This window comes from Cibotium barometz, chromosome 30 (genome assembly GCF_041138505.1).
Source record: "Cibotium barometz isolate CiBa-2024 chromosome 30, ASM4113850v1, whole genome shotgun sequence".
Taxonomy (NCBI): Eukaryota; Viridiplantae; Streptophyta; class Polypodiopsida; order Cyatheales; family Cibotiaceae; genus Cibotium; species Cibotium barometz.
Genome location: NC_141075.1, coordinates 22961226 through 23033314, shown reverse-complemented (window position 1 = coordinate 23033314; position 72089 = coordinate 22961226). Strand labels below are relative to the sequence as shown.

The 72089-nt window shown below is 39.6% G+C and overlaps 2 protein-coding genes across 2 annotated transcripts; both read left to right on the top strand.

Moving 5' to 3' along the window:
• The first annotated feature begins 29724 nt into the window (after positions 1-29724).
• LOC147621287 (2-methylene-furan-3-one reductase-like) lies at positions 29725-33059 on the top strand. Its single transcript, XM_086823989.1, has 4 exons — positions 29725-30658; positions 31024-31347; positions 31542-31701; positions 32444-33059. The coding sequence occupies exons 1-4, from the start codon at positions 30473-30475 to the stop codon at positions 32710-32712; spliced, it is 939 nt and encodes a 312-aa protein (XP_086680115.1). The 5' UTR covers positions 29725-30472; the 3' UTR covers positions 32713-33059.
• An 11985-nt stretch (positions 33060-45044) lies between these two features.
• Positions 45045-46898, top strand: LOC147621286 (DGCR14-like protein). Its single transcript, XM_086823988.1, has one exon. The coding sequence runs from the start codon at positions 45192-45194 to the stop codon at positions 46773-46775; it is 1584 nt and encodes a 527-aa protein (XP_086680114.1). The 5' UTR covers positions 45045-45191; the 3' UTR covers positions 46776-46898.
• Positions 46899-72089: the final 25191 nt, after the last annotated feature.

Genomic DNA, 72089 nt, shown 5'->3' with positions numbered 1-72089 from the left:
GAGAAGAAGTGGGGGAGGGTCCTATAGAGGGTACCCACAGATGTGGGCAAGGGAAAGGAGGCTACACATGAGATGCCGGAGCTTGAGCTTAGTAAGCTTAGCTCTATGGTGATTGAAGGGGAGGAATTCCTCTTTTTACATGACCTAGAAAAGGTCTACAAGCTCAACCAAGCCGAGTCCTCTCTTGTTAGCTGTGAATGATGAATTTCCCATCGACAAGGGCTCGGATGCTTTGCAACAAGGGCTTGTTCTAGTGCAAGGTGTGTACATGAGTCGGTATTGATCCTCAAATCAGCAAATGAAGAGGCTAATCAAAGCCTTGTGACTAAGGAGGAGTTTAAACAAGCTCAGGGAACAATTTTCGTTGACCAGAGAGTCTTAGGACGCTACAATAGTGTCATTGGAGGAACACAAGTCCTCCATTGACATTTGCAAGCCTGAGGTAGTTAGCTCTGATTTCAAACACACGGTAAGATAAATTATGTATGAATATGAAAGATCCCTCTCCCCTCTGCGTAACAAATTTCGAGGGTGCTAGCAGAGTGGAAGTAGCACTTCTTGCGTAGAACAGAACCTCTCACTCGGGGCCTCGCCCACACGGATATCCGGACAAGAGACTAATCCTTTGGTTCTTCCAAAACCAAACCCGGAAAAAACTTCCCTCACCCAGTAGAGACATAGGAAATTCCACCAGGAAAATCGTTTAACGCGGGAATTAATCTAACGAGTCAAGGTCTAACCAAACTGATCCGACCGAACCCGTAAGTCACATGGTCAGATCAAGGAAGAGACTTGCACTTGGATCATAGAGACCAACGCTTTTTTCCTCAGCCATTAATTCTTTTCCATAGAACAAGGACTATCCGGGATTTACTTCAACTATCGTAACATAATAGAATTCAGTCTTTTAGGGATCCATCAGTCTAGCCTAACCCCATCTAATCCCATGGGCCGATTGCCCAACCACTATATTGATAGGATCCAATTAGAATTTTAGTTATGTTTTGCCCTGGGTAAGAGTTCCCAAGCCCCCTAGCCGGCGCTTCAAGAAAACTTTAAGATAGCCACACCACTTACACACTCAATATGAAATTGCATGTTTCATAGATTCAACTATCTTTAAAACAATCATTTTATGAAACCATAGTATCACTGATCATAATCCTCCAAAATATCTAGCTTAAATTTCAATTTGCAATCATTCCTTAATCGGTGTACCTATGGCATCATTGGCAACCAGAACGCTCACCACTTGTTCACTCAGGAGCCTTTTCAATAGTTCCTAGCTCATAGTACCCAGAAATTAATCACATAAAAAAATCTAGATGGACTCTTTGTTGAAGATCAGCAAGATCAACCAACAGATGGACTCTCCATTGAAAATCAGCAAGATCAACGAACAGATCCATATAAAAGAGCCATGGACTCATCTGTTTGAGGACCAGCAAAGGACAATCATTTAGATCCATGCCCGAGTTCAAAAAAAAACTCTAACACTTGTTCCATTTTTCTTCCTCGACACACGCGTGGGTATCTTCGGCGACCCAGAGCCCGAGCACCGTATGGTCAATACCCTCTAGGCTCCTTCGCAGGTCACCTAGTGCTTCACTCAGAGGCCGCTTCCTTGGCCCCTCATCCACCATACCGGAAGCTCACCATTTAAATCGAACCGAGGCTGGTCAAGACCTCAGCCGACCTTGCTACTACACGAGATGTCCTCCGTTGACTCTCCGTCAGCTCTATTGCAACTTTATCACTTAGGTCTCCACGACCTCATTCACAAGATGGTTAAAATGCTTCCCCAGCATTCTTGACATAAAACAATCATTTAAAAACAGGCCATAAGTACAGTTTCTAATAACGAACTTTCATCTTTCCACATTGTTCCACATCATTTCTCATTATTCCACATTATTCTACATCAATTCACATTACTTATTCCACATCCAGTCATATGTATTCCCATCGTCTTCATCTATTTTCATCCAACCACATCATATTACATCTCATCACATCTATCCACATCACATCACATTCATCCTCATCACATCTCATCACATCTATTGAGATCCTCATCACATCACGTCACATCCATCCTCATCACATCTCATCCATTCACATCTACCCATATCCACATCACATCACATCCATTCACATCACATCTCATCCATTCACATCTACCCCGATCCACATCACATCCACTCACCTCACATCTCATCCATTCACATCTATCTAGATCCACATCACATCACATCACATCTCATTCATCCACATCTACCTAGACCCACATTCATCCACCTCACATCTCATCCATCCATCCACATCACATACATTCACCTCACATCTCATCTATTCACATCTATCTAGATCCACATCACATCACATCACATCTCATTCATTCACATCTACCTAGACCCACATTCATCCACCTCACATCTCATCCATCCATTCACATTACATCACATCCATTCAAATATCATTATATCACATTCACATCTCATCACATCCATTGACATCTCATCACACCCATTCACATCTATCACACCCATCACACCCATTTACATCCATCACACCCATCACACCCATTCACATACATCACATTCATTGCATCCTCATCACATCACATACATTCCATCCACATCTATCCTTATCACATCACATTCATTCCATCCATATCACATTACATTCATTCCATTTCACATTACATTCATTCCATCCACATTACATCACGTCCATATCTATTCATATCACATCTCATTCATTCCGTCTACATTACATCACATCCACATCTATCCATATCTCATCACATCCATTCATCTCATCACATTCATCCACATCCATCCATTTATTCACATTCACATGTATCCACATCCATCCATTCATTCACATGCACATCTATCACTTCACATCTCATTCTCATCCATTTACATCACATCACCCCCATTCACATATAATCACCTCTCATTCACATCCACATCCATTCACATCACATCACATCTCATCACATCCACTCACATCTCCTCACATCACATTCACATCCACATCCATTTACATCACATCACATCTCATCACATCCACTCACATTTCCTCACATCACATTCATATCTTATCACATTCACATCCACATTCATTTACATCTCATCCACATCTCATCACATCCACTCACATCTCCTCACATCACATTCACATCCACATCCATTTATATCATATCACATCTCATCGCATCCACTCACATCTCATCGCATCCACTCACATCACATCTCATCACATCCACTCACATCTCTTCACATCACATTCACATCTCATCTAATCATATCGCATCCATTTACATCCTGTCATATTTATTTACATTCATTTGGACATCCACTTTTAGTACTATTTTCTACTTTCGATACCGATGGGACTTTTCTAAGTTTCTGCCAATTGCTTGGCCTAATTAAAGGTACTTTTTCTCGATGGATATTTTCATATTCTTTCTCAAATTTCTCAAGTGAAATATATTCAATATTATTCTTTTGAGTAAAAGATTCATGGGATTTACAAAAATCAATTCTACCCATATTTTTCAATAAAATTAATAATGCTAAAAATTTCACTTGATAAATACTCATAATTTGAATTATGCCAAAAATTCCTCTTTTACCATTTAATTTCTTGGATCTCAATTATCATGGGAATTCCTCTTTTTGCATAAAATAAATTTACCAAAAATTTCTCTTTTTCCATTTAATTACTTGGATCTTAAATATCATGGAAATTCCTCTTTTTGCGTAAAAATAAATTTACCAAAAATTCCTCTTTTACCATTTAAATACTTGATTCTCAAATATCATGAGAATTTCTCTTTTTGCATAAAAATAAATTTACCAAAAATTTCTCTTTTCTTTAATTAATTATTTATGCATAAACACTAAAATTTTGTTTCCCATGAATTTGATGAAAGTCATTCTTTTAGCAGAGGATGTCCAATCTTAGAATATGGTAGGAAGTCCCTTTTAGCATTATGCAATAAAAATAAGATATGTATTATTTTCTAAAAATTTTATCATAGCTTCGCTGCTGCTATTACTGATAATTTTTAATTTTTCTAAAAAGAATAAGACTTTGTAATACAATTATGATAGAAGAGCTATCCTTAAACTTAAATCCAAATTATGAAATTAAATCATAAATTTACCATAATTTTATTAATATAAAAGCATAAAAATACTATTTTCTTAACCTCTAGCTTAACAAGCTTAGAGTTTGGTTTTGAATTAAGAATTTATCAAATGAGAAGCATTCTTTTTCTAAAGAATTAGCCATAGGAATGAGTATTCTTTTGGGAGAGAGAGATATACATAAAAAGCATTCTAAATAAGCATAAAGATTAACTTTTTGTGATTAATCATTAAAGTTCTTAAAGAAATCTTGTAAAAACAACTAATTAGAAACTTCTAAAGCTTGAGAGGGGTTGATAAGTGAAATCATTTGAGAATATTAACAAAAACCATTAAATTCCTTCTTACCTCTAGGTTTAGCTTACTTCTTTATCTAGAAGTGAAGCCCCCAACCAATCAATTAGTTTAGTGAGTTGAGAAGAAAGCTCCAAGAGTTGTTGAAGAGAGAGAGAAGCTCCAAGCTCCCCAAAAGTAGAGAATTTTTAAGGGATAATAGAAAATATGATTATTTTAATGTAATGCTAGTATGGTATAGCTCACAGATGAGAATACAAAAGAATGAGGGTCTATTTATAGGTGAGGGAGGTCACTAACTGAGTCCAACTAAGTACTAGAATTTTCCAGCTTCAGTTTGGCTGAATTTGGATAAGATTTGGATCAATTTAGCTTCCATTTTGATCCCGTTTGATCCAGGAGAGAGGAGAGATAAAAATATCACAATTTTTTTGAATTAAAAAACCTTCCCACACATGTGAAGAAGGTGCCTACCTCAAAGGTCTCCCCCTCATTACCAAGGTGTCAAATTTCATTATTTCTCCAAAATATCTCATTTTTTTAGTAATATCTCTTAATTTTTAACTAATAAACCTTGTACTCAATCAACTCTTCATCTTATGTGAGCATTTACTCATTTTTTGGTATTTTCTTTTATTCTTTGGATTTATCTCATCCCAACACTTGGATTAATCCTGTTGGCCCATAGGGACCTTAGTTGGACCATAATCTAGAAATTTTTGAAAATCTAGACCCTTAGGCTAAGGTCCCTTATATCATTTTTAATTGATTCCTAATGCACATTGGAAATTTTATTTTGAACTTCTGTTTCAGGGAAAACCATTTTAGACACTAGGAGGATTTTTATATCCAAAGATATCTTAATTTTGGATTATCTCTCTCTAGATATTTTCTCTCTCTAGGCCAAAATAGGATAAAACAAGATCTTTCTCCTATTTCAGAGAGGGAAATAATTACAAGAACAGAAGGAGAGGTTCTTACAGTTTTACACCTCAAAAGTTAGAGGGAGGAATCTTACAGAATCTTATAGATATAATTGATAATACTACTAGAATTTCACTAATCCTCTTTCTTGTGTGCAGCATATAGTCTCTGTAGATGCATAGGCTCAACATAAAGGTGGAACACGTGAGGGTTTTGGAAGAGATGCTACGTTTGCCCATTACAATGCATTTAGCCCCATGGCGACAAGTTTCTACATGTTAGCCCTAAGTACTTAGCAAGGTCCTGTGCTTGTCAACAATTCCAAGAAATGCTGACAAGATAGTGCTGATCAACAAGGCTGCAGCATACGCTGCCTTCCAAGGGGGTTACTCTTCTAAAGTGCTTTCTCACACTGCATTTGTAGAGAGTATTGGTGGTGAGGAGGACCCAGATTGTATCGTGAATGCCATATTATCAGGGACCCTTCCACTTAGCAAGATTGTAGCTAGGCGTCTCAAGAACATTATGAGTTAGCTTGAAAATTTATCATAGATACTATGTTCGACAATCAATGTAAATATTTTTTATTAATACAAGTGGGTTTTTTTATACATAATGTTTACATAAAGTTTGAGTAATGTAAGTTTTCATGATATGAGAGAGAGAGAGAGAGAGAGAGAGAGAGAGAGAGCCATTGTGGATAACACTAGATTGCATGCATGTTTAGTTTGTGGTATCAGTTAATTAATTTGGGCAAACTTCTCATGATGTCCCCCCTTGTCCTCTTGACCACAATGAGTGTGTAGTTCTGTCTGATTTAGCCAACACCCAGCTCTAATTGATAGCAAGGCCTATGTGTATGTGAATGTGACTACTTATAAATGCATAAATACAAAAAGAGTTCCAACCTCCTGAACAAGGCTTCTTTTACCCAGACAGGCTTGATGTCTGGGCAAAAGTCTCCCTATTCAGGTTGGGGCTCTTTTTGTATTTTTTAGCCTTCAGTCATGTATAAGCATTCATATAAGATTTATATAATGAGAGAGTTCTTACATGAGTGTAGTTCATACATGAGTATAGTTTTACTTAATTTAGCTAGTACTCAGCTTTATTTGATAGTAAAACCTATGTATATGTGAATATGAATACATATAAATGTTTATACATGACAATTGGAAGCTAAAAAATGCAAATAGAGCCCTAACCTGAACAGGGCGACTTTTGCCCAGACAAGCTTACTGTTTGGGCAAAAGTCACCCTATGTAGTTTAGGGCTCTATTTGCGTTTTTTAGCCTCCAATTATCATGTATAAGCATTTATATAGACTTTATTATAAATTAGGAACTTAGAATTAAAGATATATACTGCCTTACAAAGTATTATATTAAGATCATAAAAGATGTTGTGCCTTCACACACTGGGCCTGATATGACCTAGTTATTATACATTGCAAGTTTTGCTATCACCAAAAAATTTACAACTAAATAATATTAATACATATGGTTGAAAGGAAGGTTTACAAAGGCAAAAAGATCCCCAACATGAACAGGGCGACTTTTGCCCAGACAGGCTTTCTGTTTGGGCAAAAGTCGCCCTATTCAGGTTAGGGTTTTTTTTTTACTTTTTTAAGCCTTCAAACTATACATGCCAACAAGTGAAATACATAAATCACCCTTGTAAATGAAATATATAGATCAAATACATTTAAATTTTTTAGATACAGATACACATGCAATCAAGGCCTTGATGGACAACTTAAGAAGCACAAAAAAGAGAATATATAAAGTGAAGTTTTACATTGCTTGCCCAATCATGTACATCATAAGGGAAAATATTCACAGGTTATCACGTCGAATGGTGCGTGCCAGCTTCATATCTTTACACATGATTGTGACCTGCTTTGCATGGATTGCACACATGTTAGAATCTTCAAACATGGGGTGACCAAAAATGCCTCTGCTGTTTCTTGGATTGTAGCCAAGGCAAGGCTTTGCATCCTCTTGTCTCAGCCCCCTAAATCGTATAGTATCTCTTTGACAAGACGTGCAAAAGGAGCTCTTGGGATGAGGAGGTCGACACTCTTCCGAAACCTCCGAATCTCCTTTAGAGCTGCCATGCCATTGCATTGTTTCCTTCTGGGGGCACGAGGAGGAGGGTTTCTTCTTGTGGGTGGTCGAGGAGGACGTGCAAGCATGAGCACTCCAATCTCGTGCACGCTTACGCCGAGAGGATGATGGAGCTCTTTCAGCTGTTGCTGCTTCTGTTGCTACTGCTTCCATTGTTGTTGATGCTGCTGCTGCCACCTCGTCTCGTGTTGGCAATGGACCCATGCCTCGATGCAAGCTCTTCCCCCCTAGTTGTGGAATGTACTTGGGAGATAGGAATATCAGCCCATGGCACTCCATCAGGGTCAACATCACTCCCTGTCTCTCGCTCAGGGTCAGTGGTGTCCGGATGAGGGGAAGAGGGAGGTGGAGGTGGCGGTGGCAGTGGAGGATGATGAGGTGATGGTGGAAGCTTACGTGCAATGTTTTTCGTGCGAGCCATGGCAAAAAGTGAAGTCAAAATATAGAAATGAGAATGAATGAGACTATTACACCTTTATATAAAGTCATTTATAATGTGTTTAGATAGTCTGAAACCGGTCAAAATTTACAAAACCACCAAATTAGACACATTTAACCCAACGTTTGCCATGTCTTGCCATTGTGGCATGCCATACGATGGCTTGCTCTTGAACTTCCATTCCACTTTTCTATGTTTGCCTCCTTCCTTTTGAGTCGTGCGGCTTTAGCAATTGCTGACATTCGAGCCTTTTCCATAGTAACATTTCTTGCAAGATTGTTGCGTGATAGAACCAATTAAACATCTCCACAAGATAATTGCTATGTGTCTTCCCTCCACCATGTCGAGTATTCTTGAAGTACACTCCTTTTGGCTGCATAATGTGATTTTTCCATGCCTTGGGTGCTGAATATATTTAAAGACCCATATTTTTGTAGAAAATACGGCACATGTGCATATACAATGTGCTATGAAAAATGTCCAAGTAAGAAATAAATATCAGACACCATATGGTGAATTTTTTAACGCATACAATGTTGTTATATTATATATGTTACAATTCAATATGGTATTTTTTTTGCATCATACCACAAAAAAAATAAGCACATGGTGCCTATTTTATGAAAAAATATGGATCTCTTCACATGTGAGGAGATGCCACACTATTAAGCAAAGGGGATATCTTTCAAAATAGGAGAACGTAATTATTTTGTGGAAATGCTTGATTTGTTATTTTAATATACCATGGGAAGATCAATCACAATGGAAAGGTCATAATCTGTAAAACTAGCCAAAGTTTTGCAAAAATAATCCAAGCTTAGATGAAGCAACATATGGAATTGATTAGTCATGTAATGCATATTTCTTGTTTTGTAAAAAGGGCTCTCTAAGGATCGAAATGAACATAAATTGTAAATAACTAAAAGAAATCCCATATAATGACAATCAAAGGATTAAAAGTTGAACACTAAAGCTTGCATAATATAGAAATACCTAATGAGCCAAAACCACGACTTGTCCTTTCCCATTCCAAATGAGAGGCGTAGATACAAAAAGGTAGGGTTTGGAGAGCTCCTTCATACCCCCAACACACATAATTCTTACCCTAAATACATGAGTCCACACTTTTTCCACCTCATTATTTACCCAAAAGGCATCCAATATCGAGCCCCTAAAATGTCGGAGTGAGACAAAGGTAGAAACACACTCATATATACAACAAACAAGCAAAAATACAGAGAAGCACAACACTCAAAGTAGATTAGTGAGAATGATTGAAGTACAATGAAGTGGCATGATAAGGTCACTTATATGTTGAGATATCAAGCTCAACTAGTGCTACGATGGTGGACATTGATGACCTACCTGGGTGATAGCTTCGGCACTTCTGCCACTAACTTGGTTGGTGAGATTATGGTTGATATGCTGCTAGTGGATGATAGGCTATGTGACAGCCACTTTGGAGTACTAGAGTTATGGCATAGTTATAGCGCCAGCTCATATAGTTGGGTTTACACTATGGATTGACCATTTGTATGTTATTGTAGGAGAGTACTTTCTCTTTATGTATGTACTCTTATCTTTTAGTTATATGGTAGTAGAGAAGAGAAGAGGATATAAGAAGAAAATTCAGCCATCTATCTGTCTCACTTGTGTCTTGCACTCTCGTGTGTGTGTTTGCTTGCAAGGAACTCAAGCTCTGTCTCTCCCCTACATTACCTTTATGGTATCAAAGCTCCAGTTCGTGTGAGAGCTAAGGAGGCAAGCAAGAGGCAAGAATAAGTAAACAAGGAAGTGGTACACTGGGTAAGAGCATCATCATCTCTTCCCCTTCTTGTTTAGGTACAACACCCCCTCGGTAGCTCCAGGAGCTACACATCTCTAATTGAGGAGATGTCTTCACAGGCTTGGAGGTGTCTGTGTGATACATAGTAATTTGTATTGAAGTTTGGCAGCTAGATTTGTGTTTCGAGTGCATTTCGGTCTCCGTTCGGTCTCACTGCTGGCAGTTTTGGAAAGTTTTGGTAGAGAATTGTCTCTGATCGAAATCTGGTAGAGAATTGTCTCTATTCAAAATCTGGTTATTGCACTGCAGTAGAGAATTTTGGGAGTGCAGAGAGTGTTTGCATATGTATTATTGATATTACGTGTATGTATACGTACTCTGGTCAGTTCTGGTGACATATAGGCTGTGCTAAAGTACCATTGTAGTAGTCACAATAGTCACACATTAAAAGATACTATTGTGTTACATGTTGCATATACAGAAATTGTCTATTTGCAGGTTTCTGATTGTTCAAGAAAAAATGTTTGATAGACCTAATCAGATTGTTAGACAAGAACAAATTCCATGCTTGGAAGTTCAGAATGACCAATTTCCTGATGGGTAAAGGATTTTGAGACTATGTTAAAGGAGACAATGAGGAGCCTCTAGAGCTAGAATGCCATTTCAGTAGATATAAAGGCATTCAAGGATTGAAATTAGGGTGCAAGGAAATTTATGTGTTGTCTTTTAATCAGTGTCACACAGACACAATAATAGGACACATATAGGATGCTAGCACTCCAGCAGTTGCATAATGGCAACACCTATGATGGAGATGTTCCAAACCAATACAAAGACAAGGAAGTTGTAGCTAAAACAAGAGCTGCATATTGGGGAAAAGAAAAGCATGTTTATCAATGAGTATGTTTTAAAGATCAAGGGCATTATTGAATCCCTTGGGTCTATTAATATATTGATGGAAGATGATGATTTGGTGAGTGTCTGTTTGAATGGGCTTGACAAAGAGTACAAGCCGTTCAAGAACTCCATTGCAGTGAGAGAGAATATTCCTAACTTTCGGGACTTGGTGTCTAGAAGAAAAGTCTCTAGGTGAGGGCTCTTCTTCACAAAGCAAGAACACATCAGAACATGCCTTCTACTCTAATTCAGGTAGAGGTAGAGGTAGAGGTAGAGGTCATGGTCAAGGCCAAGGTGGTGGTTGATAAGGAAACCATAATTTTGGACAATAACAATCCAATGATTCGTTTAGCAGCAGCAATCATACACAAGTGGAAGAGGTTAATCTAAAGGCAGGAGGAGGAGACAAAGAGGCCAAGGTGGTTAGCAAAGAAACCAGAGTGCAAATAGCATAGAGTGCTATTATTATGGCAAACTAAGGCATATGGCAAAGGACTTCTATAAAAAATAGAATGACATTAAAAGTGGAAAGTTGTAGATTAAGGAAACTATGCATCATCTAGTAAACAGGGTGGTGATGACAGAAGTGAGCAGCTGTTTGGGATGCATCACATGTTCAGTTCCACAAAATAGGAGATGTGTCGGATCACAAGATATATGGTATGTGAATTTTGGTGCCTCTAACCACATGATCAGTCATGGTGGTGAGTGGTTTAGAGACATGTAGAAAATGGAAAAAGCAGGTTATGTAGAAATAGACTGCGTATCCCATTGCACATGTTGGTAAAGTGTCATTGTCTACATAGGATGGAAAAATGAAGTACTTGGTAGATGTACTTCATGTTCTAAATATTATAAAGAACTTGGTTTCTATTGGACAGATGGTTGAGTAGGGTCTGCAATCCTCAAGGATGTTTTGTGGAAGAATTTAAAAATCAGTGTTGCTTAGGTAACATAAATGGTAGGACGTTTACTTTGGATATGAACATGCATGAGGTAAAGATAGGTATGTTTGTGTATGGAACATGTGTCATTGTAGATATTGACATATGGCACAAATGCATTGGCCATGTGAAGACGAGTGAAGTCTATGTAGGCCCAAAATATTTTTGCAGGTTTGCCAAAGTTTAAGGTTGATGATATGCATAAAGTATGTGAAGCATGCAAGCTTGGTAAAGCACGCCAACCATGCTTTCCCACATGAAAAGCATGTCAGTGCAGACCATTAGATGTTATACATTCAGATGTATTGGGACCGACCAAGACTGCAACTTGCAACAATTCCAAGCTGCAGGTATTATGGTACATTCATTGATGACCACGATAGGAAAGTGTGGGTTTACTTCATGAAGGAGAAAAGTGACGTGTTTACTTACTTTTAAAGATTTAAAGCCTTGGTGGAGAAGGAAAAAGACATGCAAATAAAATGCCTGAGACCAGATGGTGGGGGAAAATATTTCTCCAAATATTTCAGTGATTTCTTGAGAAAGCAAGGACTCAAGAGACAGTTTACATACAGGGAACCAAGAGACAGTTTACATGCAGGGAACCAAGAGACAGTTTACATGCAGGGAACCAAGAGACAGTTTACATGCAGGTACGCTCTGCAACAATAGAATGGTGTTGTAGTAGAAAGGAAAAAAAGTGACACGTGCCTTGATGGGGTTGAAAAGAATATGCCACGTTATTTTTGGGCAGAAGTAGTAGTAACAGCTTGTGTACATTATGAATAGGACACCCACTACAGCTGTTCATGGTATGATGCTTGAACAGAAGTTTACAGGCATGTCCGGATGTGTTTCATTGGAAAGTGTTTGGGTGTATTACATATGTGCATGTTTCTAACGAAGTAAGAACAAAGTTGGATCCAAAGGCAGAGAAATGCATCTTTATTAGTTATGCTATGGACCAAAAAGGTTATAGATGTTATAACCCTACCACTTGTGAGATGCGAGTAAGTAGAGATGTTGTCTTTGACAAGATGAGTAGATGGTATGCGCACTAGTGCGATGAAGGCAATAGAAGATGAAGACGTAAGAAGCACCAGTGCTACAACACATGTAGAGCAGCAATCATAGTGCTTAGTGGACCTGGAGAATCCTCTAGTAGTGGATCCAATGTTAGTCCATGGTCAAGCAAGTTGAGGACAGATGTAGGTGAACATGTATCATGGAAAGGGAAGGAAAAGGTAGATCAATCTTGTGTGCTTGATCTATCAGTAGGTCACTCATATGTGGATGGTGATTCTAGAGGCTCTGAACTCCTGGTGTAAGAAGAACCAATGCTGTTTTTTAGGACACTTGGCACAGTAATCTAGGTATACACAGGTCTACGAGGGTTAGGTACCCTGTTGACAAGTTGAGATATGATGGATATACAGCCCATCATTATTCTTACATGGTTAACGCAATACAGGAGTTGTAGCCCACTTTTTTGAGCATGCACTTGGAAATAAGAAATGGGAAGATGCCATGAATGAGGAGATGTTAGCATTGGATGCAAATGCAACATGGGAGTTAGTGCCTTTGCTTAAGGAAAAGAAGGCAATTCGATGTAAGTGAGTGTGTAAGGTCAAGCATAATGTTGATGGTTTAGTGAGAAGGTATAAGGCAAGATTGGTTGCCAAGGGCTATGCACAGACTTATGGCATTGACTATGAGGAGACATTCATCCCGGTTGTGAGAATGGCAACTGTGAGAGCTATCATTGCTATGGATATAAAAAAGGATTGGTCTTTACATCAGATGGATGTAAAGAATGCCTTCTTGCAAAAGGAAGTAGTCACCAGGTTATGAGAGTGATGCACACCCAGATTTTTTGTGCAGGTTACGCAAAGCCTTGCATGGTGATTTGCAAGAGGAAGCAGCCCCAGGTTATGAGAGTGACGCAAACCCAGATTTTGTGTGCAAGTTACGCAAGCCTTGTATGGCTTGAATCAGGCACCCAGAGCATGGTCAAACAAGATATGGGAGTATCTTGTTACCATTGGATTTCAGATATCCAATATAGATTTTTCACTTTATGTGAAAAAGACAAACAGAGGGATCATGCTATTAGTAACATCTATGTGGATGGCTTGATTATCATTGGTGATAGTGATGCTAACATACATGATGTCAGTAGGAATTTGAAGTAGGCATTTGAGAAGGACTTGGGTGAGCTGCAATATTTCTTGGGAATAAAGGTGGTGAGATCACCTCATGGCATTTTGTTATTACATAGGCAATATGGCTTGGATATGTTGTCCAAGTATATTATGATAGGTTGTAAGCCTATTTCAGTGCCATTGGAGCAGAACACAAAGCTTTCAGATACATGTGAGCTTTTGGAGGACCCCGCTATGTATAGGCACATAGTGGTAGTTTGATCTATGACCATTACTAGGCCAGACACTTGAGCTATGATGTTGCACTTGTGAGTCAGTTTATGCATCCCCTAGGAAGCCACACTTGGATATGGCTAGAGGCATTCTTAGGCACATGAAGTCCACAGTTAATTATGGACTTTTCTATGAGGTTGGTATAGAGATACAGCTACATGGGTACACAGATGCTGATTGGGCTGGTAGTGTTGTAGACAAGGAGATCTACCAATGGCTTTATGTTTTCATTTGGGAGTGTTGATGTGAGTTAGGGCAGTAAGAAGTAGCCAAAAGTTTCCTTGTTGAGTACAGAGGCAGAGTATAGGGGTGCTACTATGGCAACTTGTGAAGGAGCTTGGTTTCAGAAGCTACTTGGTGATATGGGTGAGCCCATGGATAGGGAAGTTGTAATTTATTGTGACAACATGAGTAGCATACAGTTGGTCAGTAACCCAGTATACCATGCTAGAAAGAAGCACATTGAGGTGCATTATCACTTTGTGAGGGAGAAGGTTTTAGAAGGTGATGTAGGTGTGGTATATGTTAGCACAAAGGATCACGTGGTTGATATCTTCACGAAGGCATTGGGCACAGAGAAGCTCCATAGGTTTAGGAGCTTACTTGGAGTGCAATGTGTGGAGTTGAGCTTGAGGGGGAGTATTGAGATATCAAGCTTAGCTAGTGCTATGGGGTGGACATTGATGACCTGCTTGGGTGATAGCTTCCTTACTTATGCCACTGTCATGGTTGATGAGATTATGGTTAATGTGCTGCCAATGGATGATAGACTATGTGACAGTCAATTCAGAGTACGAGAGTTATGGTATAGTTATAGCGCCAGCTCATATAGTTGGGTTCACACAATGGACCAACCATTTGTATGTTATTGTAGGAGAGCACTTTCCCTTTATGTATGTTATTGTAGGAGAGCACTTTCCCTTTATGTATGTACTCTTATCTTTTAGTTATATGGTAGTAGAGAAGAGAAGAAGATAGAAGAAGAAAATTCAGCTATCATCTCTTGTGTGTGTGTGTTTAAACGCTTTTAAGGAACTCAAGCTCTCTTTTCCCCCCAGATTCTCTTTATTACACACTCATAAGTTGTCTATACATGCTCAAGGATGCTCAAGGGACAAACCTCCTACGAAGGGAAAAAGTACCCTGGCCCATTATTAGCCTATGTCCATCACTACCATATAAATGGCCACAAATCCCCCCTATAGTGATGATGTGAACATGTATAGGGATCATGTGGATGATCAATCCCCAAATGGCAATAAGCCCAAATCTTTATGAAAACTTCTAACTTCTCTCATGATGAGAAAGGCTTCATGAACATTTCTACTACCACATTGTCATGTGTAGAGACATAAGCTAGGCTAATCTCTTCTACCACATTGTCATGTCTGTAGAGACATAAGCTAGGCTAATCTCTCTTGCAAAGGTTTGTAAAAAAATCTAACTTCTCTCATGGGAGAGACTTTGTGAACATTTCTGTCACATTGTCATCTACAGAGACATAAGCTAGGCTGATCTTTCTTTCTCTTCCTAATATAATGGATAATGCAAGCATGAAACACTAGTTTCCTTACAACTATCATTGCACTTTGACTATCATTGAAGATGGAGGTAGGGTTTTACCTTGTCCACCAGCACCAAGATGTGCCAAAAGGCATCTACGCTATACACACTCCACAGTCGATGTAAGTAAAAGTTATCATGTACTTAGCTTAACCACTTGAAGTGGACACCATAAGGGCTACTTCTTGATGAGCCATATATATGTATGGAACATCAAGATGAAAGAAAAAGCCACTAGTAATGGACAATTGTATGTCATAGTATCCAATCCAATCAGAGTCACTAAAAGCATACACTTGAATATCACCCCCCTTAGCACTGAGTGTAATAAGTATCAAAATACTCACAGCTTGAAAATGCTTACTTTTGGGATTGTGCTTGGACATTCTCAGACCCTAAATTGAATGTCTAGCCTTATATTGCATAGATAGATGAGGTACCTAATACTCTGTTGATAAAGTGATGCATTAAATGGTTCACCTACATCTTGGAGATTGAGGCTAACATCTATCTCTAGTGTAACAACATGCTTACAGTATTTAACTTAGACCAAACTACATAAGCAGCCTCTGTATGTACTTTGACTACAACATCACAAGACCATCATCACATTGCATAAATTGTATGCCTAAATAATAATCCAATAAGCCTAAATCTATCATCTTCTCAAATGACACATGTAATTCAGCCTTGAAGGTTGAAATCTTCTCCTTAGTAGCATGTCATCAACATATAAAAGGACGACCAATAAATAATTTTACTCCTCTTTACACGTAAAAGGTACTCTCAATTAGACTGTTGCAAAACCTGATTAAGGCCATATATAAGGCTTTTCTAAACTTGCATACTTTAGGCTCTTGTCCCATTTGAATAAAATAATGACGAGGCTGAGATACATTAACCTCCTCATACAAATCACCATTAAAGAAGGCAGTGTGGATATCTAACTGATGCACATTCCATCCATGAAGTGCCACACCAATGAAATAATATACTCGATTGTATTCATATTAAGTTTCATCTCATAATCCCAAAAGTAAGCATTTTCATCATAATCCCTTTGGGATTGTGCATGGACATGAGCATAACCCTTTGCAACAAGCCTTGCCTTGGAGGGCGGTCAATGCTAAGCTTATAAACCCACTTTGTACCAATGGCCTTTTTACAATAAGACAAATCTGCCAAGTGTCATTTGTGAGGATTCAATTGTACTACTCATCCTCCCTCCATGGTCTACAACTAATGGCCATTTTCATGTGCTTCCTCAAAGGATCAAGTTCCTCTTTATTGCATAAATTGGAAATGACAGCACGATCCAAAAAAGAAGAAGATACATGATGAGAACCTACAATTTCTGCCAGGCAAAGGAGTAGCTAATTTATTATCCTAGCAATGAGAGCACGATCCAAAAAAGAAGAAGATACATGATGAGAACCTACAATTTCTGCTAGGCAAAGGAGTAGCTAATTTATTATCCTAGCAATGAGAGCACGATCCAAAAAAGAAGAAGATACATGATGAGAACCTACAATTTCTGCCAGGAAAAGGAGTAGCTAATTTATTATCCTAGCAATGAGAGCATGATCCAAAAAAGAATAAGATGCATGATGAGAACCTACACATGCTACTGGGCAAAGGCGTAGCTATTTTGTTATCCTAGGAAAAGGGGTAGCTAATTTATTATCCTAGCAATGAGCATGATCCAAAAAATAATAAGGCATTATGCATTGATGTTTTATGTCTCTTTCAGCCATATATACATGAAACTCCTTTGACATATACTCCCGAAGGATGCCAACTTTACATGCAGACACATTTTTCAACCATAGAACAAAGAGTCTAAAGTATGTAAAAAACTTTGACTTGGATTACCCTCTTGGGATCCGTAATGAAACTCTAGGACCCAAGAAGGAGGCCACACCAGTACCCTCCTTGTCCAAACCGAGTCATGATTGACACATGTAAGAATTTTTCCAATTGATGTGGCTTTGTTATCCCTTTGAGCATGAGCCTCAACCCACTTGGTAGAATAACTTGCTGCCACCAGATTGTATTTATTATTGACTATGAGTAGGAGTTTTGAATGGACCTACAAAATCCATACCCAATTTTTGAAATGGTTCCAGGGGTAGGACCGGATAATGTGGCATCCAGCTGACCAAATTTTGAGACCTAGTCTTTGACTCAGTTAACCCAATTTATGACCTAGTCTCTCACTCGGCTAACCCACCAATCTTTGATAAATCTCTGATAAACATCACTTTCTTATGAAAATTTTGATGTGTCCTTCAAAATTGTAGGCCACCACAATCCGGTTTGAAATATCTTTTAGCCTCTTAATTCCTTAGAAAATGCCTTCCACTTATTCCTTGATGGGCTTTTGTAAGTATGGCCTCTTGCTTATGTTGTTGCACACACATCGGTGAAGGATTTGATCAATGCCCATAACTGTCTGTCTCTACCACCATAATAAAGGTTTTACTCCAAACAACCATTCTCTTCTGATGGTCCCGATTGATTCCCTTTGGAAAGCTTCCTTGTTAAATAAAAAAGATCATTTAATCATACCAATCTAGAGGTATAGTTACTTCAAATAAATATGCATGTAAAAACTAATCCAGTATTCCCTCTGATGGCTCTCTTATTTCAATTCGAGACAAGAAATCCACAACTACATGTTGGTTACCCGGTGTATGTCGAATAGGAAATTTAATTCTTGTAGTAGCAGATATTTTAGACCTTGAGGAGTCAGACATGATAGACCAACGTCTCCTCAGCTAAATTGTAGATCATGGAATCCACTAAGACCTACCATCGAGCTAGCTTTCCTACCAAATTCAGCTTATTTACTAAGAAAACCAAAACCTGATAAAAATGGAATGTCAAATGGTTACCCAAAGGTGTTGCCTAAATTTATTGACAAAATAAATCATGCCAAGAGATTCGCTTTCTATTATGGAATAACTGCACTCTACTTTGGACATCATTCTATTGGCATAATAAATTGGGCAGAACCAACCGTCATCTAATTCTTGCATGAGTATGCTCCCAATTTCCACGTTAGATGTATCAACGAACAAATGAAATGGTCTAGACTGATATAGATGGCTTGACAATCGAAGCCAAAGCTAAGATGAGCCTGTAAATAATGGAAGGCCTTTTGGCAACTTTCATATGGCAACTTTCATAATAGGCATCCTTCTTTGTGACCAATCATACTTGGCATCCTTCTCTGTGAGCAAATACATGGGGATAAGCAACATCAGCTAAGAATGTCATGAACCAGCTATGCCACTGGATCTGGCCTAACGACCGGCCGAGTTTCTTAAGGTTACGAGGGTCCTTCAATGCCTTGATTACCTTGACCTTCTTGGGATCTACTACTATTCTTGTGGGATGCTAATACCATGTGTCCCAAGAGAATTTTCCCAAGAGAATTCTATTAGCCACACCATGAACCATCGTGAAAGCACACTTTGCCGGATTCAAGGTTAGTAGGGTGGAACGACACTTTTCTAGACTCAATGATAGACATACTAAGTGCTCCATCACTTTGCTGAACACATTGAAATCATCCAAAAATACCCACATGAATGTAATCAAGAAAGTATTCAAAAAAGATTTCACCATTACCTAAAAAGTAACCAAAGCATTCTTGAGGCCAAATGTCATCATATTAGATGTAAAGGTTCCCCACTAAGTCACAAATGTTATCTTCTCCCGGTCTTCCGAAGCTATTAAAACTTCATTGTCAATCCAAAAAGGAATACATTTCATGGCCCACTACAACATTCAATAGAGAATTAGTAAATGGGAGTGCAGAAATGGATCCATCTTAGTTGATGCATTTCAAATTTTTGTGATCCACATAGACTCGTTGCTTTCCATTCATTTTTTGCACTATTACTATGGGTGACAACCAAGTGACCTTGTCTAGCCCACCTTTAGCATTGTCTTCCCCCGATACCACATCTTCTTTTAGATTTATATGATGCTAATAAAATTGAGAATCTACCCAAACAAGCCATTCCACCAAAAGGTAATGTCCATGCTGAAAATTGACCTCCAGCCTATTGTCAATTGTCTGGAGTTTGGTAGCATGTACTTCAATGGTCTATGTTATCTTCTATGGACTTGATTATAATTATGTAGCTGCTCCACCAAATTTTTCTCTATTCAAAACCTATCCAGAAATGCAACCTTAAGGGAATCAAAAGTGGCAAATGGGCAGCTCCATATTGAGCAACTAATGGGTGCATCCAAAAGGGTGGGAAAGAACTATTCTAACTTCACGTGATTTGTCATCATCTGATTGGCTTGGCACACATATTGGAATGCAGCAACATGAGTATCAAGATCCTCATGATGCTTACCCTTGAATCTTGTGAAATTGACCTTAAAGAACTGTGTTATAGTTTCCCGAGTTGCCATGCTGTGGATGAGGTGAACAAAGGAACGCTTGTGAATGTAAGCGACATGGCAATATCAGTCTCACCTTTGTTATCTAGAATTAAAGAATTTTAAGATCTAAAGATGTCCAAAGAGGGATCAAAGGTGGCTACACTAGCTCTTCATACTGTTGGTTATAGTGTTCTAGACGAGTAGCTTGTTCCATATGCGCATGTAGTATCCAATCATCCTGACTGACCATAAAAAGATAGACCTGATCCTTTATTGGGTATGACTCCACTCAATCTAGAAAGTTTCCAGACCCTTTAATTCTTTTTCGGTGGTTGGATCAAAAGACACAAGCATCCCACTCAATAGAGAAAAGAATTGTCAAAAATCATCAAACCACATGGAACAGGAAATCTATTTCATTGCCCATAGAAAGCCACCATAGTGACTATAAATAAGGGAGGAGAGGAGGGCTCTTATTCATCACCACCCCACCTTAGAGGAGTATGGATAAGCATCCACACTACCAAGCTTATGTAGTGGTTTGCTTGCCCACACTTGCCCAATCGCCCGTGGTCCTCCGACCCGAGCGTCTCACCCCTGAACCCTGACCCTCCCAACGCGCGATCGCACTCCGGCGAGACGATCGGGCTCCATGTCTGGTTGAGCCCTACATAGCAGATTACAAGATATGTGACATTACATCCCCTTTAAGAAGAGTTTTTGTCCACGAAAACAATTCGAGGGTAGTTTTTGGTAAGCATACTCAAGCATTCCCAAGTGGGGTTTCTTCCTCATCTTTGTCCTTCCACTTGACAAATGTCTCTCGGTAGTACACAATATGCCTCGTGTTCTGATCCCCAAATCCAAGAATCCTCTCGGGTTCATGTGGAAGAGACAATGGTTCAATAAGTTCCACAAAAACATCCACTGTTTTTTGTATTCTACTGACATAAAAAATAGAATGCACTCGAGAACTCTCTGGAAACTCAAGTTTGTATGCTATGCCACCAATATTCTTAAGGATTTTAAATGGACCACAATATCTAGGAGAAAGATTTTGACACTTTCTCATCTTGAGAGTCTCCGACTTTGTAGGAAATTTCAAGAAAACAAAGTCACCCTCTTCAAAGGTCACTTTTCTGCGGCTCTTGTTAGCATACACTTCTGTACAACCTTGTGCATTACAAATGCTATCTCTTACTATTTTTAGCATATCTATTGGCACATATGCTATGAGTTATGCCACATATGAGTGTATGGCTGAGGAGATTGATGAGTAACTGATCTTCGTGAGTGCTCGCAGAAAACCACCACCATATTCACTGACAGTTAGAGTGCTATAGTCGTGGCATGAAACCTAGTGTTTCATGCACGTATTAAGCACATAGAGATTCATTATCACTATGTCAGGGAGAGGATTCATGAGCGGAGATCTCATTATCTTACTGCTCTACACAGGATAATGTCGAAGATTTGTTCATGAAGTCCTTGCCTCCTCGAGAGAAGTTTGATGCTTTTCGCAAAGCTTTAGGCTTACTCTCCTACAGAGAGTGATCTTCTCAAACCTTGTATAGGTTCACATTGCCAATACAGGGGGGATTTATTGGCATTTATGCTATGAGTTATGCCACATATGATATGAGTAGTGCCACATGTGAACATGGGCTAACCAAGGGCACTTTTCTCCCTTTGGGTTTTTCACCTTGGATATTAGGTGTGAAAGGACACCACATTTATTTTATATTTTGATATTATGGAGTTAACTCTCTTACTCCACACATTTGTATCCATTTTCTCTAAGCATCAATCACCATCTCTCCCACTCTCTTGAGAGTGCTTGCTGTGGTGTGTACTTCTCTATGTGTGTCTCTATTTTCTGTGCAACCCTAACCTAACAATATCTTGCATGTCCTCAAGGAAATCCTTGGTAATTTTCTCCTCTCTAGCCCTATGGCTATAGGAGATCTCGACTGGAAACCATACATCAACATGAATGGGATAAATCCAATCACCCACATAATGTTTTAAACTATTATAAGCAAACTCTAAAAGTGCTAGGTACTCCTCCCAATTTGATTGCTTTTTATTGATATACACTCAAAGCATGTCTTTTAGCACTTGGTTAACTCTTTCTATCTGACCATTAGATAGTGGATGGCCAGTCGTACTCATACTCAGAGTAGTATCTAACTTTTTGAAGACTTCCCTCCAAAAGTGGCTATCAAACTTCCTATCTATCAGAAACGATATCTACAGCAGTAGTGCATAGACACTATACATCACATAGGCGTCGTATATGTGGAAATCATCTTCGTTGTGAGATGTGTAAACTCTTCTTGGAAGAATGCAATAAATTTTGGAGGGAGGAAAGTGTAGCTTTCCTTAGACTGTGTGTAAGGTCAATTGAACTTTACCACATTATAGAACAATTTGCTAAAGACTTGTAAACAGTTGTGCAAATTTGTTGAATTAAAGTCCATGTGGTTACTAACCATAAGAGAAAAATATCTTTAATATCATAGAACATGCAAAGGAATTCCTTAAATGTCAGAGCACATTCATTTATGAGGTTCTTAAGGATTTGAGAACTTCTAGCGTATACTTAAGGCATGATATTATTCGATGCCTTAGTAGCAATTTGTGTTTTGTTGACATCTTTCATAGTTGCAAGTGGCAACTATGGTTTGGTGTTCTAGATAAAACACAAGTGTTACATGTTTCCTTGGTTGTAGTACTTAAGGAAAATAAATGATGTGTGTCTTGCTTTCCTGCGGTGTGCTTAGGGAAGTTACATGCATAGATGACCATATGGTCTACACACAAACATTTGTTTACAACTTTCTGAACCATTTTCGTGGACAAAAACTCTTTTTGAAGGGAAAAGTAAAAAGGTCAACATTTGACCAAATAATAAAATGTGACATCTGAGTTTGAAATGCTCTTTATCAAACACCTCTACAAACTATATGGCTTGCCCACAGATATAGTGGGGTAGAGATAGAAAGTTTGATAGTCATCTTTGAAGAAAATCTTCAAAAGTTAAATATCACTCTAAGTAAGAGTGAGGTCAACTTAGATTGTTGTTGGTCAAATTGAAAGCCCAATGAGGTTTTAGAGCATATGCTTGTGCATAGATGAATAATCTAGCGGAGAGGAGTACCTCTCACCTTTGGAATGTGTTTTTTTTGTTGTTCATGAGTGACTACATTTGCTCCATTTACGTTGTTTTATGGACTCTAGTCTAGATCTCCTATTATCGTAAAGCTATGCAAGGAGAAGATTCAAAAAGTTGGTAGAGTAGTCTACAAATATTTAGTCGAATAGTCTACAAATGGTTGGTAGCGTAGTCTACAAACTTGAGTTGTGGTCTCACTGGACACCTCTACTATTTACAATATCGTAAACCATTTCAATTATGGGAAATAATTTATTATAAATCAATAACTTTATCGCTTACCCAGTATGTACATACGTATGCTACGATATGTGGATCGGGTATGTCTTCAACACACCTTACATTGATAGACAAACAAAATCAATCTCTGTACTGCTTTGACATGAATAATAAAACATCCAGTTTGTGTTCAATACTAATTTGAAATTTGGCATATAACAAATCTTTGTTACCTCCCCATGACAGTGGTAATGCACTACCTACCCGTAGGTGGCAATATACTACCCAACTGTAACCGATGATAATATACTACCCAACTGTAAACCGATGATAATATAACCACTCTTGTACACACTTCATATACATATTACAAAACAAAAATTTGTACAAGTGAATTCTCTATTGACTTTTGGTAAAGTTGGACTACTTCGCCCCACTTATCCCGTCTATCTTAAATACCAAATTCTTTGTTAATTTGGCTAAGTAACTTCGTGCACCTCCATACTCGTGGATACACTCTTCCAGATTTGGAATATCCATAGAGTCATCTTTAACAAGACACGCTCGAGCCACTTACTACAAAGTGCTCATCTAGATTGACTCAAAACCTTTGGCACCTACGGCACAAAGTATGGGGCATTCTAGCACCCAATTGTTGTTGATTCAAAGACATTCACTCAACAACTATGTTATAATATCTAAACTCTATGGCTAGCATCTAACCATGAGTCCTAATAGGTCGTGATAGTGGCCTTAGACTTCAAATTTCAATGTGAATATAAATAGCAAAGTCCCTAAAGAAGTTGCTCAACTTTGTGGTACCACCTCATGGCCATCTACCATGCTTGAGCATAGCGTAAAAACAATTTCATGCATACTCAACTACAATTTGTGATACCACCTCATGGCCATCTACCATGCTTGAGCATAGTGTGAAAACAATTTCATGCATACTCAACTACACATTGAACACTCTTACCAATTTGGTTTAGCACCAAATAGACAAGGTTACGGCTTTATCTAGAATAACAAGCACCTAAGGTTTGTGACTTTTCATAAAATTTGAGCTCATTGGAAGTCAACACCTATATCAGTTAAATGAATCTATCACTTTCTTTCGATAAATTTATCACCCCCATTTGACACAAGGTCAAGAAGGCATGAAGGATCCACCCCTGAATGCTCAATCTCAATACATAACCCAAGAGATTCATCTGATTGCTCCGGATCAGCGCTCACTCTTCTTCTCGTAGAAACCTCGACTAATCACTCCGTATTAGCACACCTTTCTAGCAAGGAAGGTGATGATTGCTTTTTGAAAGTGCATGCACATACAACAATACCATGCTTGAATTCAAGATAACTACTGAGAGCCAAGTGTGAATAAGGACCAATTGTATCTAAGTAAACTTCTCATAATGCAAAGACAATCAACAAGTCATGAAAAACGACAAGTCATGCAAATGATAACTCAAGTCCATTTTGCCAAAAAAACATAAAAAAGGACTAGTTTTTAGAGATTGTTTGAAATAAATCACTTTTTTTGTAGGTGGGTTTTAAAAAATTAATAAATAAATCACTTTTTTGTAGGTGGGTTTTAAAAAATTAATAAATATTGCTATATTTTTAGACATTTTAGAATGCATTTGATCACTTAAATCAAGAGAACTCTCTAGTATCAAGATCAAGATTTAAATGTTATCACTCTGGATACCACCAAATCTATTTTGGTTTACCTTTGATCTCTCTGGATCATCTTAAACCTTGCCAGACATGTTAGGAAACTCCATTGAGCTCCCTGGCTTAGAATTCCTAACAAACACACTCATGGTTTTTAAAAATACGTTGAATCCAATAACAAAAAGAATCTATGCTCGTCTGGAGTGAAGTACTTCTCACTTTAACAAGTAATAACCCTCCTTTTATACTGGTAAAACTTTGCTCATTTCGTAGTTCCTTACAGCAACTGACGTTTTACAAGGACAAGAACTCTACAAAACTAAATAGCCCAAGTAAAATAAGAATTGATTTTCCTTTCATGAAAGTCATTCCATACTTTCATGATTTATACTGTAGCAACCAAACATGCATTCAAAAATTAACACGAGTGTTGGATATAGGTGAGTCTATGCTCCTTGAATATTTTAGGGCGTCCCCCACATATCACAAACATCCAACAATACTAGTCTCCCTACTCACCAATGGTTCTATAGCATTCTCAAACTAGAAACCACTTTGTCAGCACTAGTATTCGATCATGGCTATGCTACCAAGAGTTTCTCCATCATTGGATTTCTTCCCAACAAAGGTGAGTTTCAAAGCTCAATCTTGTCCGAGCACTTGATCACACTATAAAAGAATAATATCAACACTTGATTACTATGGAACAAGCATATAAACAACCAAAGAGTCAACATCTATGTATAAATCTGTGTCCCATGCCACTAAGACCACCATGAACTTCATGAACATATGACGTCCCATTCCATCAAATGAGCATGAAGTTCACTCTGACACATCAGTCAACTCTTTTCCTCTACTTGAGAAACAACTACAAAATCTCAAGCATATGGATGACTACGCACCCAAGCCTATGGGTGTTTGCACTATATGAACTATGTAACACCGTATATGACATATAGTTTGGAATTCTCATCTTTCCACATTGTTCCATCATTAGTCCACATTATTTAATTCCACAACCATTTCATAAGTATTCCTATTCTCATCCAGTCACATCATTTTCATCTGATCACATCTTTCCTCTATTTAACCTCATCAGATCTCATTCACTCGCATCTACCCATATCCACATCTCATCACATCACATTCATTCACATCTCATTCATTTAGACCACGCCACATTCACTCACATCTCATCCACTCAGACCACATCACATTCACTCACATCACCTCATTCATTTTTCCTCACATCTTCCTAAGAGATAAAGAACTTCTTTTGGGCCGTATTCGAATGAAGACCATATCTGCTTCTTTGAGTTCTCTGACTGTTCTCTTTTTATCTGCATACTGCTTTTGATCCTGGGCAGTCTTTTAATTGATGACCAAAACCTTGGCATCCAAAACACCGGTTCTCACTTTTGAACTCATCGTTCATAATCCTTAAAACAGGTGTGGGACTTTTGAGAAGTATTCTGGGGAAAGGTCTTCCTTTTTTAAATAGAATCTTTCTTTTATTTAGACATGGAATAATTATAAGATTAGATAAGGCAATCTCCAGGAGATTACAGCCTTTATATGGCTGTAGGGCATGTATGGGGCAGCCCATACAGGTTGCCCAGCCTTGGGACTTCTTCTTCTTCACCACAAGGGTGCTCAGAGCTCTTTACTCCACCCAACACCCAAAAGAAGAGTCTCCTCCAGATTGGACCCCCAACTCTTTTAATAGCATAGTGCCCTTCACAAGTGTCTAGCCACTCTTGGGTCCGCACCTGGTCTTTTGGCTCCCCTAAACCCCGCCCGTGCATTGCCCGGACGGTCGAGCTCTCTAGGCTCCCACTAATTCCCTTATCATGACAATTCTCTCTTTCAATATATAATTAAGTAATTATATATTGTGTTTGTGTATTTGTGTGTGTGTTTAATTATGATAAATGTGTTGATTTTTTTAAAATAATTAAGTAATTATATATATATATATATATATATAGGGCTCGGCACCTCCAAGAGTAGGTCGAGACTAATCGATGGAGGAAAATAATATTTTTTTTCTTTGTTTATTTTTTTCAAGGTTTTCAAATACGTTGATGTACCACAGGAGAAAAAGAAACCTTCAGGTTCATCGTAGAAGGTTAAGCATGCATATGGATTTGACATGCATAAAAACTATGACATAAACAAAGTTTGATGATAGAGAGAGCTTGGTGTGATGAAAAGGGAAAAACAATTGTGTTTATATAACATGATGTGATTAAAACAACATGATGTTTATATGACAAGTGTGTTTATATAGCATGATGTGATTAAAATGGAAGAATAGTTATATTCATACATTTTCTCTTTTAAGAGTGGGCCGCCAGACCCATGTCTTATGTGCATGTACATGTGTCATAGACACTAACACATGTGAACAATGGTTTAGACCATTCAATAATTGATAGTGAAGGTGATGATAGTGACAATGAGGAGAACATACACAAGCTAGAATATATTCCTTTATGTAAAATAAAAGAAAATTAGAATTTTAATCACATGAAAGTTCAATAAATGATATTTTTAATATATTTCTCTCAATTTTGAATCCATTGGATTGTTTGTCATGATAAATAAAAAATATTTATGGTTTTATTTTTGTTTTCCTCTTTCTAAATCAAGAGTTATGTAGTAGAGCCATTAGGGGTTTTAAAATTATTTTGTAGGCACGGGGACACATGCAATAGGCTGTTTTAACTTTCAAACATAATTCAAACAAAATGCAATTATGAGAATTTAGGTTTTAAAAGAACGCCATCCTGAGTAAAGAGTTGAGTTCATTTGAAGGCAAAAGTAACTTCAAGGGGTCCAATTTTGAAGTTGGATGGGGCAACCATCATGGGCATAATATGGATGCTTGAACCCTCTAAATGCGATGCAAAAGAATAACGCAAGCACCAACCTCAAGTCCAAGCTCTAGAAAAGCAATTGAGTTGTCAACTTGAAGCGGAATCACCGATGCCGTATAAAAAGCTAAGAGTTATCGTGTGGCGAAACACCTCTTGATCACCGTAAAAATAGCCTTGAAGATTCACTTGACAACTCCTCCATGGGGAGGTTTAAACCTTTGATTGCGTGTGAACCTCCTATCTCCAAAACTCCAAAGGTTTTAAAACCTTAGACAAAAAATCCTTTGTGGAAGCTTGATTTAAAATCCTCTGCAAGACAGCTTCTCTTCTCTCACGCGATAGGCAACACCTCTTCTTGTTTTTTTATCCTGTGCAGGCATTAGGCGACGCGTTGTTGTGATGCTGTAGGATGGCGCTTTTACTATGATAGCACAACAACATCATAGCGATTGGCTCTTGCGCAAAAAACAGGCAGGCTATCTCTTTCACAAAGCATAGCTTCAATGATGAGAATCGAGATGCTTTGATACCAGTGTAAGGCAGCCTCCAACAGCTGCACTTCTTCTTCTTCACCACCACAAGGGTGCTCAGAGCTCTTTACTCCACCCAACCACACCCAAAAGAAGAGTATCCTCCAGATTGGACCCCCAACTCTTTTAATAGCATAGTGCCCTTCACAAGTGTCTAGCCACTCGGGTCCGCACCTGGTCTTTTGGCTCCCCTAAACCCCGCCCGTGCTTTGCCCGGACGGTCGAGCTCTCTAGGCTCCCACTAATTCCCTTATCATGACAATTCTCTCTTTCAATATATAATTAAGTAATTATATATTATGTTTGTGTATCTCTGTGTGTGTGTTTAATTATGATAAATGTGTTGATTTTTTTAAAATAATTAAGTAATTATATATATATATATATATATATAGGGCTCGGCACCTCCAAGAGTAGGTCGAGACTAATCAGTGGAGAAAAATAATATTTTTTTTCTTTGTTTATTTTTTTCAAGGTTTTCAAATACGTTGATGTACCACAGGCGAAAAAGAAACCTTCAGGTTCATCGTAGAAGGTTAAGCATGCATATGGATTTGACATGCATAAAAACTATGACATAAACAAAGTTTGATGATAGAGAGAGTTTGGTGTGATGAAAAGGGAAAAACAATTGTGTTTATATAACATGATGTGATTAAAACAACATGATGTTTATATGACAAGTGTGTTTATATAGCATGATGTGATTAAAATGGAAAAATAGTTATATTCATACATTTTCTCTTTTAAGAGTGGGCCGCCAGACCCATGTCTTATGTGCATGTACATGTGTCATAGACACTAACACATGTGAACAATGGTTTAGACCATTCAATAATTGATAGTGAAGGTGATGATAGTGACAATGAGGAGAACATACACAAGCTAGAATATATTCCTTTATGTAAAATAAAAGAAAATTAGAATTTTAATCACATGAAAGTTCAATAAATGATATTTTTAATATATTTCTCTCAATTTTGAATCCATGGGATTTTTTGTCATGATAAATAAAAAATATTTATGGTTTTATTTTTGTCTTCCTCTTTCTAATTCAAGAGTTATGTAGTAGAGCCATTAGGGGTTTTAAAATTATTTTGTAGGCACGGGGACACATGCAATAGGCTGTTTTAACTTTCAAACATAATTCAAACAAAATGCAATTATGAGAATTTAGGTTTTAAAAGAACGCCATCCTGAGTAAAGAGTTGAGTTCATTTGAAGGCAAAAGTAACTTCAAGGGGTCCAATTTTGAAGTTGGATGGGGCAACCATCATGGGCATAAGGTGGATGCTTGCAAAGACTCTAGTCTTGTTTCCCAAAAAAAATAAAAATAAATCTTTGGGCACTAATCTACTATTTTTATTACAACTCGAATATGTTGGTTACGAAAAACACCCATCATCCGACAAGTTACAAGGAAGTCTTCATGGAAGAGCTAGTGCGATTAGAGCCCACAATCTTGGGGAATAACACACTTACTCTATCCACCACTGATCTACTCTTATTTCAATTACCTTAATGCGCATTGTGTAAAGGCCATTGACATTTTTAATTGAACAACCTTAATTTTTAAAGGTGACAGATTTGATATGCATAAGTGCAAGCATGAAAGCCCTTGGCAAAACATGTGGAAAAGGTCTCAATAAAAAGGTGCATGCACTTAGACAGAAAGGTGGAGAAGATGATGACGAGGGAAGTGATGTAAATTTTATTCTAGACAAATCTTAAGAGGGGATAAAAGGGTGTGAGTAGTATGCTGAACTCAGAAAGGGCAGAGAGTGGGCGATTAGAGGGGTTTAATACGGCCAGGTCGTGTAATTACAAGGGTAATTAGCGTTGTGGGTCTTTGGGTAGGGTACTTAGTGTTGTGGGTTATTGGGTTTAATCTTGGGTAAGCAGAGAGTGGGTGATTAGAGGGGTTTAATAAGGCCAGTTGGGTAGGGTGATTAGTGTTGTGGGTTATTGGTTTAATCTTGTCTTAGGGCTGGGAAACTTTTTGAGTGGCAGAAAAAGGATGTCTGTGCAGAAAGCATGGCATTACAAGGAGTATGGCCCCGTGGATGTGTTGGAGTTTGGGGATTTTGGAGTGCCGGAGATTAGCCCCGACCAGGTCCTGCTGAAGGTGCGAGCTGCTGCTCTCAACCCCATCGACTTCAAGCGTCGAAACGGCTACATTCGAGGCAGCGACGCTCCCCTCCCGGTAACAAACTTCCGGCAAGAAACTCTCGAGCATTTCCCGCAAGAATTCCCGTTGAATTTTGCTTAGTGCTACTGTTTGAAGTGGTTTTACCTTCTCCGGTAAGAATTCCCGGCTCAATTGCGTTTTCTGCTCAATTGGATGCTTCTTCCGGCAAGATTTCGCTTTCTTTGCTACGTTTTCGAAGTGATTTTGCACTTGGCTCTTGTTTTCTTGCTATACAATCATGCTCCTTAACGTGATTTCTCAGCTACCCAGTTGGCTTTAAGATCACCCATCATTACCATTGGCTTACAGATCACTCCTATACAGAAACGCAATATGGCATCCTCTCTAAGTTGCCCTGTGCTTCTGATTGTTTTATGCAGCATGTCCCTGGCTATGATGTGGCTGGAGTAGTGGTGAAGGTGGGAAGTGAGGTGAAGAACTTCAAGGAAGGTGATGAGGTGTATGGGGACATAGCCGAGAATGGCATCAGTGCATCCAAGAGATATGGGTCCTTGGCCCAATATACAGCAGCAGAAGAGAAGGTGCTTTCTTTGAAACCCCAAGCCCTCACTTTCGTAGAGGCGGCCAGCTTGCCCTTAGCAGTCTTGACTGCACAAGAAGGCTTTGATAGGGCTAATTTCCAACCAGGGCAAACTACCCTCATAATAGGAGGCGCGGGAGGAGTGGGCAGCTTAGCCATCCAGGTATCAATGGCTGAATCATCATTTCTGATAAGCATGGTTAGGTTTAAAAGTTTTTATAAGGTGAGATTATATGTGGTATTTAGTGATAGACATATAGTTCACATCCAGGGGGTGTAGCTAGCAGAACCATAGTTTTATCTTGCACTATTATCAATTGTGCTCCAAGTGATGATGGGTTTTGTGACACCACCCAGTTGGCCAAGCATGTCTATGGTGCTTCACTAGTTGCTACAACAGCTAGCACAGGCAAATTAGAGTTTGTGAAGAGTTTGGGAGCTGATGTTGCCATTGACTACACCAAATCAAACTACTACGAGTCACCGGAGAAATACGATTTTGTGTACGACACAGTAGGTAAGGCCGTGGCTTTTCTTCTTGGTCATTTTAACTTGCTGAACTTCCAATGCACAATTTTTTCCAAATTAGTTTGTTTAGATAAGGTTTAATCATAATCATAACCAACATATAAATGAGTTCCTGTATTCTGAATCTTTGTAAGTCCTCATGTATGTTTATGTATGTATACTTGTAAGGATGCACGTATGTTTACGTATGTATCTATATGTAAGGATGCATGCATGGATATGCATATATACAAGGATGCATGTGAGTATGCATGCATGCATGTAAACTTGTAAGATGTATTCTGAATCTTTGTAAGTCCTCATGTATGTTTATGTATTTATACTTGTAAGGATGCACGTATGTTTACGTATGTATCTATATGTAAGGATGCATGCATGGATATGCATATATACAAGGATGCATGTGAGTATGCATGCATGCATGTAAACTTGTAAGATGTATGTATGTATAGTGTAATGTATGATTTGATTTAGATATGCATGTATGTAGTTATATGTAAGCATGCATGCTGTGCAGATACATGTATGTATCTATGAATGCATATTTATGTAAGTATTCATGTAATTATGTTGTCTGTATGTATGGAAGTGTGTATCTATGTATGTATGATTCGATTTTGATATGTATGTATGTAATGGATCTAGATACGAGCGGTTGAGCTTGTAGTATGGATGCATGCACACATGTATCATCACTTGATTTAAAAGAATTATGATTTGGAAAAATGCAGGGGATGGTGAAAATGCTGCAAAAGTGGTTAAGCAAGGCGGGGCTGTGCTCACCATTGCAGACTTTCAAGCCAAGCCCCCAGTGATTCCATATGTTCTCACCGCCAGAGGGGCCAACCTTGCAAGGCTGAACCCTTTTCTTGAGAGTGGAAAGGTGAAACCCATCATAGATCCCAAGGGACTTTTCTCCTTCTCACAGGTCAAGGAGGCCTTTATTCACTTGGAGACTGGCAAGGTAGTTGGCAAAGTGGTGATTGCACCTATAGATTAACCCACTTCTTTTTGTTTTAGAGAGTTTATATATAATAGTTGTCTCTGGGCACTAGCTCGAGTGTTTATGAATAAGTCAAAGGTTAAAACCTTCACACCTGATTAAGCCACTTTTATGCCTATGTATAGTTTTTATGCCCATGCTCCTTTTTACAGCAGCTATGTATAGTTAAATAACCATTATGCTGCTTGATGCTTTGGCATTAGTACAGTAGTAGTAATTTAAAAGGCTTTTGCTGTGCCGGCGAGCTGGTAATGCCCTTAGCTTGTGGACTTGTGGACATATATGTCTTGGGTTCAAACCTTGGCACTAGTAATAATAAAACTCTGAAGAAGGCTTTTATTGTATAGTCTCTCATTGGTAATGCTGTGAAATAAACTATGTTATGGGTTTGTGTATTTATTCTATCTACCTCTCATACAAAGTGGGAGAGCCATCCAATCAAGTGAGTACATGTGGCACTCCTATATGAGGTGTTAAAGACAATGTATATTATATCTAACTCTTTTCTCATTAGTATGTCCGCTTTGCCTCAACATCTCATGCACAATGTTCTGAGTTGGCTGTTCCAAATTATACCATTTATGGAATGATTGGATAACAGCTAATGAAAAGCTTGTTATCTACTCTACATGGTCACTACCTGAAACGGTCTCATTAGGCATTGAGAGAGATTGAGGAAATGACCCAGTAGCATGGTGGTGTACTTGCTCGCAACTGCAAGAATAGAGCAAAGTGTGAAGGATAATAATTGGAAACCTATTTTCTCCTCCTCATTGAGCAATGTTGACTTCTGTACTCTACATCGCTTAATGCGTGTCTATTAGAAAAGTTGCTTATATTGCACATAAACTATGCATACACCATGGAACTCCTCAACATATCCAAGGCTTCAATTAATCCAATAGACTAAAGAGCATGGAACCACCTTTGTTTACAAGTTTTATGTTGTTAGTATGTAATCTTAGCAAATGAAATAAAATCTTGCTAATGAGACCATTTCCTAAAAATAAAGTTTACATGCCTTTGATTTTTCCACATTATTGAATCTACAAATTCTATGTGATTCACCAATTTCATGTTCTCAATTGATTATCCTTATATCCATGAAAGCTTCATGCCAACGTGAATCTAGCAACCTCAAAGACTCCATCCCTAACCTAGATTGGTAGCAAGTTTCAACTTCCCCTCAAGCATAAGAAAGATATGTGGAGACTTTACTACTACCTTGGTAGGATTATATCCTTTTATCTAGGTCAAATGACCCACAACCCCTCTCTATTATATGAAAACCAAACTCTTTGTCTTGTGTGGAACTAGAATTTTGGATTATACCACCTTCCTTAATAGTTATCATGGTCAAAGTACCAAGTCTTCTTGTTGATGTTTAATAAGTTGAGGAAAAAGGAGAGTTAACTTGAAATTCTTGAAATGTAAAGTGGAATAAGGAATGTTGTTTCTCACTTATTATGACTAGTATGCTTCCTCACAATTGTTTGCTATGCAAGCCTTGTTGTGAACCTAATGAAAAAATTAGGGGAAAAGAAATTGTAATCTACATAGTTGAGTAGTGGCGAAAATGACACATGCACCTCCTTCCTTTGAGATTGCAACAAGTTATCTTATCTCACACTATTATCTATATAGCCTTGCACACATCAGTTGCACTTATCTCACATAAACCTTCAAAGTGACCATAAACAGTATTCAGAATTGTGACAGGCATGAGAAGTCGGTGGCAAGTTCACATACTCTTTTGTTGTAATGGGTTTGTGAATTTATTCTATCTACCACTCACACAAAGTGGGAGAGCCATCCAATCACGCGAGTACATGTGGCACTCCTATATGAGGTGTTAATGCATGTTATATCTAACTCTTTTCTCATTAGTATATCCTCTTTGCCTCAGCATCTCATGCACAATGTTCTGAGTTGGTTGTTCAAAATTACACCATTTATGGAATGATTGGATAATAACTAATGAAAAAGCTTGTTATCTACTCTACATTGTCACTACCGGGCATGGAATCACCTTTGTTTACAAGTTTTATGTTGTTAGTATGTAAACTTTTAGCAAATGAAATTAAATCTTGCTAATGAGACCATTTCCTAAAAATAAAGTCTACATGCCTTTGATTTTTCCACATTATTAAATCTACAAATTCTATGTGATCCACCAACTTCATGCTCTCAATTGAGTATCCTTATGTCCATGAAAACTTCATGCCAAAGTGAATCTAGCAACCTCAAAGACTCCACCCCTAACCTAGTTTGGTAGCAACTTTCAACTTCCCCTCAAGCATAAGAAATATATGTGGAGACTCTACTACTACCTTGGTAGGATTATATCCTTCTATCATATATATGAAAGCAGAACTAAAATTTAGATCTTTGTCTTGTGTGGAACTATAATTTTGGATTATACCACCTTCCTTAATAGTTATCATGGTCAAAGTACCAAGTCTTCTTAGTGATGTTTAATAAGTTAAGTTCTATGCTTTTGATGCCTTAAAGAGAAGTTGTATTAGACTTATGTAGCTCACACCCCACCCTCCTCCCTCTGCTACATAAAGCCACCATCGAAGAGAGTTGCCAAGCTATTGCATATGCACTCAAAACTCACACATGCTTTGACCATCATGTTATATGCAAGCATTCATGAAACCATCATCCACACTGTCTATTAAAACTTATCATAACACTAATTAGCACACCCATTGGCCATTATAACTCTTCTTGCGCTCTTACAAGCCCCTGCCCTACAAGCTACAACTACTACTTTTGAGTATTGTATAGAAGATCCAAACCTCTTAACATTACAATTTGTTGGTTTAGGAAATTCAATTTATGCTTTAGTTACCTTGGTCTTAGCACTTCCAATTTCAATTTATACTTTAGTTACCTTGGTCGTAGCACTTTCAACTTGGTAATAACCCTTAGTAGTTATATTTCAATTTATACTTTAGTTACCTTGGTTGTAGCACTTTCAACTTCCCTTTAAATATCAAGAGTCGTAACCGAATGGATATTATTTTACTTATGTATCTGCGTAAGCGCAAAGCGCAATCTTTTATATAGAGAGATTCATTTAGCAAAGGTAATCCATTTCAATGTTCAGTGATTTTTGTCTTCATAAGCATGATTATTTATCCGTGATTTTGTGAACATTGCTTGCTTAATCGTTGTTCAATATGCTAATTTCATTGTGTTGGCCATCCGCCAACACTTTTGGCTATCTTGATGTGCTTGCTTTTCTCTTGTTCTTTGGTTTTTATCCTTTTTGATATATCAAGACCTTACAATGGATTTGTAAGATCCTAAGGTATTGCCCATACCAAGCAAGCAGGTAATCATTCCAAGGCCTTATAGCCACAGAGGATGTTGAATTATGCCAACATAATATGGCATGCCTGAGTTCCCATGGGTTTTGATTATTGATGCTTATCCTTTATCTTATATTTTTTATCATCCTAAAAATTTAATTTCTAGCTAGTCATTGGGGCATAGTTGATCGCACTGGATTTAAAACCATTCATTTTTCCAATGGGTTATTTCGAATAGTCCCATTAGGTGTGATTTTGTAATGTATCTTGTAACCAGTTACGTAGGGCTCAACCAAATGGAGCCCAATCTCGCCGAAGTGTGATCGGCGAGGGTGTTCGAGTTTAAAGGTGAGGCACCCGGGTCGAAAGACCGCGTGCAAGTGGTCAGGCAAGTGTGGGCAGACAGGCCACTACATAAGCCTGGAAGTGTGGATCCTTATCTACACTCCTCTAAGGTTGGGTGGTGAAAAAGAGCACTCCTCCCCTCCTTCATCTACATAGTGAGACGATGGCGGATTCCTATGGGCAATGCAACATTGGTATTAGAGCTGAGTTTCAATAGGCCTTCTCTCTGGAAAAACTCTGCAGGACCTTGCTCCAAAAATGAGATAAGATTTTCATCTTTGAATGGTTCAAAATCTCATCGTTTTTCTTTCTTTGGATTCCAAACAGCAGAGATTAGTGTGTACATTTGTGTGTGTTTGTGGCCTACAGACAACAAAGGAAACGTGTAGCCGTTCATGCCACCATGACAAAACGAGCGCACTGATGTAAGGCTTGTCAAGGCCGTTTTGCTGATGTAAGGGTTGTCAAGGACGTTTTGTTGCACCAACTATTCAAAACCCTAAATGGGCTTTTTGGTTTATTTCGGATCTACAAGCTCCATAGCCATTTATTGGTTGCATTGGCTGCACACTATAGGACATATCGGGTAGTTGGTTCCATTTGTTCATTCCATAAAATTTATAAATATTTATTGTTGAATTTAAACTTTGCATATGTTTTTCGGGGGGTTAGGGGGTACCTCTCGAGTATTATCACCTGTTTTTGGTCTTACACAAGCTTGCCTCGCATGCGAGAAAGTTATCCTTGCATGCCAGCAAATGGAGGCTGTTCATTCTCCATCCACCTCATAACTTGGCACACAAGAGTTGAGTGGTGTAGGACCCCATCCTTGTTCGTAAACGACCCCATGGTTTTGCCCGCAAAGACTAAACACACCCCGCTGATAGTCAACCAATCCATAGAGACTAGCAATACACTATTGGACTCAGGCACAAATGACAACCTCCTTAATGAGGACGAGTTCGGTGACGTAGACCACCTCAATGTGCCTCGATTCGAGGCTAACATCTCGGAGCAAGAGGTTTCACAAACGAGTCCATTTCGTTGCTTTTTGCGAGGACCCAAAACTTAGAACAAAATCAAAATGAAATTTTGATCATCCTTAGGAGTTTACACCATTGTTTAGACTCACGTCCGTCGGCCACTCCTATTGCTAGTATTGTGTCTCCTACATACAATCTACCAAGCAGTCCGTGCGTCTGTCTGCTAGGATTTTCAAGGATCTCAAAGCACCAAACTTTGGGGAAGAGGAAAAGGAATGCAATAAAAACTCTATCAACATTTTCTTATAGAAGCGGTCGGACTTACATAACCTCAGGCATACGTCAAAGAATGTGAGGCCCATCGAGGCAAGCTTGTCCTTGATAGGCAAAGCATATAAATGGTGGATAAGTTTGGCCAATAGCACCAAACACCCTTGTACTTGGGTAGAGCTCGAGATAGCATTCTGTAAAGAGTTTTTACTAATTAATGAGCTTTAGAGGTCTTGGCATGAGTGGGACAAATGTTTTATGCTTGGCATTTCACTCACCTAATATATCTCGAACTATCTAGAAATAGTGTTAAAATTAAAGGAAATCGATGTGTTCCAAACTCTTCATCACAGGTTTATGCAAGATCTTGACCCATATTACGAGAGTTATATACAACGTAAGGAGCCTAAGGATTTTGATACACTCAGATATTCGATGATATATCTCGCAAGTCAAAATCTGGTCCTAGGCAGATGATAGATGAGAGTTGAAGGTACAAAATTTTAAAGAAAATTCTTTCAGGGTGACAAGGGACATGGTCAAGGTGAGCAAGGGGGACATTGGTTTAAAAAAACACAACAAAATAGACAAAAAAACCCTACTAAACTCCAAAAATAGTAGTAGTATAAGAAAGCAAAGAAACAAAATGTGTGCTTTAATTGCTTTGAGGTGGGGCATAGCAAGGCAGCTTGTCCCAAGCTGGAGGTGGGGCATAGCAAGGCAGCTTGGGGTGCTAGAGTTGGAGGTAGTTCTAACGATGCCAAGAAAGATGGTAAATCCTCTCAAAAAGTTCATATGGTCTTACCTCTCTAATCCATAGAGTTTAGAGAGATGACAAAGACTGCCATACAGACAACTCCCATGCGTGTTGTATTTCACAAGCTATGTGGTGGCAGCCATCTTTCGGGCCACACAATTTGGTTTATTTATATGGTAGGATTGGTAGTCGTAGAGTCACCATTATGATTGATGATGGAGCCACACACAACTTTCTTACCTACTCGTTAGTCAAAAAGGTGAAGCTACCCACCATTGAGACCAAGAGTGACCATAAGTACACAGTTTCGCTGTGGTGGCTACTGGTTTATGACAAAAGCGTTTGCAGCACGATGGTTTTTGGAGTGCCACTTACTATGCAGGGATACAAGGCCATATATGCTTGACTTTTAGGTCATACATTTAGCTAGGGTAAATTTCTATCTAGACAAGGAGTGGTTGTATAACATGGGCCCTATCCTACATGGTAGTTACTATGATAACAGGCTCGAGTTCATGCATGAGGGTAGATGTAGTGGTGAGCATGTTATGCCAGGTACACCTTTTATATCATCCATGAGTTGTGTTGTGCCTCTCGAGATGAGATTCAACAAGTATACATTTGTAACCTTTTATATAATTTTATTCTCATAGATGAAACAAAAGTGAATAATGTTTTTGTAGATGAAATAGTAAATGTAAATGGCCTTGGATGACACCCTTGTTTTTTGAACCCTGTTTTGTTTGTACGACGTGAGCAAACCTTGAGAAACTCCAAGGCTAAAAACGAGACAATAAAAAATGGTAAGTACGTAAATACTTTAAATTCTTTATTTGCAAAAGTATGGAGATGTTTTTTCCAGAGATTTACCAAATGGCGTCCTACCATCTTAGGGTAGCAGACCATTTCATCGATGTCCTACTAGATTCCAATCCTATAAGCAAGCATGCTTATAGACTTAGCCACTTTGAAATAGTAGTCCCTTTAACATATTAGCTAAGAACTAAAGGCAAAACTATCCATTGGGAGATTTCACCAACAAAGAAGTTTTGAGAAACTCAAGGGGTTGCAATCGCAGCTACACCTACCTTGAGTATAGTGGACCCTAATGGAACCTTAATATGCTGTTTGTTCTAGAAACAAATGCTAGTGGGGAAGCCATTAGGGCAGTTTTAATGCAAGGGAATTCCCATTTGCATTTGAAAGCACAAAGCTTGACCATGCCCAGCATAACTACTCGGCTTATGAGAGCGAGAGTTACTTGCAGTAGTTCATGCTCTTAAAAAGTGGCGGCACTCTTTATATGGTGCTACTTTTGAGCTCCCTTTTAGGTTAATACGAACCATGAAATCTTGAAATGGCTTTTAAGACAAAATGAGTTGATAGTAGGTAGGAAAGCTAGGTGGGCGGAGATCCTACAAGAGTTTAACCTTCAACTTCATTACCAAAGAGGTAAATTTAACATAGTAGCGGATATGTTGAGCCACATGCCAATGGTGAATGAGCTTAGCTTCACCATATTCAAGAACAAGTTCTTGGATTCACTAAGTGGTTTGTGTGAGCATGATCCATCTTATTCGGAGGTTTGGCTTGCTATATATGCATGCAATACACACATGCACTTACCAGCCATTGCCTTTCTTATCAAAGAGGAGTGCTAATCCGGAGCGGTTAGCCGATTTTTCTACAAGAAGAAGAGGGATTTCTAGTCCAGAGAGATTAGGCAAGTCTCTTGGGTTATGTATGGAGACAGAGATATTGGTGGTCCTTCACAACCATTCAACATTATTTCAAATGGGGGTGATAAAGGGGGAAAGGTTTAGGGACTTCTCTATTTACAATGGGTACTTGCTTTATAAAGGTAGAGTTTGTGTACCATCTATCAGTGACTTGCGACACCAAATTCTTATTTAAAGGAACAATAGTCTGAGTACTAGACGCTGGGGTACAAAAGACCTATGCACTAGTTAAAAGACAATTCTTTTGGCCTAGTTTGTTCAAGAAGTGCTAGGGCAATAAGCATGAGCATCTCAAAGTAGGAGGCTTTCTCCATCCATTGGATATTCCCAAAGGGAGAGTATTTCCATGGATTTTATCACACCAGGTTACCTAAAATGAGTCGAGGATGTGATTTGGTTTGCGTGATGGTAACGTGCACCAATGAGAGTACCACTCTCATCCCACGAGTAGATACATGCCTATCCACATGTCTACTCCTACAAAACTACTTTGGTTACTTAGCAGTACATATCTATGTCTCTATGACCACCTTGTCTCTATAGACGTGTTTATGGGCTATCTATGGTCACATCCAAAAGCTAATAGCACCATCCAAACACACCTCTTCATAGAGAAATCCCAAGTACATCAAACTTTGTGCTAGTGGCATGCAAAAACCAGGGCACGTAGTTTGCCTTCAAGTTCTAGTTGAGAAATCAGAACATGAGGTTTACTGTGTATCGATAGACACTTGTTAAGTGAAAACATAAACTAGAAAAGGTCTGAAGTGAGAACAACTAAATACGCTTAATGTCACATAGCCTGTAAATGGCATGCATGAGTTGCTCATAGAGGCGAGCGATGACAGAGCTTGATCGAACACGAAGTCCACACGCCGGAGCGCATGTGGCAAGTGTGTCCAGGCTTTTGGGGTGAGGCACCCAGGTCGAAGGACCATGGGCGGTCGTGCTAGTGTGGGCAAGCATGCCACTATATAAGCTTAGTAGTGTGGACATTTATCCACATTCCTCTATGGTTGGGTGGTGACCATATCTCGGAGCCATGATTGGATATGGCAGCATACACAATGATGTAACATAAAGAGAGAAGAATGATTACATAATTGATCTCCCCTTCTAGACTTACCACATCTTCGGCAGTCAAAATTCCCTCTCCATAGGCAAAAATGAGCATGCTTGAGAGTAACTATTCATTTTGTAGATCCAATGTGATAACTCTTTGTTGTGTTTCTTTAGTAATTTGTTTTGTAAGTTTACGAGACTCTTCCAATTTCAAATCAACTGCCTTCCTCGTATTTATATAATGAGTTACTTTTTTAATCTTTATCTAACCATCACATGGTTTCTTGCTTTTTGGAGGGATATTTAGTATTTCCATTGAGCAACCTGAAAATTTCCTCTCCTTGTAGCGTTCGCCACCCGGGTATGAAGGAGGGAGAGAGAGAGAGAAAAAGATCAATTTCAAAAATTTTCTCTCACAAAGCTTTTAATTAGCTCTTGGTGAATTATACACCGTCCATTATAGATTGCTTCCTTCCTCAATGGTTTAGCAATTGGAAAGCTAAGCAGGATTGGCTATTAATTTTGTAACCCATCCATACAGACAGATCACAAAGAGGTCAAGAATTTAGCAAAACCGCTTTTCAATTTTGAGAGAGGTTTCATGGTTCACCTTTATTTTATCCTTTGGGCAATAGCTTGATGGAGATTCATTACCCAATGGTCAAAAACAAGCTTAATTTCATCCATATATAAACAAAAATCCCTAAACGTGTTCTACTTCAATTAAAATTCAAAAAATTTACCAAAATCACCTCTGTTTTTGTCTCTTTCACCTCTTTTTGACCGCCTTCAAGAAAATTAAATTTCACCAAAGCTCTGATACCACTGCAACCCGGACCTTTAATTTTCTTGAAGGAAATAATCAAAAGACTCATAAATTAAATCAAATATCAAAACAACTACTTGAATTAAATTGAAAATTAAAACATATAACAAAACATAAAGTAAGAGAAAGAAATACATCACCATCCACAAGGCAACACAAGACTGGGTGCAATCTTCCCCCCCCCAACGTGAGTGGCTTCTTCTCGCGTGGGTATTTTTATATATTGCAAAAAGCAGGCTTTAAGCCAAAAATAAAGTATACATCCATATTTGGACTTTGCCATTTAATTAGCCTTTGTCCTCAATTTTAGCCTTTGTCCTCAATTAACCTTTGTCCTCAAACCTTCTAAGGTTTACACTATTTTTCTAATTCAATAATCTAACTTGTGCACATATGCACATTACAAAATAAATCAACTAATGCTCGTACGCACACTGTACAATAAATTGACACGTGCACACACACACACATCACCCTGATGTCAAAATAATATCAAATGCCATAATATAGCCACAAAATATTGTGAGATCGGTCCACACGCCATGACTCAATCCACCATCCGTGCGACACCTAAATCGGTACCCTCGCACTGTGCAACACCTAAATCGGTACCCTTGCACACCTCATCACCTAAACTCATAAACATAAACCACGTCAGTAGTAACAATCAATTGACATCTCATCAATCAATCCTAACGTGTTCATGATGAGAAATAGGCATCATAAAAAATATATAAATCAAATATTAAATGATCATGATTATCATTCAAATAACATGGGTCATAACAGAAAATGAGCCAAGAAATCATGTCACTTTTAAAAAATTTATTTGTCTTACAACCCAGGGTTTACTTGGCACAAAATGTGTAAAAAATTTATTTGTTTTAACAACCCAAGGTTTACTTGGCACAAAATGTGTAATGTTTTTTATCATGTGAGTTTTTAAAAACTTACGCCAATGTAAATATATATAGCACGACCGTGAGAATATTGATTTTATTTACAATACACACTCTAGCATTTCAAGAGTCTTGTTCTAATTTGATTGAATTTCACTTTACAAAATCTTATACTACGAACATACAAACTCTATAAATGAGAGGTAAAATAGTAAATATCATTCCTTGTTATCAGAAAGGGTCCTTTTTTAATTCTGAGGTATCATTTTCCTATGGTGTTAATCCTTGCATTTGATGCACTTAACTCCTCACCTATCGTACGAAGAGAATGCCAAAGAGAACCTGGGAGGCGTCCTCTTTACACCGTGGGTCATGTAGTCCTAAAGATATTATGAGTACTCTACTATGTGAAGAGAAGGCCCATGGGTTCTTTGGAATTCTTCTTTTCGAAGGATAAGACACTTCCTTTAATAATAGAGAGATGTTAAAAATATATAACATTTGTTTAAACACATGAGAGAAAGCTATGGGGCTCCTTGGATGCCTTTCTATTGTACCTTACATCACCTCCGTAAATTTATAATCAATTCCAATCTAATGGATTATTAATTTTATCATGTTGAGATTGAAGATGCTGATGGATTTCTTGGATGAGCTGGTGTGAACCGAGGAGGTAGGTTTTGAAATGATGAAATGGGTTTTATCGTGACTATACTCCAAAGTGACTCTCTAGCATAAGGACTCTAGAGGCTTGGTCATTATATTGATGCTAAATATTGATGGTGTCCCAGATGAAGGTGCACAGTCCAAGGACAGTAACGTAACTTGGGTCAAGATGCCCAAAAATGGTCTTGTTTTGAATCAAGCTTTTCTACTAGCTCTTCCTCACATGTGAAAGTGAACTTTGTAGAGATGTGAAAGTGAACTTTGTTTAAGTTAAACTCCCTTTACATGACCACAAGTGCAATAATAATTTTGAATGTGGGTTTAATATAAGTTCTCCAACTAGCATTTTTTTGTAAACACATATAATTCACTCATCCCTTCTTCAAAATATTCACATGAGTTGGTTACATATGGATTTTGTCAATTTTCCACATGAAATCTAAAATTTTACATTATTTTCCACATGAAAAGGTAATTACTTTGAATCTAAAAGTTTACATCAGTTTTATTTGTAATAATTTAATTCCATACTATTTCGAAGCACGAATATACATGTAATATTTACAAAGGAAAAATATAAAATTTGCAAGTGCTTTGTCATAATACAAATGCATACCATCTCTCTCTTTTTGTGATATATTAAAATAGGAGTTCAAAACTTTTTATAAGTGCATTTTTTGCTTTGTGAAAAAAAATCAATATTCCCACATAATATTTGAGAACGGAATGCTCATTCATGGTTAAGCGTTCCATTCAGGGCCTTCCCCTTCCGATGGCCAATTAGAAGGTAGATTTTCCTCCCACACCTACTTAGATTTCCTTTCCACCATCTCCTCTCTCTCTCTCTCTTCGCCTACTGGTTGTATGTGTGCATAACTTCGACCAATTGAGGCTTCTCCTCGTCGGTTAGTTGGACAGAAGGGACGCATCTGCACACTCTCTCTGATCCAATGCCACCCCGTTGCTTAGATGCTTAATATCACAAACTCAATCTGTGCGATTGTAATATTCATAATTAATTCGTCGCAGCAAAAAAAAAACATGGCTTATTAGTGAGACATACATGTTCTCGCCTTGGGCTAACAATCAAAGGAGACTCATCATTTCCACTAACACTGAAGCACGAAGTTCCCTAAGGATGTCCATCTCCTATGTAGACATTGCTATTGATTCTACATCCTTCATTAACACGGGGGACATAACCTTATAAAAAATAAAGGTACAAGGGTACATTGTGTAAATTTTAGAATATTTTCCAAAAAAAAAGTAGAACCTTACAATTGCTTGAACTTGAGTGGGTTGACATGTCACAATAGGGCATGTGCGCAATCCGATGGTGTTCTTGACACGCACGTGTGTAAAGAAGGGGGGCGGACAGCGTACTAGGTGCCCAGTTTTGAGAAATCCCGGGCGGTAGAAACGGTGGTGTGAATCCGAGTGTTTTTTTTTTTCGGGACTAAAGCTAGCGTCGGTGGGAAGCTGCAACCTTTCATCCCTACTTCTTCTTGCCTTCGATTCATACAGTCGAAGCATATAAAACCCTAACTCTGCCCGGCATCCTCAGAAAAACAGAAGAAAGGGAAGAGCTCGATCCGCACAGAACACCATCATGTTGGCCTCACCTGGACATTCCCCACGACACATCATCTTGTCGCCTTCTAGCGTCGTCGGCGATGGCAGCAGATCCGCCCTTGCGGTATCCGGCAAAACCCTCATGGGGCCTCCTCCGCCAAAACGCCCCCGCCGATCTGCGACAGTCCTGGATGAGGACTCCTATGTCGCCGCCATAGAGAAGATCATCGAGCGCGACTTCTTTCCCGACATTCCCAAGCTTCAGGATCGCTTGGAGTGGCTGGAAGCAGTCCGGAGCGGCGACCCCATTGTCATCAGAGACGCTCAGCTTAACATCATTCAGCGCCGGAGGGAGAAAGCAGAGATCGCCGTGACGCCTGCCTCTGTTGCCGGAACCCCTGCTTCCATCGCTGGTTCGTTTGTCGACAGCCCGAGCTCAATGGTAAGCGCCTCTCCTGCTTCTTGTCTCAGAACACCTCTCCGCTCATTTCCTGGCCATGCGGCCTCTTCCGACCCAGAAACCACCCCCATAGATACCTCGCTTTCGTTGGATGATTTTTTAAAGAAGTATACCAGTGAAGATAACGCAAGTTTCTCAAAGATCCTTGATAAGGTTAACCAGAAAAGGCAAGAAAAATATAGGTTTCTTAGTGATGAGGAGTTGGTTTCTCCTCAACACAGAATAGCTGACAGAGAGCAGAATTCTACTGATGGCTTTGGAACCTCAAATCAACCTGTGAGCACTCTTGAAGGATGGAGCTACAGGGCAAAGAACCTTTTGATGTATGACTCTGCGGAGAGAGATGATGCACCTCTGACAGAAGCGGAAAAGGAAGAGAGGCTCAAGAGCCTTAGCAAGGAGGTCAACATAAGGAACACACGTTTCCATGGAAAGATGTTTGATTCTAGGCTCAGAGAGGATGATGCTGTAGCTCCTCTGTATTCCCCACTGCCAGGCACGACACCATTATCTGCTTGGAACCTCTCAGATTCAGACAAGTTGAAAATTAAATATGACTTGGAGGACCTGAGGAAAACTCCACAGGCTATGACAGAGAAGGAGATCAATAAAGCTCTTGGCAGAGGTGGCACTTCAGGCTACAACTTTGTGGTGACTCCTTCCCCAGCTCCTGGTGTTGATGAGTCACCTTTCATGACGTGGGGTGAGATTGAAGGCACACCTTTGAGGCTTGAGGCAGAAGATACACCTGTTGGCATTGGAGGCAATGGGGATGGCCCTCAGTTCAAAATTCCAGCCCCTCCTTCCAGGGATGCGCGGGCTCATAGTCTGTCAAGGGATGCTGCACGAAGCCTGAGGGAGAAGTCAAGGCTCTTTCAGCCTAGATCCTCCCCGTCACCTGCAAGAGGATCAGGAAGTCCTGCCCTTAGAAGCCTTTCAGCAGCTGCACAGGACTTTGTGAGGAAGGCAATGGCAAAGTCTAGTGTATCAGTGGATGCAAGGTTGAGAGCCAGTTATAGAGGAAGTACCACCCCCCACACTCCTAAAACGGCAAGAAGTGCATCCCGTTTTAGGGAAGGTAGTGTCATATCACGTAGTGGGAGTGTCCCTTTGCACTCCCCGTCTATACGGGAAGGCAGTGTGCCACGAAGCTCACCTTGATTATCTTTTCCTTCTAGATTGTTCAGAGGAAGCAACCAGCGACTGTAAATGTACTATACCCTATGATTATATTGCATTGGTGCTTTGGTTTGTTTTGATTTAATGCAGAAAAGCTTCAGTGCATTCACCATTTTTTTGTCATTGTCACATGTTTGACGTGAAACAAAGGATTAGATCCAGCATAGAAATATGACTGGTATTCTTTTTATGTTGTGATGATTTGTTAAACAAAGTGGAGGCCACGTTGTGATTCTTTTTGTGCATGCCTTACAGATAACAATTGTCATGTATGCTCTCAAATATGGGGAATTCTAACCAGATAGATGAAGTCTAGCAATGTGCATGAACGTGAAAGTCATGGCATGTTTGCAGATCTATTGAAAATTTTATAGCAATAATTTATTTTGGGGGATTTTTTACCACATAAGCGAAGTCAGATAATGCACAATAACTGGTTCAAGTGGTTAGGGGATCTACGATTTGTAAAAATATGGCATGTTTGGTTATTTATTAGAGATTTCTTCTTTGCATGCCTTAAAACCTATCTTTGGGGTGTATTATTGTACGTTCGATTTTCTTCCCGAGTATGCAGGTGAGAAGACTGATTTTCAAGCTGTTTGACATAATGAATTTACAGGGTAGGCCATGCAGTTTTTTGGGTGCATGGCTGCCTTAATTTCTTTTTTTTTTGGTTGGAGGGGGGGGGGGTGTTAAGGCAAGTTTCTCAGCCTAAATGTATTCACAGCCAGAACCCCAGCTCAGGGTGGGGGTTGGTTGGGTGAGATGCCTCATCCCCACGAGGGATGACGAGTACATTTCACAGGCAGGGGGCTATGCCTGAATAGTAACGACTGCAAAGAGCATGTCATTCCTTTGTGGCCACTTTGAAAGGAATTGTGAAGGAGCTTTGACAATTTTTATAATCCAAGGCTAACGAGGATGATACTTTTCCCACGCATTATTCCGGAGGTTTTGATTATGATGTTTCGTCCTGTCTAAGCCCTATGGCATGCCAGATGTAGAATAAGTCTGAAGGGAAGGAGACATTCTCTTGCTCACGTGCATATTTTGTGGTGGCAATTCAAATGGGTACTTGGAGCTCTGATGGTGGAAGCTTGGTTCTTTTTAGCCATCAGATGACCTTGAAGAGTCAGTAGAGGATAATGGCATCTATGTGTTCATTAAAGCTTCTTTTCAAGACTGCTGAGAAAACCTGTGGAATGGTGTTTTTGCAGATTACCACCTTGCAAGGTGGAATCCAGACAAATGGTCTACTTATTTCTGAACCATTTACTTCAAAGTGGTAAGGAAAATACGTTGTGAATGAAATGAGAGATGGAGCCGCCCCCCCCCCCCCCCTCCGCCTGCTCTCCCTAGCCATCGCCATTCTCCCCTCTTGCCAAACCGCCATCCTTGTTGCGCTCCTGTCCGCCATCGCCTTCACTGGTCTTCCCCTCTTGCGCGCAGCCTACCTGCCCCTCCTGTGTGTGCTGCCTCCCTGCCATCAGCTTCCCCTCCTCTTGAGCGCTGCCTCCCTAAGCCTGTGCATTTGCCTTCGCCCACCTGCCCCTCCTCCTTCATCCTCGTAGTTTGCATTCCTTCCGCCTCCCTCCTTGTGCACCCCTCCATGACCACCACCTCCCCAGCCGTGCAGCGGCACATAACCCCCTCCCCCTTTCCTTTTTCCCCTTTGTTTGTTATGTTGCCCCTCCTTGCCTTAGCCTCGCCCTTCTTCTCCAGCCCCTTAGCCTCTTTTGCGCCCCCCCCCCCCCCCCCCCCCCCCCCCCCCCCAGCAGGGGTTTTGGTGCATTGGTGGTCGGCTCTCTGGTCTCCACCCTTCCAAGAGGACTCCATGGCAGCTGCTCCGTCATCCCAACTGAGGCTGCCAAAGCAGACCTCCAGCTCCTAGCATTGACTGTAGCCTTCCTTCAAGCCAACAGTTGTACGCAAGATTGTGGGTAGTCACCCAACGTGCAGCCAGCTTTGAGACATGCTCCAGGCCGAGCAAGATCATAGATATCACTACTGGAGTTCGATACCCGCTTCAGCTGAGCCCTGTTGTGTTGCGCATGGCCCATGCATTTTTCACAAGCTAGCAGTGTGGCTTTAGGGTGTAGGTAGGGTTGTTTGCTTTGCAAGAAGAAGGCTGAAGATGCTTGTGCAGTCGCATGAACGAGTCGTGTGAGAAAACAGAAGAAAAAGCATGTTCGTTTTTTTTGTTGAACGTGAGAGAGAGAGCAAGCATGCGAGAGGTGTGAAAGCTGTCGGGCGTTGGCGTACTGGACATGGGCTACCGGTAGTTTCAGGTGGTCAGGCACCTAGTCCTACGCAGCCAGGCGACCAGACTGGCGGGCTCTTGGGCCTATGCAGCCAAGCGCCCAAGCCTAGGCGCAGGCTGCCTTGGACGCCTGAGCATAGGTGTTGGCTGGAATGCATGGCCGGCAGCTAGGTGGCCGACGACAGCAAAGCGCTAAATCCTGGCTACATAAGTGGCAGGTCCATTTTCAGTTTCATCCATATGATGATGGAAAAAAGATCCAGTTAGCAGCAGGTTTCCTCTCAGGCAAAGCTTTGCTGTGGTGGAAGGAACTCAACCCTAAGCCAACAACTTGGGCACAATTCCAAGACGTCTTCAAGAAGGAATTCCTCAAGAAAGAGGATGATTATGATGATGTTGCCCGGTTTACAGCTTTGACCATGACCTCGCAGCACCTCACTTATGAGGTCTACCTCCAGAAGTTTAGGGACTTGCAAATGAAAGCTACAAAGATGGATCCCACTACTCTTTTGGGGTTCTTCGTTGTTGGTTTACCAGACTCATACTGTTTACAGGTTAAAAATAACAAATGCAAAACATTGGACGAGACCATTCATTCAGCTTGTATCTATGATGATACAATGGTCTCTTCCAAGTCGAAACCCATTACTGAGCAGGGGAACAAGCATAAAAGAAAGTTCTCTGCACCTATGGCTAACACGATTGAAGGAAAGTCTTCGGACCACCCTTCGAAGAATTCAAGTTCGACACCAGCGAAAAAGAAACGACTCCTTAAGACTTTAAAGCTCAAGAAGGAAGGACGTTGTTTTATCTGCGAAGAAAAAGGACACATGCGTAATGAGTGCCCGAAGCAAAAGGGTGTAAAGACCAACTTGGGACCCAAGCCAAAGGCAGCTAACCAGATGTCTTTGACAGGTATGTCAGTTACTGTACTTTCTCGCCCTAGTACATGCTTTGATTGTCTGTTCAACTCTAAAGTATTTGGCTTGCATGATCTTCTCCGAGTTTATGGAGAAGTGAATGGCCATAAAATTCACATTCTTCTAGACCCTGGCAGCTCACACAACTTTGTTAACTACATATTTGTGCAGAAATTGAGTCTTGATACGACACCCAGCGATCATACCTATGAGGTACGACTACCTATAGAAAGGCAAGTATGGGATCGAAAGGTGGAGATGCTACCAATCTAGATTCATGACTATAAAGATACTTTGGAATGCTATGTTATGCACCTAGAAAATGTAGACTTGTTATTAGGGATTGAGTGGTTTAAGGCTCTTCAAGTCTAGATAGATTAGTCTAGTTATATTTTTTCTTTTCAGCATAGAAACATCCAGTATAGTATTTTAGGTGATTGTATTCATCCCTCTCAGGGACCTCTTGTAAATACAGTTGATTTTGGAAATATAATGGATTCTTCTTTGTATACCGCTTTCCATTGTGTACTGATTCCACTTTCTTTCTTTCTCATCCCTTCCATGGATGTCAATGAATTAAGTGTGCTTGAAAGCAAAGAATTACATAAGATACTTGATTCGTTTCAAGATGTATTTCCTAAGGAATTGCCATCGGGTTTACCACCTGAACAGGTCGTAGATCATCATATTGACTTGATTCCTGGTGCTCATCCTGTCAGTATTCCACCTTACAGGATGAGCCAAGCTGAGGAAGATGAGTTGGCTAAACAACTTGAAGATTATTTGAGGATGGGCCAGATCTGTCCAAGTAAATCACCTTGGGGTGCACCTGTGTTGCTTAGGAGAAAGAAGGACAACACCTGGAGAATGTGTATAGATTATAAGAGATTGAACAAGCTGACAATTAAGAACCGTTATCCTCTCCCTAGATCAGATGATTTGATTGACCGGTTAGCAGAAGCGAAATATTTCACGAAGATAGATTTACGTACTGGCTATCACCAGATACGTATTCATGAAAGGCATGTCGAAAGAACTGCCTTTCGGACCAGGTATGGCCATTACGAGTTTCTCGTATTACCTTTTGGGTTAACCAATGCTCCAGCCACTTTCCAGCAAATGACGAACGATCTTTTTCGTGAACATTTGGGAAAATTTGTGGTGGTGTTCCTGGATGATATTTTGATATATAGTCGTACTCTTGAGGATCATGTTAGACACCTCACAATTGTCTTATCTATTTTAAGACAGAATCGACTATATGCTAAGTTAAGTAAATGTGAGTTTTTTATGACAGACATCATTTACTTGGGACACAAGATCACTAGAGATGGATTGAGCATTGACTATGACCGAGTTCAGAAGGTTCTGGACTGGCCTATATCGCGAACAGTGAAACAACTTCGTTCTTTTCTCGGTTTTGTTGTTTTTCTTCGGAAATCTGTGCGGGAGCACTCTCAGCTCACACTACCGATGATCGACTTATTGAAAGGTCGTGGACGTAAGTCAAATCAGCCTATCACTTGGAATAACGATTTGGATATGGCCTTCAGACTTTTGAAAGATAAAGTCAAGGAAGCACCTATCTTAACATTACCCGATCCGGCCTTATGTTCTTGAAACTGATGCCAATGACTATGCCATCGGGGCTGCTCTATTTCAAGATGGTAGACCGGTTGCTTTTGAAAGTAAAATGTTAGACGACACTCAATCTCGTTGGCCAACCCTTGAGAAGGAGCTTTATGCTGTGATTCATGCTCTCAAGGTTTGGAGACATTATTTATATGGCTCCAAGTTTGTGGTATTGACTGATCATCAGTCAATCAAGTATGTGTGTGATGCGGATGATTTGAGAGGAAGGAAAGCTCATTGGGCTGAGTTAATGCAAGATTTTGATTTTGAGATTCGTTATAGAAAAGGGTCCATGAATAGTGTTGGAGATGCGCTTAGTCAAATTAGAGAGGTGAATACTTTGTCGTTCACCGAGATTTCTACTGACTTATTTCAGCCATTGAGAGGGCTTTGCAGGACTGATAATTATTTTGGTCCATTTTGGCAGAAGATCCACGACGGGAGCTCATTGATTGACCAAGACTCGATGATTGAACAGCCTACCATTCAGGCTGCAGGAGGCCAGTGGATGATTCGGAATGGTTTACTATTCCGTAATGACAAAATTTGTGTACCACAGATCTCGGACATTAGGTCTAAGATTCTTAAGGAGTGTCACGACGCCCCTTCTGCTAGACACCCTGGGGTACATAGGACACTATCGTTAGTGAAACACACTTTTTATTGGCCAAAGATGAAAGGGTATGTAGAAGATTTTTTTCTCAAGTGTCAAATTTGTCAGACAAATAAAGCTAAACGCTTTAGACAGGCTGGGTTGTTGCATCCTTTGCAAATCCTAGGTAATAAATGGGAAAGTATTTCCATGGGTTTTATTACCAGATTGCCAAGAACACATCAAGGCCACGATTCTATTTGGGTTGTGGTAGATCGCTTGACAAAAATGGCTAGATTTTTACCGACCCGGAAGACTATTACAGCTACGTAATTAGCACGGCAGTTTATCGAGCAATTATTTAGACTGTACGGGTTACCACATGACATAGTCAGTGATATAATGGATCCTATCAATATAGTGGTTATCCCATGGGCTAAAATTCAATTCTGTTCAAGTTATGATAGTTGAAGTAGGTAGCTTCGTGGCGGTATGGGACGTCGCGAGAGGAGGAGATTGTTCGGTACGTCAACCTAGTTAGCTCAGCTCGTGGCTCGGTGGGGACAGCCAAGACTGTGGGCTTGCCCACGGCTGTCATGGTTGGGAGGTGAGTCAAGCCTGCACCCCCATGTTGTTTGTTTGTTTGCAGGTTTCGAGTCTCGTACTACCAGGAGCGTTCCACGAGGAGATCCGGTGGGGATTTGACATGGACTGAGTGCCATAGCACCGCCTCTCCCCTTCCGTGAGACAGAGCCCTAAGACCCTAGCTCCGAGGATGAGGGTGCAGGTACGTGGCTAATGACCATGGAGAGTGCCGATGTCTTGTCGAAGCAGCACATGTTGCTGCCAGGCAAGACAGTGCGATAGGACCCAAGTAGAAATGGAACCGTTTTGAGCATTTATCTCAAGATCTCTCGTCTGGAGTGGGGGCACCACCCGTCCCCAAAGGTGCCAAGCGTCAAGTTGATTCTGAAGACCGGTCCCACATAGTAGTGGTTCGATACCAGTCTTCTCAAGTTTCAGACCCCCCTCGGAAGCAGGATCCGATCCGTCACAGCACAGCAGGTGCCCTCTTAGGATCAGGAGGAGGTGCCGTCTTCCTCCTCACCCTAGGTTTCCCTCCTTCCCCAATGTTTACCGCCCCTCCATCCCCCCATCCTCCCTTTCTAAGCCTCCTTCGCTCCCCCCCCACCCTAGTGGCCTCTCTAGAGCACTCTCATTCGACCGCCAGCAATCCCTAACCCTTAGAGGAACGACTATTTGGGTTCCGTCAACAGATTGATCCATCACTTCTCTGAGTCATGGGGCAGCTAGTGGACAATAGTTTCTTTAGATGCCTACCAACAGTGGATGCGGGTGACTTTGGAGAGACCTCGGTCCTTCTCCGATTTCATTGATCCAGACCGGCCACTCCTAAGAGTGGTGCAGTGATCTTCTCCTTCCCACTAAGTGTAGTAGTAGAGTGAGAGTAGTCTTCTTCACTATTCATGAACAGGTGATAGAGCTCTCTCGTCACGTGGGAGACCTGTGCCTTACTGACATTGTCACTCACTTTAGTTCTTTGCTTGCATGGAGCTTGGAAGATTAGGCCATGTGGACCAAGATGGTGAGCTCGAGAGCTCCAATTTGGAGGTGATCCTATTTGTCTACCTTCATGTGTCGTTGGCAGTCTCCCTCCCCCATCCTACAGATACCTCTACTGTGATAGTTAGAGCCCAATGTATGCATATAACATGCTAGAGCGGAGTGGGCCCATATGGAGCACAGGATCTGGGAACACCTCGGACGATTGCACACCAAGACAAACTGTGACTACTTGTCATCCAAACCCTCGCCCAAGTCTCTTGGAGTGGAGGGCAGCTCGGATAGATCTCACCCCTTTAGACCCCTTTGATGTGGATGGCCTCTTGGAACATTCAGGGATTGGGTGACCCGCAGTGCCTCGACTTGCAGAGAGCCTTAATGGGAGGCTCTATCAACATCCTCTTTCTTCAAGAATCAGGAGCATCACTTGTCACACAGCTGGTCATATCCACAAATGCGGGAAGATTTTATAGGGCAAGAGCCACACTTTTTGGTCACTTGCCTTCAGCCTGCTGCCTGGTATCCAAGGTGGAGTACGTATCTCAATTAGCAAGCAGGTTCTTCTGGCAGTGGGCTTCGACACCATAATCTCGGGAGGGCACGATGGGTTATTAATCAGGCTTTGGGGAGGACTAGGTGGACCTCCTCATTATTTACACCCCTAACTTCATGGGGCAGGTCGAGCAGACTTTTGGAGCATGATTTGGCAGGGCCTCCCTCAACTTGATTTTTGGTGTATGAGGGGCAACTTTAATATGCTGGAGACGGCGGAGGATAGGGACTAGGAGGTAGCCAAGGCTTTAGAATGCTGGAGACCATGGAGGATAGACCAGGAGGTAGCCAAGACATCGTTTCTAGTGCAGAGCTTGCAGGATAGGAGGAGCTTGTCTTTACTATGAGGGGATAGGACCCTTGGCATCTCCCGGAGTTTGGGCATAGTTTGAGGAGTTTTTGAGATTCTCCAGATCTGCAGGAGGAGAGCAGGCCCCAACCTCTCTCGTTTGGATCGTTTCTATGCTGATGAGTGGGGCTATGGATGAAGCAGTTTGGTGGGTATTTTAGCCGGTACTTCCTTTTCAGACCATTCATCCATCATCCTTTCTCTAGAGGACCCCTGCATTTTGAGAAGACTAAGTTGAGTACCTGTCTCCATAGGTGTAGCCACAGGTTTACAGTCTTCAAGATTAAACCTCTTCAATAGCTTCTATATATATTTAGATTACAGCATAACAATGCCATCATTGTGCTGCATAAACTAAATCCCTAAATAGTAATGCAACGGCCCCAAATATGATATCTCAAATGATGACTGCAAATCAGCCTTAAAGGCTAAAATCTTACCTATATCGGGTCCCATGAACAGCATGTCATCAATGTATAGAACAGTGATCAAAAATGTGTACTTACTCCTCTTCACATAGAGGGCACTCTCTGTTGGACTGTTGCAAAAATCATTTGCAACCAAGTATTTATGAATCTTCTTATACCATGCTCTAGGAGCCTACTTAAGGCCATAAAGAGGCTTTTTCAACCTGCAGACTTTAGACTCTTCTCCTTTCACAACAAAACCAGGAGGCTGTGATACATACACCTCCTCATGTAAATCACCATTCAAGAATGCAGTCTTAATGTCCAACTGATGTACATTCCACCCATGATGTGCTGCCAAAGCAATGAGACACCTAATGGTAGTCATACGAGATGTGGGTGCAAAGGTCTCATCATAATCAATGCCCTTTTGTTGGGCATACCCCTTTGTAACAAGTTTGGCCTTGTAGCGATCAATGCTACCATCCACTTTGCATTTTAACTTGTAAACCCACTTAGTACCAATGGCCTTCTTGCCAATGAGGTAGATCTATCAAATACCATGTGTCATTCTTAAGTATAGAGTTATACTCATCCTACATAGCATGCATCCAATGATCATCATCCTGTGCTTCCTCAAAGGAAACAGGTTCCTCCTCATAACACAAAGTAGAAATGAGAGCATGATCCACATGAGAATAATTTGCATGATGAGAACCTGCAAAAGTTCTGCTAGGTAAAGGAGTTGCCAACTTGCTATCCCTCAATGTCTACACAAGCCATTTTGTCATATGCCTAGATTCTTCATGGGCTACTCTCTCCTCATCCACTATATCCTCAATCATTGCCTCATCAAAAGGTTGATTTTACACCTACAAAGGCTGATTTTCAGCACTTGGTTGAGCATTCAATTGCTTTACATATGGTTGCCCTCCATTAAACAAAGGTAGGAGCGAATCAAACATGTCCTGTGAGCATACATTTTGTTGTTTATTGCATAAAACATGGGCTGAACTGAGTTTTCGACCAAAACATCTCTACTTATCAAAATCCGCTTTGAGGCCGGATGGTAGAGTCTATATCCTTTGCTTTCTGAACTGTATCCCATAAATATGCATTTAACTGTCTTATCATCAAGCTTACCGCGTTGTTGCTCATGCACAAGAGTATAAGCAAGACAACAAAAAACACGCAAATGAGGCATAGAAGGCTTCCTATCATGCCAAGCTTCATAAGGAGTTTTAGACTGCAAGGCCTTGGTAGGGCATTTGTTCAACACAAAGTTTGCGCACATAGTTGCCTCTAACCAAAAATCATGAGGTAGATATTGGGTTTCACCATACATCGTGCCATCTCCATGAGAGACCTCTTCTTCCTCTCAACCACACCATTTTGCTGAGGTGTGTATGGCACTGTACATTGATGCCTTATGCCTTTTCCAACCATATATGCATGAAATTCCCTAGACATATACTCCCCCCTCAATCTGAACAAAGGGTGCCAACTTTACATTCACATGCATTTTCAGCCATAGATACGAAGTGCCTAAAGCACATAAAAACCTCTGACTTCTGCTTTAATTGGATACACCCAGCTATATCTTGAGTAATCATCAATAAAAGTAGTGTCTCATAGGACCACATACATCACTATGTATAAGCTGTAAATTCTTCACAGCTCTCACAGATCCATCCTTTGGAAATGATGCCCGATGCATTTTACCAAGAATACACCCCTCACATACATGTCTAGTAGGGGTCTCAAGAGTTGGCAACTCAGGCACCATATCATGCCTTTGAAAGCGTAACAAATGACCATAATTCAGATGGCCAAATCCTGCATGCCATAATTCTGCATCACTGTAAGATTCCTCCCCCAACCCCTTTTTGATGTCTAGTATCTTCTCCTGTAATCAATCCCTCTTCAGAAATATAAAGGCCTTGTTCTAACTGTTTTAGCCTAGAGAGAGAAAAATATACTAAAGAGAGAATATTCAGATTATGAATATTTTTGGATAGAAAAATAACTCATCTTATTAAAATAAGTTCCCTTGAAACAGAAATTCAAAAAGAATTTTCCAATGTGCAATTGGAATTAATTGGAAATAAGTATAAAGAACCTTAGTCTAAGGGTCTAGATTTTCAGAAATTTTTAGATTATGGTCCAATTAAGGTTCCTATGGGCCAATAGCATCAATCCATGTGTAGGGAGGAGATAAATCCAATTTGTAAAAGAAGATACCCAAAAATGAGTAAATGCTCACATAAGATGAAGAGTTGAAAATGTACAAGGTTTATTAGTAAAAAACTATGAGCAATAAAATTTTGACACATATGTAAGGAAGGGAAATTCTTTAAAGGAGGTGCATATTTCACATGCTTGAATGAGTTTTAAACTCAAAAATAATGTGATATTTTTATCTCTCATCTCTCTTGAACCAAACCAAATCAAAATGGAACCAAACCGAATCAAAAAGTAACCAAACTAGGTCCAAATCTAGTCCAAATTCAACCAAACTGACTTGGAAAATTCTAGAATCAGTTTGTTTGGTTAAGAGCTCAATTTTTCCTATAAATAGAAGCCTCCCCTTGTTGAAAAAAATATAGTGTCTTATGCTTTGTTACTCTACTCCTCCTAAGCCAAAATAGATAGTGTCTTATGCTTTGTTACTCTACTCCTCCTAAGCCAAAATAGATAGTGTCTTATGCTTTGTTACTCTACTCCTCCTAAGCCAAAATAGATAGTGTCTTATGCTTTATTACTCTACTCCACCTAAGCCAAAATATAGAGTGTCTTAGGCATTGTTACTCTACTCTACCTAAGTCAAGAACTGTGAATTCTTTAATAATTCACTAGTTTTTGATACTTCTCTCTTTCTTCAATCCCCATTGGTGGCTCCATCAACATACTAAACCAATTGATTGGTTGGGGACCTCTACCGTGAATAAAGAATCAAGCAAATCATAAGGTAAGTATATTGAATTTTGATCTTTTCTATGATTTCTCAATGATTCTCTCTTCTCAACCCCTCTCAAGCTTGAGAAGTTTAATTGGTACGGTTTTTTTAAGTGCTATTGAAGTTAATTGGTGAATAGTAGTGAAGAGTTACATAATTTAATAAATGCTATAGAAGTTAATTTCCATTTATGTTTAAATTCTAATGGTTTTTATGTAATTTCTCTCTCTTACTCAAGAAATGGTCATACTCATGACCATTCTTAATCCAAATGAAGCTTTTCATAAAGCTTTTCCTTAATCCAAGATTAAGCTATGCTTGAGGTCAAATTAATGGCTTTTTTCTATGCTTTTAGTTTATGTATATTGATGATTCAATCCATTATGGATTGATGATCCAATTAGAGACCATTCTAATTATTTTCTTAATGATCCAATTAGAGACCATTATGGATTGATGATCCAATTAGAGACCATTCTAATTATTTCTTTAATAATGAGCCTTATCCCTTAGAAAAAATTGAGATTTATCAGTCATAGTAGCGGAGCTATGGCAAAATTTTTATAGAAATTACGCATAAAATAATTTCATTCAAAGCATAAAAAGAGGACTTCCTACCATATTCTAGGAACTATCATCCTAGATTAATTAAAAGAATATTATTATGCATGGAGATATGGATGTTTGCATGTAGATGTAGAGGTATGGATGTGAGTGTGAATGTGGAGGTGGATGTATGCATGGAGATGTGGATGTATACATGTAGAAATAGATGTGTAGATGAGGATGTAAATGGAGATGTGGATGGATGCATGTAGATGTAGATGTATAGATGTAGATGTGAATGGAAATGTGGATGTATACATGTAGATGTAGAGGTATAGATGTAGATGTGGATGTGGAGGTGGATGGATGCATGTAGATGTAGATGTATAGATATAGATGGGAATGGAGATATGGATGTATGCATGTAAATGTAGGCGTATAGATGTAGATGTAGATGTATAGATATAGATGGGAATGGAGATATGGATGTATGCATGTAAATGTAGGCGTATAGATGTAGATGTGGATGTAGAGGTGGATGGAAGCATGTAGATGTAGATGTATAGATGTAGATGTGAATGGAGATGTGGATGTATGCATGTAGATGTAGGTGTATAGATGTAGATGTGGATGTAGAAGTGGATGTGTGCATGTAGATGTAGATGTATAGATGTGGATGTGAATGTGGAGGTGGATGTATGCATATAGATGTAGATGTATGGAGGTGAATGTGAATGTGGATGTGGATGTATGCATAGAGATGTAGATGTATGCATGTAGATGTGAATGTACGCATATAGATGTGGATGTATGGATGTGAATATACGATATGTGATGTGAGGTAATCTGAGTGATGAGATGGAAATGATGTGATGGGATGAGTATACATATAAATGGAATATGGAATAAGTAATGTAGACTGATGAGGGATAATGTGAAAAAATGAAAGTTAAAATAGAAATTGTATTGTAAACTGTTTGTAAATGCTGTTTGTAAATGCTGTTTGTAAAAGATTGTTTTATGTCAAGAATGCTGGGGGGAGCATTTTGACCGTCTTGTGATTAAGGTCGTGATGGTAAAGTTGCAACTGCTGACGGGGAGTCAATGAAGGACGTCTCGCGTAGCAAGGTCGGCCGAGGTCTTGACCAGCCTCGGTGCGATTAAAATGGTGAGCTTCCGGTACGGTGGATGAGGGGCCAAGGAAGCGGCCTATGCGTGAAGCGCTAGGTTACCTGCGAAGGATCCTAGAGGGTGCTGACCATACGGTGCTCGGGCTCTGGGTTGCCTAGGATACCCACGCGTGCGTCGAGGAAGATATTGGAACAGAGTTGGAGTTGTTTTCTGAAATCGAGCATGGATCTGGTTGATTGACCTTGCTGGTCTTCAATGGATGAGTCCATGGCTCCTTATATGGATCTGTTGGTTGATCTTGCTGATCTTCAACGAGAGTCCATCTTGAGAAGTGATTATATTGCCAAGTATTATGGGCTAGGAACTATTGAAACGGCTCCTGAGCGTTCTAGTTGCCAATGATGCCATAGATACTCTGATGAAGGAATGATGGGAAATTAAGAATCAATTGGATAAATTGGAAGATGGTGATCAATGATACTATGGTTTTATTAAAGGATTGTTTTAAACTGGTTGAATCTGGTTGAAAAAGGCAATTTCATATTGGGTGTGTGAGTGGTGTGACTAGTTTTATTTTGCATGAACATCCGGCTAGGGGGCCTTGGAACTCTTTTCCTTGGTACCCGGGACAAAACCTAACCAAATTTTTAATTGGATCCCATCACTACAGTGGTTGGGCGGTTGGCTAACCCATGGGATTGGATGGGGTTAGGCTGGACTGATGGATCCGTAAATCGAGACTCAAACTTTTGTTTTTACGATAGAAAAAAAATAAATAAATCCCGGACAGAAACTGTTCTATGGATAGGAATCAACGGCTGTGCCTCTTGAATGGGGAAAAAAGCGTTGATCCCAATGATCCAAGTGCAAGTTTCTTCCTTGAACTGACTAAGTATCTTATAGATGTAATTGGATCATCTCGATCAGAAATGATCTTGACTACGTTAGAATAAAAAGTTATCCTGGTGGAATCACCCGTGCTTTCCGGTTAAGGAAGTTTTTTCGGGTTCGGTTTCGGAACAACCGACGGATTAGTCTCTTATCCGGATATCCGTGGGCGAGGCCCCGAGTGTGGGACCCCTGTCCCACGCGAGAAGCGCTACTTCTGCTGCCAGTACCCCGAATCCGTTGCTCGGTGGGAACAGGGATCTTACAGTCATCTGAGTGATGAGATGGAAATGATGTGATGGGATGAGTATACATATAAATGGAATATGGAATAAGTAATGTAGACTGATGAGGGATAATGTGAAAAAATGAAAGTTAAAATAGAAATTGTATTGTAAACTGTTTGTAAATGCTGTTTGTAAATGCTGTTTGTAAAAGATTGTTTTATGTCAAGAATGCTGGGGGGAGCATTTTGAAAAAACTATGTACATTTTCAACTCTTCATCTTATGTGAAATACGCACCTCCTTTAAAGAACTCCCCTTCCTTACATATGTGTTTATTTACTAATAAACCTTGTACATTTTCAACTCTTCATCTTATGTGAAATATGCACCCCCTTTAAAGAACTCCCCTTCCTTACATATGTGTTTATTTACTAAAAAACCTTGTACATTTTCAACTCTTCATCTTATGTGAGCATTTACTCATTTTTGGATACCCAAAATATCTCATATTTTTAATATTGCTCATAGTTTTTTACTAATAAACCTTGTACATTTTCAACTCTTCATCTTATGTGAGCATTTACTCATTTTTGGGTATCTTCTTTTACAAATTGGATTTATCTCCTCCCTACACATGGATTGATGCTATTGGCCCATAGGAACCTTAATTGGACCATAATCTAAAAATTTCTGAAAATCTAGACCCTTAGACTAAGGTTCTTTATACTTATTTCCAATTAATTCCAATTGCACATTGGAAAATTCTTTTTGAATTTCTGTTTCAAGGAAACTTATTTTAATAAGATGAGTTATTTTTCTATCCAAAAATATTCATAATCTGAATATTCTCTCTCTAGTATATTTTTCTCTCTCTAGGCTAAAACAGTTAGAACAAGGCCTTTATATTTCTGAAGAGGGATTGATTACAGGGGAAGATACTAGACATCAAAAAGGGGTTGGGGGAGGAATCTTACATTCTACCCCACTTAAAAAACGCGAGATGTCCTCATCTCGCAGGTGGAGTATGCTCTCTTTCATCATCTTTTTCTTCTTCAATCACATTCAACGTTACGCCTTGGAAGTGGACGGTCGATTTTTCCCTGGTATTCTGCTGGATTATGGATGACTTGAGAATTGTCGGTTAAGCCCTTAGTTTTTTTTTTTTTTCAATTGCAGTAAGGATCTGCCCTTCTTTCCTCTTCTACTTCTTCTGCAATTGTGACTGCTCTAGCTGCTGCAGTCTGAGGTGGAATTCTTTCTCTTTGGTTGCCCCTATTCTGGAAGGGAGTTCTGAGGTTACTCTGGGTAGAGCCAGATGGTTGATTTGGAGTTCTTCTGGGGTTATCCTGGCTTGGGCGAGACGGACCCTGATTAGACTGGTATGAAGGAATTGGTCTCTGAATTCGGGGTCCTAGACTTCCCTATCCCCTTGACATGGCAGGAGTTGGGCAGTCTTTTAACTGATGACCAAAGCCTTGGCATCCAAAACACCGGTTCTCACTTCTGGTCTCATTGTTCTGCATCCTTAAAATAGATGGTCCTCCTGAGAAAGTATTCTGGGGGAAGGATCTTCCTTCACTTTGGAATCTTCCTGCATCTTGATTCTGAATTGGTCCTTGCTGCCTCTTTGGGGGCGGAAAGTTTGAAGTACCTTCCTGGGCTTGGAATCTTTTAAAGTTAGAGGGTGCAGGCTTTGGCGGGACCTTTACTACAAAGGCCTTGGCAAAATCCTTTGCCATTTTTACTGCTTCAGCCATGGACACTGGTTTGGCATTTTTGACCAATGTGTCTAAGGGTTCGTTCATTCCCCGAATGAACCTGGCCATGAGCTGTTCTTCGTCTAGAGGTGGTGAGTATTTGAGTAGAAGAGCAAAGGCTTGGTGATATTCTTCAATGGTTTTGTTCTCCTGCTTTAGTTCTAAAAATTCGTTCATTTTGGTTTCCAAAAATCCAGGGGGACAAAATCTCTTTCTCAAATAGGTTTTTAGGTCATTCCAAGATTGAGTATTTCTATTCAGACGGTTGGTGTCACAGTGGTTCCTCCATGCTACCCTGGCTGTTTCCACTATTTTCAACCGGCCAAGAGCCATTTTGCTCAGCTCATTATAACCTGTGACATCAAAATACTCTTCCATGGCTTCCACCCATTTCTCCACAGTCTCACCCAGGTTCTCCCCTTCTCCTTTGAAGGGTCCTGGCTGAGTCCTATGGAGAGCCTTGCGAACATCAGGGTCAAGTTCGTTATCTTCAAGGATAGGGTCTGGCTGCTGTTGACGGCTACGGTTTCCTCGTCTCATGATTCTGTCAAAATTTATATATTAGAGAGAGAATAGTTATAAGATCAGAAGGGAGATTCTTATTTTTGAATACTTCAATAACTGGAGAGAAATTTTACAATCACTCATAGCACGAGTCGTGGAGACTGAGCAAGCATCATGCTACAACTTCTCAAATACATCCTTCTTGTATAGGCCATAAAACAAGGTATCTAAGGCAATGATAGAATAACCATCATTTCTATCATGAACTATACATCTGTCATCCACAAATTTCATCGTCAAGCCTGACAAGGCTAAGGCTGAAACTGACAGCAAGTTCTTCTTAATGCTTGGCACATATAAAACTTTAGAAAGAGTAAATGCATCCCCATTTGCAACAACAGCGAGCACAATTCTACCAACTCCTTTGACAGAATATGAGGAACCATTTGCACGTGACGGTTCTTGCACTTGGCACAGATTCCAGAGATGAGAACAAATTTTTTTGTGAAGTAATGAGCTTACTAGCACCACTATCAAAGTACCAAGCATCCAATTTTGCCACTGACCTGCATACATCATGAACAAAAGGGTCATAACTACAATGTAGCATCCATGCCCAATCATCTTAAGCAAAACTTGAAGATTCCTTCTTCTCTGCACTTGGTGCAGATGCATCAGACATAGCCATGTCCGATTCTTTCTTTTTCTCCTTCTCTAGTCTTTTCTTGCACTCATGTATATAGTGCCCTGGTTTCCTACAATAGTGACACTTGCACTTCTTTTTAGGCTTATCACTTCTTTCTCTGCATCCTTATTACCTAAGGATTCTGATTTTGGTTTATAGCCACTATGCGAAGAAGCTTTACCTTTGCCTTTTTGATTGGCAACAAAAGCTTAGTCACCAACTCGCATATTAGATCTGTTTTGCCTAGACTGCTCTTCTGCAAGAGTACTGAAACCAGCTCATCAAATGTAAGGGCATTTAGATTTCCTTTCATCGTGAGTCGCAAACTCTGATAAGAATCCGACAATGCATTGAGAACTGTGGGTACCAATGTACTATCAAGATATATCTCATCCACACTAGCAAGCTGCTCCTTAAAATCTTTGATCTTGGTCAAGAAGCTGTCCATTGAGTCTCCCTCATTCATGTACTCAGACTCCAACTGTTTGTGTAGATATACAGCACGTGCTTCATTGCGCACCTCTGGTATAACGCAACAAGTGCATCCTATGCTTGTTTTGAAGTCTTACATGACCGAATATGAGGAATAATGCTTCGCTTCACAGAAAGTGCAAGCAATGCATGTGCCTGTGCATCTCTTCCATCCCATCTCGTTTGAGCAGCAGTGGGAGGCACTGGTGGTGCATGTGGAGGAGCCACATCTATATCAGATTCTACTTCAAATGTACCAACAACACCTGGTTGCACTGGTAGTTGTGAAACAGGATGAGTTTCACTACCATTGACCACATTCCAAAGGCCTTTAGCAACAACCAATACATGCCTCATCATATAGGACCACAATGGGTAGTAAGTCCATCAAGTTTGTCCTCAGCAGACAACATGTTGAATACATCACTACTGCTAGCCCCATGATTGTCTACCAAATGCAAAATCTTTCAACACACTCTGCAAGTACTCAGTATTCACTGAATCCAACCCCGAATGGCTGCCAACTGACTGAATTACGTGTATGAAAAATAACACAAAGTAGAGAATAGAGTGTTACTGGTGAAAGTATGATGGTCGATGTTGTTGAAGACACTATAGATGCTGCTGCACACCAAATATTTTCCACTGCATAGCCCAAACACCCAAAATTGAGCAGAACCAATCCAAAATTACGCCTCTCCAGAATGTCTACAGAAACCTTGCGGTGCCCAAAACGTGCTCGAAATGCCGCGGACCCTAAAAACATTGTATACTTCGTATACAACACACTACAGTATATACCTTCTTCTCCTAATAGGGTATCTCAATCGAAGATAGAAAAACAGGATCGTGAGGAGGGAGACAGACTACTAGATCAAGTATCAACAAGGAAGCTAGCTGTGATACCAATTGTTGGAATTAGGGGGTAGTGTTACAACAATGCACACACACAATGATAGAGAAGCTTGAGAGCACACAAACTCACTAGATTAGAATGAAAAAATGTGTGCCAGATACAAAAGATAAGTACACACTCCAAAATGAGTAGATAAGAGGGTGTACATACGCACGGGGAGAAAAACCTCCTAGTGAGGGAAAAAGTGCCCTGGCGGTCCTAAGTGTGTTCACACACATCACTACCATATAATGGTACATCCTTCAAATCTAACCTCATCAACAAAACTTCTTTAACAAATCCACTATTCCTTCAAATCTAATTTCACCCATTAAAAAAACATGCTCTTATCTCTAATGCAGTAATCTCGTAGTCAACATCCATTCCTAAACATGTCACACCAATTGTGTTGACACCATCAACAAAGATTGAATCTTATTCTCATAAGGGTAGCCCAATGCAACCTTCAACATCCAAAGACCATCTTGCCAAGGGTATAGCCTCTCCAAAACAATTGCCATTGATAATAAGCAAGACCTACCCTCTACATCACTAATCCCCCATGATGAGAGCCTTCACTCTGAGAGCCTTTCTTCGAATAACCTTACCAATTTCTATCACTAAAACTTAATCATCATCAATATTCCCTCTTGTAAACATCCCCTCTAAGGCATTGACAAAACAACAACATGTAAGGTCATCATTACACTTGAGAAAGTTAAATCCACTAATGTGACCTTGACATTGATAGCCCCTATGTTGCAGACCCAAGCCTCATCATCAACATTGTCCAAACAAACAAGCTTCCTTGCAACCTCATGCTAAGAAGGGTACCAAATATTTAGCTCCACCAAAACGAGAAGGTAAATCCACCAAGAAAATCATTGTTGAGATATTTACAATGTATTAAAAGATGGATGGAAAAATAATTGCTTGTAGCTCAAGGCTACTATGAGGGTGGCAACCCAATTTGGCTAGCTTGCTAACCTAGGCTGTCTACTCAATTCAACTATTAGAAGTCTAGAAGAAGGTAACCAATCACCAACTCTTCCATGGTGGAAACCCACAAGATTCCAACCACAACCTCCACCAACTGAAACGTTGGACTCTTATAAAAACCCACAAGAGCCCAACCATAACCTCTACCAACTCAAATGTTGTGAATTCCAAAGAATTTATTGCAAGCTCAGGGATATTGTGACAATAATGCTGAAATATGGATTCTAAAGAAATCTACAAGAACCCCTAAGAGTGCACAAAGGAAGAAACCTCACCAACAATGGCATCGACTCTCCCAAGCCAAAAGGTTCAAAAAGATGGGTGCCCATGTGTCTACTACATGATCAACGGTATCATGAAGGCAATTTCTTCATTAGGCAAAATTTTCACCAAAGAAGGGCCGTCTATTAGCTTTCTCTCTTTAGTATTTTGAATTTTTGTTAGTTTGAGCAATTCTATGCACATTCTTTGATTGCAAGGTTTATTTCCAATAATCCAATATTTTTGTTTGGTGTTTTGAAATACTATTGACTTTGTAGTATGAATTCCTAGTTTCCCACCTTTCTTTGTGGGTAGCTCCCTCTCTTTTCCCTCCATACTCACATTAATGGTGATAGATGTTCCCATTTGCTCTGCAGAGATTAGGGTGAGAAAAAGAATTAAAGATGAAGGGTGTGTTGGTTACCTAGTGCTACAAAGTTGGAACCAAAAACCATCTTTCTCTTCATTGATCTTTCCTATCACACTACAAGTTCAAAGAAGAACAAAGCTATAGAGGTATGTATTCTATATTTTTAAAAATCTTATAGATTCAAATATTATGTTTATTTAAAGTATTTAACAAAATATTATGTTTAATGATATGTTATATTAATTCTTCTATCAATGTTTTTAGATAAATATTATATTTTTAAAGTTCAATGGTTTTGATTATTGTACCTTTTTTCTTGTTAATGTTGTTATGAATTATTTATGTATAGCGATGCTTTTAATGGAGCTACATGATACACAAAGTAAGAAAAGAGAAATTTACCTTCAACTTAATGCTAAGTATGCACTTCCGTGTAAGAGGATTGAGGTTCCTCGATGTAACAATCAATAATAAGAGAATAGAGATGTATGGAAAAAGCATATGGATTTATGGCTAGAGGGATCGATATATATTCTATTGATCCTCTATCAAAACATCCCCCTCTATTTTTTGGATTAACCTCCTTTATCAAGTATGTATGTGATGGTCATGCATGTCTCTTAGGTTATATAAGAAGGCTTTCCAACCAAGCACATTATGTTTACAAATCAGTCCAAACTATGCTGATGATGAGTAAGGAAGGAATGATAACACAACTATCAAAATCGTTGATTAAGAAAGAGAAGGAATGATAAATTTTGCATGGTGCATACTCTGGAAGTACAAAATGCTGAAATAAGTGAGAGGGCGCGTGTTATTAAGAAAGCAAATAAGAAGAATCATGTGAGGAAAATCTAGAAAAACTTGATTCAAAATTATTATTCCACTTATGGTCATATCAATGGAGTTCAAGTTAAATAAGACATTCTCTACAAAGTTCACTTTCACATGTGAGGAAAAGCTAGTAGAAAAGCATAATTCACATATCAGGAGAAATATAAGGCCAAAAAAGAACATGGAATCATAATTACATCATTTGGATTTTTATGAGAACCTTTGGATCCTTGTGAGGTAAAAAATCACAATTCACATTAGGAAAAACAAAACATGATATGGGTTCGCACACCTTGAAAGAGATTGAGACACTTTATATACATATCTACTTAAAGCGTTGTCAACAAAGGAAGTGTTCTCAATGCATGCATATTTCTGGCCCCTGGTCTCCCACAAGCTTGTAAGGTGTTGAAAAATGTAATGACATATAGATAAACTATTCTTTATACATGCTTCCACAAAGAAGTGACATTTTGGTCTACATATCCACCACTAAAGTATTTCCAATAAATAATTAATTTTTCAATCTCTTTTCTTGACGACCTGAGCATGTATTTCTTGGTCTATGCCCAAGGCTCCTATGGTACCATAAGCCTTCAAGGTGAAAATAAAAGTAGTTGTATCTAGTGAAGCATCCTTCTCATGCATTCCCTTCTTATGCATCTCTTCTAAATAGCTCACAACTTTCCACACTTTGCCCTGTTCAACATAACCTATTTATTAGAGATCACATTTTGCATTCATATCCTCCCAAAGCACAACCAACCCAAGGACCTTGTTCAAAAAACCTTATTCGGCACTCTCACCATGTAATTCTTTAGTCGACCATATTTTAAAGCTCCTTTAGTTGCGATAATAACCTTTAAAAAAATGAGTAAATGTGACACACCCACCTACTATTACACATATTTCAAGAAGCAATTGCTTCCTTGGGGAGCCCTAGTTTGGCATACCCTTCAAATGGTGTGTTCCATGAGACTAAATTTTGAATTGGCAATTTATCAAATATAAACCCAATATAGGTGGGTATTGGCCCACACTTAGACCCGCCTTGTTGACTGGTGTAAAGTGCTCTACACAGGTGTTTGTCTCTATGGCACATGCACATGAAATAGACACACATAGAACACACACACATGTACATAGAATACACATCCACATAGAACACACACACACATTACACATCCACATAGCATCATAACACATACATAGATTCATGTACACACATTCATGCATGATGGGTGAGTGCATGCGCACATGCCATTTTTTGCACATGTATACATGCATGAGAAGAGCTACCACATTATAGATGCATGTAATGTTTGATGCTACATTAGACAAAAACTTGCATCCATCATACAAAATAACATACCTAAGATACTTAAAAGCATACTAAACACCTCAACAGGCTTGCTCGCTTAGAGACTTCCATAATCCAAATTGCAATTGATGACTTCGGTTCAGCTAGCAAGAAATAGGAGACTGGGATAGGGTAGCAGACACTATCACGGCAAGATCGCTGAGGTAGAGAGATTGCCCAGAGGCAGGCTCCAAGCAAGGGGGAGACTTGCTAGAAAAGGCGATCACTCATCGATCCGATCCACGAGGTACATCTTGCACCTATGGGCCGCTATAACTATCCAATACACTCGAAACTGGAGTACCCCAGTAGGGTTCCCTTGCGGTGGGCCGTCGAGCATGGTATTTGCAGTAGGGTTTATCTCTCTATTGATTATAGTAGCCAAGACTCTTTTATGTACAAACCTTTTCGTGTAAAGATGGCTATTTTCCACTCTATATCGTAAGAATCCCACCTATCTTCGTATCTTTCTGCCCGCTCTGTTTATTATCCGTACCTGCTTCTGTTTGTTCCTCTCCTTTCAACTACGTTGGGTGGTCTTCGCCACCTGACTCGGGTATTGAATTGCTACTTGGTGTAACGTCGTCTTCGCCGCCCGACTCGGACATTGAATTGCTAGCTTGCCTAAGGTAGGTTCCCCGCCTTGACAGCGTTGAAACGGGCCACCTCATGTTTGGGATAGAAATGCTTGACAAAAACTTGCATCCATCGTACAATACAACATACCTAAGATACTTAAAAGCATATTACAACTAGTCTTAGTAATTCTATTGAGCCATTTGTGCATAAGCACATCAATGTGCACAATCCATAAATCTTTGTTTGCAGCAAAAAGTTAGTTGCAACAATAGCACTTCCATAACATAGCATGTAGCATAGCCTAGAGAGCCCAAGTAGAGAGTATAACATAATATCTACATAGCAGATAAACATAATATCTACATAGCAATTAGACATAATATCCATTTGATAAACAACAAAGAGCAAACAATAGCACTTTCATATTCTAGTCTAATTCAAATGTAGCATAGCCTAGAGAGCCCAAGCAAAGAGTGTAACATAATATCTACGTAGCAGATAGACATAATATCCATTTGATAAACAACAAAGAGAAAACACCATCTAGCTTAAAAAAGACCTAGATGAGTATATAGAAACATTTCCCTCATTACTCATCTCTAAGAGCATCCCTGGATGATGTCATACACAAAAGCTTTGCCACAATTTGTGCTGGAACATGTGCTTCAATACTTTCAAGCCAATCTAATGCTTGTAACACAAAAGTCCACTATGTTATAATGTAAGATGATATACCTTCAAGGTCAAAAGAAGAGTATGTGACAAAATTCCACTATGTTATAATGCAAGATGATATACCTTCAAGGTTAAAAGAGAAGTATGTGACAAAAGTCCATTATGTTATAGTGCAAGATGATATACCTTCAAGGTCAAAAGAGGAGTGTGTGACAAAAGGTAATTAGCCATCTATGATCCTACAAAAGGTGAACATATATCAAAACAACAAAGAGGTTAGAAAAGAATAAACAACGACATATCCACAACCTTGCACCCAATTCAAGATTTTATATTGCCCAAGCATAGTCCAAAAAATACATATTAACACACATGGAGTCATAATAATTCCACCATCTAATAGATTCAGCCATGTATTTTTTTTTTAAATTCAATATAGAAGTGTAGCTAGTGTGGCCAAGCAAGGCCATGCAACAAGGGGGCACCCTAGCCTGTGTGGCAAGGGTGAACCCCTGGCCACGTGGCCACATGGTCATGTAAAAGGCTATTTCTTTTCATATATGTGTGTGTGTGTGTGTGTGGAAAATAATAATAGGGGTCTTTTTTACATAAAAATTAAAAAATAAAAAAATAAAAGAAGAAAAATAAAAAGGAAAAGAAAGATAAAAATAAAACCAAAAAAGAAAATAACTAATTAAAAATTGTAGTGGGTTGGGGGGACGGGCGACGGAAGGACTTTCAAAAAGATTAAACCTCATTGGGGGGGGATTATCAGCACGTGCATGTGCATGAATTTTATAATTATAAGCGGTGTGCACATGCGAGGGTTTTGACTTTTTAGAGAAGTGCGCACATGTGCAGGTTGTGCGATGATTTTGCACATGCATGCACGTGCATGTGGGTCGCATATGGAGAGAGTGTGTGGAAGCATGGGTGACATGTGGGTGATTGTGGGTGCACGTATGTGTGTAAAGAGTGTGCATGTGCTGGCATGGGTGTTCGTAGTGATGTGCACACATGCAATCATGGGTGTGTGTATGTGATGTGCACATGTAGCGTGTATTGTGTTTTGTACGCATGTTTGGCTAGGAGATGTTCATGTGCATGTTTCTAGTTTTTTATTGTTTTGGGATTAATGAGTGAAGGTGGAGAATTGGTAAATGTGACTGTACACTTGAGTGGGGTATTACGTTACATGGCTTATTGTGTGGGCTCAATGAGCAAAGGTAGAGAACCACTTCTTGAAAGCTTAGATGCCACCATCATCGGCTTTGCTAGTGCACTTGTCTGAACTTTGGCCATCCAACTAGTGAGTTGATGTTGTGGTGTGGTGTACAGGGGTGCCGTAGGACTATGGTGATCCCTCTAGGTTTGGAGAGCACCTTGGTGTGTTAAGGGAGTATGTACGCAGCTCACTAATTACTTCACCTAAGGTGGATTTTCTAAGATTTGATTTGATGGAGGTGTGCAATCACCATACATCATGATGTGAAAGGGTGAAACATCCATGGGTTCTTCTGATAGTTTTGTTGGTGGATTCGGCATGTAAGTCTGGGGTTCTGCTACTACACCTCTCTCCACTCCTACTTAAACTTTGGGAGTGGCTTCAAAAGCATGGCCTTGGGTCTCTACATGCACTTGGATTTGCCATTCGAAGTTATGTTTACAAAGGCCCAAGGTATGATTTTCTTTGATTAAAACCCAAATGTAGGGGTTCCCTTTGTAGAAGCCTTGGGCTTCTAGCAGTTTTGTAAAGATCCATCAAAGTGTCGACTACTAGGGTGGCATTTGCTATTGGGGCCATTGCTTGGATTGTTTTGGGGCTGAGGAGGTTATGGTGCAGGATGGTAAGGTTTTTGGGAC

Bases quoted from the DNA above. Each gene is read 5' to 3' on its own strand.
- LOC147621286 (XM_086823988.1), top strand. From the start codon at position 45,192: ATGTTGGCCTCACCTGGACATTCCCCACGACACATCATCTTGTCGCCT.
- LOC147621287 (XM_086823989.1), top strand. From the start codon at position 30,473: ATGTCTGTGCAGAAAGCATGGCATTACAAGGAGTATGGCCCCGTGGAT. The intron at 30,659-31,023 runs GTAACAAACTTC...TGTTTTATGCAG, and splicing joins GCAGCGACGCTCCCCTCCCG to CATGTCCCTGGCTATGATGT. The intron at 31,348-31,541 runs GTATCAATGGCT...GACACCACCCAG, and splicing joins TGGGCAGCTTAGCCATCCAG to TTGGCCAAGCATGTCTATGG.